This window comes from Monodelphis domestica, chromosome 8 (genome assembly GCF_027887165.1).
Source record: "Monodelphis domestica isolate mMonDom1 chromosome 8, mMonDom1.pri, whole genome shotgun sequence".
In the NCBI taxonomy this organism is placed as follows: Eukaryota; Metazoa; Chordata; class Mammalia; order Didelphimorphia; family Didelphidae; genus Monodelphis; species Monodelphis domestica.
In genome coordinates, this window is record NC_077234.1 from 66,694,960 (window position 1) to 66,765,179 (window position 70,220).

Below are 70,220 nucleotides of genomic sequence, written 5' to 3' on the forward strand. Positions count from 1 at the left end.
TTGTCTTTGGAAAATTGTAGAGGAAATAATGCAAAGCAATACTTAATGTGGCCATTCTGTAGATTATCTTTTGTCAAGTTTTGGTCTGGGAATTAAGGACTAAACTCAGAGTCCTCCTCCACCATATCCCCAGCCAAGCTTCTTTTAACTCTGCTTTAATCTTTGGTAAAATTGGGTTCAGAACTGTTAATTCCACAAAATATCTTCATGACATCTGAGGAATATAATAGTCAAGCCTGTGCTCTAGCAGGTGAGGTCTCTTTGAAGGGAAGAAAACCCTGGGATCTCCATAAGAAGCTCTGCTACCTCCTTCTGATGCTCTAGGGGGTTCCAATTCAGTAATTAGATGTGCCACTCTGGACAATTATTAAGCTTCATTGTTTTCTTTCATGAATACACCTTCTGACAGATCTTTATATGTTATGTTTTAAAATCTAAATTTATGATCAATAAACTAAATGAACTATAAGAAGGCAGGTATTCTTTGCTGAATTATGTGCTTATGCTTAAGGTTTTTATTTAAAGGTTTTTCCTCCTGAGATCTTTGGTAAATTCAGTCTTATTTGCTTATAATTAAAAGAAGAAATAAAGAGAAAAATGGTATGCTTCAATCTGTAGTTAGATTTCATCAGTTCCTTCAATGGTGGTGGTGGATAGTCTTTTTTCATCATAAGTTGTCCTGGATCCTTGCATTGTTGATAAAATGTCAATCCTAGTTGATCATCACACACTATTGTTGTTACTATGTACAGTGTTCTCTTTGTTCTGCTACTTCATTTAAGAACTTCCAAATGTTTTTTTGATCATCCTGTGAGCATCACTATAGTGATATGTCATATATCACAACTTATTCAGCCATTCCTCAATTGATGGACGCCCTCATCTTTAATTTCTTTGAGATCTAGACCTAGTGGTAGTATTGCTGGGTCAAAGGATAAGCACAGTTTTATGACCCTTTGAACACAGTTCAGGATGGTCAGCAGTGTATTAGTGGTCCGATTTTACTACACCCCCTTCTAACATGTAACATTTTCCATTCATGTCATATTAGCTAATCAGGTATAATATGGTACTTCAGAGTTGTTTTAATTTGCATTTCTCTAATTAATAGTGATTTGGAGAATTTTTTCATATGACTAATGATAGTTTTAATTTCTTCATCTGAGAATCGTCTATACCCTTTGACCATTTGCCAATTGGGGATTGTTTTGTATATTTATAAATTTGACTCAGTTATATATATTTGAGAAATGAGGCCTTTGTCAGAGATAATTGCTATAAAGATTTCCCCCCATTTTTTGTTTACCTTCTGGTTGTGTTGGTTTTTTTTTGTGCAAGTCCTTTTTAATTTAATGTTGTCCGAGTTATCTATTTTATAACTCATAATATTCTCTCTGTCTTGTTTGGACATAAATTCTTCCCTTAACCATGGGTCTGATAGTTAAAATGCTTTGTGTTCCCCTTGTTTGTTTATGGCAAACCCCCTTATTTCTAAATCATGTATCCATTTTTACTCTACCTTAGAATATGCTATGAGGTGTTTATCTGTTCCTAGTTTCTACTGTGCTGTTTTCCAGTTTTCCCAGCAGATTTTGTCAAATAGTGAATTCCTCTCCAAAAGCTTGAATCTTTGAGTTTGTCAAGCACTAGGTTACCATCACATTAATTCTTAACTGTCATCAATCATTGCTTAATTCAACCCTGGATTTTCTTATTAAACCCAGGTTTGAATATTCCACTCTTAAGTCCCTTGTCGTAGAACCAAAAATCCTTACTTTGAAACATGGTTCCATTGTTTCCACCATCAGATGTCTGCAGCCAAATGGGTGGATGAGAGCAATTTATTCCAGTGACCATAAAAGTGACTGAAGCACGCTCTGTGGAGTGCCGATAGTATTATCGGACATCAAAAGCTCCAAGGTCATCCACTGCATCCCAGACCATCGCCAGTCCTCTGGACTTTCGATTTGCCACCAGATTTTGATGACCTAGAGAGTGAGACTGATGACTTTGTGCAAGTCTGCCTCACTTAAATCCAATTCAAGTGCAAGTCATGACATCGCCCATTGGTTAGCTTCTGAATCAAAGGACAAATGTCAGCAATCTGGTGTCAGAAGTCTCATATGAAGCTTTTAAAAAATCCCTCTAAAAAGATATCTACTGACCTAGTTAGACTTATTCAAGAAACAAATATTTGAGTGTTGTTGAGTGAGTTAATTTTTAAACTATTCTTTTCAGTCGTTTATTTGGCTTTTCCTAAGGATGCCTCTGCTGTCCTAGCTGCTTCTCTCTCCACCCAAGGGCAGAAGTAAAAAAAGACAACAATTACTTCACAGCCTGATCATGCCGGTTTCATCATGCAGTTGGTGATGGGATGAGATTGGGAACAATCAGAAGGGAGTGATTTTCCTGTTTTAAAGGAGAGGACTCTCTGCTCTCCAGTGGTAGTTCCCAGCCCTTTAAAGAGCTTATGTTGTTCCTATTTTTAAAACAATGGTCTCCTTGGCAACTGTGTTTAACTCACAGGATTTGTTCTGCTCCAGCTAGCCAGAGCAACTTAAAAGAAACAAACACCTTGAAACAGAACAAGGTTTTTTGGGAACAGAGAAGGGGACTTTGCCACACCCATGGCTATTCCTGTTGGGTTCTGTGAGGATGGGGGGGGGGGGGGGTCCTGTACACTGCCACTAACAGCTCTCAGGGGTGGGAATTAGACCCTGCAAAATTAGGGAAAGATGCCAAGAGGGATTCAAAACCAGGACAGCATTTCCCCAAAGTCCTGAAAGGGATGGGTTTTGCCCATAAATATTCCTTCAGAAATAAGGAAAACACCCATTTACTAATCCTACTTCACACAACTCACCCTTGACTTTGAGACTGTCATCCTTGAAGCAAAAAATATCTTATCTTTAGGTAAAGCTGTCACTCCTTACTGTTCAGTCATGTCCCACTCTTCCTGACCCAATTTGACGTTTTCTTGGCAAACCGCCAGAGTATTTGCTATTATTTCCTTCTTCAGCTCATTTGACAGATGAGGGAACTGAGGCAAACAGGGTTAAATGACTCACCGAGGATTAGACATCTGGTAAATATCTGATGTCAGCTTTGAACTCAGGAAAATGAGTCAGGCACTGACTTCAGGTCTGGTACTCTATCCATTGCACCCCCTAGCTGTCTGTAGCACTCATTCCACTTTGCATGTTTGCTTATTCAAGCCTTTATTTATACCATTTGTTTAAATTGCCCACCAATTGTGGAAGACCTGTGCTTTCTCCATCTTTTTAAATCTCTCCTCTTTCTGACTCCAAGTTCAGGTGCCCTTTATCTTGAAAAACAAAAGCAAACCAAAAACTTGGCTTGGCCAAAGGAGTACTCAGGGGAAATTTATATCCCTGAGTGCCTATATCAACAAAATAAAGAAAGATCAACAATTTGGGCCTGCAACAAAAACTTGGCTTGATCCTGCTGCCCCTTATCTTCCTAAGGTTCTCCTTCCTCTCACTGATCAACTTCTCAAACCAATGCAGCTACCTCTACTGCCTCCATTTCTTCTTTATCTATGATCTCTCGCACTCTTTGTCCTCAGTTTTCCTTCCTTACCACTTTGTATCTTAAAAATCAATAAGCTTCCTGTTGTCAAAATTATTTTTTCCCTCAGATCTCATTTTCCTGACTTCTTGATATTGTTGTCTATCTCCTTCTTCTTCACACTCTTCTACTGCATCTGGCTTTTCTCCTATCTCTATTTCGACTACTTTAATTCATTGGGGTTATTGCACAAGGTTAATTCCTTGAACCTCCTTTGCTCCTTAGTTAAAATTATACTTCCTTGAGTTTGTGTCATAATCCAACTCACTAACTTAAATGTAAACTTCTTAAGGGCAAAGGAGAATGAGACAATTCAGGGTAAGGACAGGTGAAGAGAGAACAGTTTTATCCAGACACTCAGTAGAGTTCACCAATGGGCTAAGCTTGGAAAGAACATAAGGATTCTGAAAGGCAGAAAGGATATGATCACTTTGCCTCTCATCAGATCCTATCCATCCTTGAAGATCCTTCCCAAATCACTTCACTAAGAAATACTTGTTAGGCTCCTACTATGTCCCAGGCATTATGCTAGATACAAAGGCAAGTCTTAACTCTTTCATGACTACTATTGTCTTCACTGGACTTCCTTTCCAATAAAATCCTAAAGTACTTTCAGTTAGGACCAGATAACAGGATTTAATTAAAGTTCAGTGGATGCCATAATTACAGCTCATTATTGCACCTAGTTAATTAGATATTGTCACATGATGTTTAATATTGCCTTTTTATGGAAATACAATTATTCTTTCACAGAAGAGATGTAGGGATTCCTAGGATAGAATATTGTATACACTGTAAGATAAATATAAAAAGGACCAATAACATATGCTTTAAATTATATGATTTCATGTATTTAGTCTTGCATTCCAAAGTAGCCTTTAAGCTCATGGAGGTCAGGGATCTTTTCTCATGCTTCTGCATCTCTTCCCCATTTTATTATCTAGTAAAGAGTTGACCATATAGTGGGCACTGAAAAAATACTTTTTCATTAATTCTTTCAGTTGGATAATCTTATCTATAATAATATCTATCTATATATGTATATATGTATATACATATATAGATACACATAATATCTATCTATATATATATATATATATACATATAAAGTATTTCCATTAAATGGGTGGGTCATACAATGAGAATGTGAGATAAAAAAAAAGCAAGCACCTAAGTGCTACATTACTTTTTGTTGTTCAATTGTCTCAGTCATGTCTGACTCTTTGTGGGGTTTTCTTTTCAAAGGTACTGGAGTGGTTTGTCATTTCCTTCTCCAGCTCATTTTACAAATGAGGAAACTAAGACAAACCAGGTTAAGTGACTTACCTAGGGTCACAAAGCTAGTAAGTGTCTGAGGACAGACCTGAATTCAGAAAACTGAATCTTCATATGGTCCAGAGTCTTTCCACTTGTAAGAGAGGAGAGCAAATTCAGCGTGCTGGAAGACTATCTTGAGTGAGGGAAGGGCAGGAAGGAGAGAGAATTCTGGAGAAGAAACAGTGAGGTTGTTCTGAATGAACTTCTGAGCCTGGAGCATCCTCCTGTGAAGCCAGACCCCAGTAGCCAGTGGAAGCAAACCAGAGTGAACAGGACTTTGCCAGACTCTGCTATCACCACAAGAAGAATTCCTCAATCCCTCTAGACAGCCTTGAACCTGATATTATAGCTAGGGCAGCTAGGAGTCAGGACAGCTCTCACAATTGACCCCAGAGGGTCAGGCAGGCAAAGCCTGACCCTGCAGGATTTGGAGAGAAGGGGTTCAATTGTTATTATTAGGGACCTCCAATTTCCACCTTTCCATTACCTTATCCCAGAACTCATTTGCCCTACCTTTCATGTGTTCCTTTTAGAATAAATAGCTGTTTACTAGATCAAGTGCCTGCTTCATAGTATCCAAGAAGGGAGACTTGGAGTTTGGGGGGAGGAAGTTACACTTCTGTCCTCAGAGAGGGAGAAGCTGTCTGTCCTATACTTTATTTCAACCAAGTCTCTGAGGGAACAGTAACTTGTTATTCTGAAGGCAACCAGAGTGGGGTTTACCAGGGAAAGAGAGAAGGAAACTAGTCTATCCCCTCTTCCCATCTCTTGGCTCCATTCCATCTCTAACACACTCTGGTCCTGAATTCAGTGGTGGGAGACTCCATTTCTCTCCCTCCATTATTCAGTGTACCACCTAGTTGACCCAGTACATTGGTACCCATAGCTATTAAAAGGATCTGAGGGAAGCCTCTAGTATGTTGGGTAGGTCTTATATAGAATATATAAGGGGGAAAGTGCACAGGAATTATACACTGGTGCAACCTGAATCAGTGGATGGAATACACCTACTGGAAGGCTCAGAACTCCATCAAAATGTAAGGGCAGATCTCTCTCTCTCTCTCTCTCTCTCTCTCTCTCTCTCTCTCTCTCTCTCTCTCTCTCTCTCTCTCTCTCTCTCTCTCTCTCTCTCTCTCTCTCTCTCTTTCTCTCTCTCTCTCTCTCTCTCTCTATCTATCTATCTATCTATCTCTCTTTCTATTTTGCTGATTTGGTCTCCCTAGTACCTTTATCTGGGTCACTGAATCCAGTTATATTCTAATAGGTGGCCAATTCTGCTAGATCATGCCCTAGTTGATATTTCTCAGGGTAAACGATTCCAGCAAGTTTATCAGGACTGCTTGCCACTAGAGAGGAATTTTTAAGGGGATTTGCTATTTATATTATCAGGTTCCAGTAATTAACACTGAACAGCCTGCTCTATTTTGCCACACATCCCCCCCACTTGTATCTCTCCTCTACTATATTTTATGATTAAAGGTGAATTCTCATATCCTGGATTTGACTCCAGAGAAACATTAATATATGCCCTTGAGCAATAATGCAGTGCTGTGGCCACTTAATAAATCTTTGTTGACTGACTGATTCAATGGGGAAAACTCTACTGGGATGGGGGTTAGAAAGGCACATTCCCTCTAGGGCCAGTTATCCTCAGGGGAAGTCATCTGGGGCTGCCTACCGGGTCAATGATACTGCTTAGCCCCAGGGTAATTCCCAGAACTCCCTGTTTTGTCACATAGCTATATGAGACTTCCCGCTCCACAAGTCAGGATGGGCATATCATTTTATGTAAGCAATTAGTCACTAATTTGTTATGCTCATGCTTCTTCACAACCCAGATGAACCCATGCCAATATTTTCAGATGACCCCTGATTTTCTTTTAGCTATTTCTCTTTGGCCATTAAAACAACAACAACTACTACTAAAGCACATATGATCACCTGGAGAAATCAATACTCCCCTCACCCATATAAAAATTTTTAGCCCTATTAAATTTTCACTCTATTAGGCAAATTGACAACAGTTGCACCCCATTTTCTAGTTAGGATGATAGAGTTTAAGTTTAGAAACAAGGAAAGTTTTAAAAGTCTTCTTATTCCTTCTAAAGCAATCATTTAAAAAATATTCTTTACAAAGTGACCTCAGATGCAAAGATCTTTAAGAGAAAGGTGAAACAGAAAAATTAAATTTAGAAAAAGATTATTTTTGACAGCTGGATCTTATATCATTTGACTCTGATTTAATTATGATTTTGGAACCCAAATCCAACCTAGAAGAGGGAAAAAAATCAGTCTGGAATAGCCCAAGGCCTTTAATGCAAATGAAGTTTATATAGACTGCATTTTTGAGCACTTCTGGTAATATGTCTATTTTGAGTGATGCTCATAATTTTAAACATACACTCACTGAAGCTTCATACTAACATTTATTTATTTGTTTTAATACCCAAGTGAAATGATAGAATTTGAAAAAGAATTATAATTTAAAAGTATAATGATCCAACACTAAATATTAAAAGTGAAAAAAGAAAAGGCCAGGTTTTCTGATTTATAAAAATAAGTTAACAGGAGAGAGAATTGTAATAAAAATAAAAACAAGGAAATAAATTTAAGGATTTTTTCCAGGAATTGAAATACAACCTTTCCAAGATATGGAAAGGATTTCTCCATCTAATGGAAAAGCGGTGATCCATAGCATTACCTACTTTGTGAACTTAAGGAAATAGCTCTAATTTATTTTAATGTACCATGTAATCTGGCACATTTCCCATATTGTTCATTGATGTTAACTATACAATTCAAAGAAAAACTTGGACTGATATTTAGAATGTCATCTGGATACAACCTTTTGGTATTTCCAAACTCACCTCAGTTATCTGTTTTTCTTTTTCCTTTTTCCTATTGATTCTATAAAACAGAGCCAATGATAATAAATTCAGAATTAAAAACTAATGAAGACATAAGAAACTAGACTAGTTTCACAGCATACAAAGACCACCATTTCCCTTTCATTTCAAGGAAGGCCCTTAGATAGTTGAAAGAAAGTTTTGTGAGGAAAGGAGAGTCCATTCCTCCTAGATTGTGGGAGAGGTGAGGGTTGGAATATTTTTTCACAATGAATGGCTCCCTTTCTAATCAAGCCTTGCCTTTTAAAACTTTTCTTGCCTGAATACAGAGGTTGAGGGGACATGACAGAGGAGAGACTCTAAATGAACACTCTAATGCAAATACTATCAACAAAGCAATGGGTTCAAATCAAGAAAACATCTAATGCCCAGTGGACTTACACATCGGCTATGGGGGGGGGGGGGGGGAGGAAAAGAAAATGATCTATGTCTTTAACGAATAATGCTTGGAAATGATCAAATAAAATATATTTAAAAAAAAACTTTTCTGCCTTGCTTTTTCCATTCATATAATTTTTTAAAGATATTTTATTTTACCAATTACCTGTAATAATTTTCCACACAAGTTTTCTGAAGTTATAAGATCCAAACTGTCTCCCTCCCTTCTTTCCCTTCCCTTTCCTGGAGCTGGTCAGCAATTTGATCTGGGCTCTACGTGTATTATCAGGCAGAACCTATTTCCATATTGTTCATTATAAGAGAACGTTCATATAAAATCAAAACCACAAAAAAACTAAAGTGAAAAATTGTCTGCTTTGATCTACATTTTTCTGGAGGTGGATCACACTTTATCTGTCTCATATTCTTTTGTAACCTCTACTCGCTTTCTCTACATTTGGTTGGCTTCTTCTCTGTTTCCCTGTGAGAGAGTTCTGTAGCTTCATTTCCTCTCTCTAGTGCCAAGGATATAGCTGATAGGAGTCTATCTTTATCAGAAGGTCATTTTAAGTAAATGAATTCTGATTTTGCTTATATATAGCTCTACCTAAGGGTAATCAAAACTGTCAAGGTTCGCCTGATCCTCTTCAACCCCATGGGTAGTGTATATGTTGAGAAAGAGAATCATGGAAAAGCAATTTAGGCGGTATTCTATAAAATAGCATAGCAGGAAGAATTCTGACTTGGGAGTCAGAGTCTGGATTCAAATGCTTCTACCCTTTACTATCTGTGTGACCTTAGGCAAGTCATTTATAAAATAGGAAGTGGGAGTATGTTCTAAAGAATGAAATGAGATAATCTAGGTGAAATACTTTGTAACCTTAAAAGTGTCACATAAATGTGAGCTTTATTTATTATGATATCATAAGTCCCTTCTGTCTTTAAATCTATGATCAGACCAAGAATAAAATTATTATTGTGATATGGCAAAAAGGACCACGGTATCAAGAGTTGAGAGACTGGGTTGATGAACGTTTGGTTCTGAGAACCTGAGAAAAGCACACTAGTGAACCCAACTATAAGTGAGCCCAGGGCTCATCCAAGCACACACTTGGAGATCTACACAATAGCAAGAAGACCAGTTTTATTAGTCTACAAATTACAATGCCCACATTTAGACATTCCTGATTTAACTTTTATTCCATAGGCTTTAAAGAATGCACTAGCCACAGCTAAGTGGACCCAACACAGATGATTTTTTGCTATCATTGGCCACTTTTCACCCCACTTGTCTGCTAATTCAGGTTTCCTGGTGGGCACATATGTGGTCTCCTGCCCTTTCAGAGGGCCAGCAACCTTGGGCAGAGTTAGCACATCTGGAGGCTCATTCTTTGTTCTTCTATTCTTGTCCCAAATCAGAGCATCTCTGCTTGCCCATTGTCATAATTGGAGACCTACTGATGCCATGGTTGCCTGTGGAAATATTGAGTTTGCATATGATTAGTTCCTTGAGCTATTGCTTCCCCATTGTCATGATTGGAGACCTATTAGTGCCATGATTAGTTATGGAAATATTGAGTTTCATTTGATTAGTTTGTTGATCTATTGCTTCCCCATTGTCATGATTCCAGACCTAGTAATGCCATGATTGGTTATGGGAAAGTTGGGTTTGAATATGATTGGTTCCTTGAATTATTTCATATTTGTCATGTAGAATATCTGTATACACATGTGTGCATATGTCTCCCAGTTCCCCTTTATCAAATAGTTTAACAGGGAAGAATCTCACCTATCAAGCTATAAGTATGCTTGATTATGTAAGGTTCAAACATTTTTTTCTCCTGGAGAGTCTCCCAAATTTGAGTTCACTTTTGAGGTTACATAAGACAAATATATATGCTTAGAAAAAAGAGAGAAACAGCATAGTGTACTGTTAGAGATGTCAAACATGCTGTGTAGCCTACATGTGTCCTACATACTCCCAACTGCAGTCCAAACTAGCTTAAAATGTAATTGGAAAATATTTAAGTTAAAATAAGTTAAATTTATTATACATACATTTAAATTTTTAAAAATTAAAATAAAAAATAACAACAAAACAGATAATACTACATTTGAAAACTAAGTAATATGGAGCCTACCAGGATTCATATGGAAGGATTAGTGACACCTTTTTCTATATGTATTTAAAACCATTGGTGAGGTGGACAGGGCTTTGGAGTTGGAGTTGAGAAGACCCAAGTTCTAATATTGCCTCAGATACCTACTACCTGTATGACCCTGGGAAAATCACTTAATCTCTCTTGGCCTGTTTCCTCATCTATAAAATGGGGATAATAATACTGCCTGCCTCATAGGATAGCTAAGAATTCATATATGTAAGACATTTTGTAAACGTTAAAGCACTGCATAAATAATGAAGAACAATCAATCATCTAGGTCATTATTAGCCCTCTTGTCATCCCTTCTTCCCAACCCAATCTCAGATATTTAATACCTATGTGACAGTCTTGTCTCTGCCAATCACTTGCTGTGGACCTTGGACAAGTTACTTAACTTCTTGGTTCCTTAATTTCCACACCTCAGAATGATCAAATTTTGGATAGATAATCTCTAATACCCCTTGAAGAAACAAGAGCATATGGCTTCATGTCAAATAGAAGACCTATGAATGAAGACAAATTTAGAGTGATGATTATTAAAAGGCCAAAATGGCATCCTCTCTATAGAAAAATCAATCAGGAAACATTCATTAGACACCTATGTGTGCTGGTACTTTGAGTACTCTGGGCAACTAGATGGAGAGTGAATATGTCAGCAGTCCTAGAATGAGGAAGATTTGAGTTCAAATCCAGATACTTAAGAGATTTTTGACCTTGAGTAAGTCACTTAGCCCTGTTCACTCTCAGTTTCTTTATAAAAATGAGCTGGAGAAGGAAATGGCAAGCCACTCCAGTATTTTTGCCAAGAAAATACAAAATGGGGTCACAAAGAGTCAGACATGACAGAAATGACTCAACAAAAGCTGGTACTATAGGGATACAAAACCAAAATGATACATGGTGACTTGGAATTTGGTATAGGAGGTGAACTTTGAGCTAAATTTTGAAGGAGGCTAGGGGTTCTAAGAAATGAAGGTGAAGAGGGAGTGCAATCTAGGTATGGGGGACAACTTGTGCTGAAGCATGGATATAGGAAATAGTATGTGATGTATAAGGAAGGAGTCATGAGAAGGACAGTTTGGCTGGAGAAATGTATGAGCCTGTAAAGGTTGTCTGGAGCTAGGTTGTGAAAATTGAATGGAAGAGCTTTTATTTCATGCTAGAGGTGACTGAGAACCCTTGGAGTTTATGAAGCAGGGTTAAACTAGAGCTTTAAGTATATTACTTGCAGCTATATGTAGGATTGGCAAATGGAAAAGCTTGAGTAAAGTAGACCGACAATTGGAGAAATGATTTTTGAAAAACCAATATGGCAGTCTTCCCACAGAATAAAGAGTTCAATTAAAATCAAATATTTGTGGTCACAAGCAAGGCAGTCTTTCAGTCAATCAATAATCAATAAGCATATGTCTTTCAAATAAGTACTTGATAATAGTCTGCTTGGTTTTTTCAGCATCAGATGAGTCTTCCTGATTCCAGGTCTGATACTCTATCCATTTCACCACCTAGCTGCCTGATTTCTCCTTTAGTCTTTGCCTTAAAGGATAGCTGCTTGAAGGATGGATGGCTCCTTTGATGAGACATAAAGATGTTTTAAGAGCTGGCTCTTTTGATGGGGTAAAATGGTGATTTTTTTTTAAGACAAAAGATAATATTTTTCTAAAGAATGAAAAAAATCTTAATGTTTCCTTCATACTATGGTATAAACAACTAATAATTACTTAAAATATTAACCCTATGAGGATTATTTCCTTAACTATTCAAAATTGTTAAATGAAAACAATAAAGTTGTAATTATAAGATTTTAAACATGAGCAGGAGATAAATCATAAATCTATAAGGTTTTCCTTTCCCATAGCTCCTAAAATCCTATCTGTAAGGTAGCAGAAATGAACCTTGATGTTTTCTAGTTTAATTTCCTTTTCAGATCAGGAAAATAAGGTCCAAGGGTCTTCTGATTTTCAGTTCAGCATCCTTTCCTCTGAATCATGCTGTCTTTCTTCCTTTTACCCTCACAGGTAATCATTTTTCCCTCTCTAAAGCTACAACAAAATTGGAACACAGATTTTTTGAGTTTGATAATTTCTATGGCAACAGGCTATACTACTGCAAGCAGCAGTTCAAAACTTCACTGAATAATTTAAAAATAGAAAGGCTAAGATACAGAAATTAACTAAATATATAAAGCAGAGAAAAAAGAAAATATATTGGCCAAATTTTCTTATAAAGAGCTTGATTTCTCAAGTCTCTCCCAAAATAATGTTTTAGAAACTTTGAAAAAAACATCTTTCCAGATTGATCTGCTTACTAAAACTCATAGCAAGAAAGTGCTAGACAGTAGCCACAGTGATGTTTGAAATTATAATTATTATTGTGCTGTCATGTAATTGTCATCATACTTTTCCCCCTAAGAGCTCAAAGCAGAATCTTTGAAAAGAACTTTTCAACTACAAAAAAATGTCATGATCCATTAAAAGAATTTCAAATTTACTGTAGTAGCCCTTGATCTTGTGGCACTTTTTTGTGTATTAGCCTAAAGCAGTCTCATTTGGGACTGTTCATTGGGTAATGTTGGGTAATATTAACACAATTATATTAGAAGTTGAAAAGGACACATAATTAAATCACCCCAGGATGGCCCATCATGCCATGATATATACCAGTGCCAAATAGAGGAGAGTCTGTCTATTTGATCCTAGGGGAAATATGAAGCAACTGCCTCCAGACTCAGTCCATTTTATTTTTTGACAGCTCTAACTCTTTAAGAAAATTTTCTTTACCTGAAATCTCATTTTGCCTCTTGGCAATTTTCCACTTATGACTCCTACTGCTGCCCTTTGGAGCCAAGCAGAGAAAATCTAATTAATCTCTCAGGTGAGAAACCTTTAAATACTTGAAGATGGCTATCATGTACCTTCTAAGGCTTTTCTAGCTCATCCTTAGCATCCCCAGGTCTTCAAACTGATCCTCATATGGCATGGACTTAAAGCCTTTTACTGTTTGGATTGATTTCTTCTAGATGTTTTGAAGCATCTTATCAATGTTCTTTCTAAAATGTGGTATGCAGTTAGGGTTTGAACAGTGCACAGTACTATGGGGCTATCACAGCCTGGGGGCTACACCCCTTTTAAGCAAACCCCAGATTGCTTTAGCATTTTTGATTGCCATTGACTTCTACTGAGCTTGCCATCCACTAAACCCCTATCTTTTCAGATAAATTGCCGTTCCCCCACCCACCCAGATAAATCAGGCCTCTCCTATCTTATGAAATCAATTTTAGCCCATTTATGAAACTTTCTATTTGCCCCTCTTCACTTTTACTTTGCTGTTTCTAGCCTGTCAAGAGCTTTCTGGATCCTGACTCTCTCCTCCAGTGAGTTGCCTATTTCTTCTAGTTTTATATCATTCATAAATCTGATAAGGAAGTTAACTATGTCTTATCCAGGTTGTGCTTGAACTAGGTGACTCATGGGATAGTCAGACCTAGAGATGGGAGATCCTAGGTTCAAATCTTGGCAAGTCATTTAATCCCAAGTGCCTAGCCCTTATCACGCACTCTTCTGCCTTGGAACAAATACTTAGTATTGATTCTAAGATGGAAGGTAAGAGTCAAAAGAAAATTACTGCAGGACTTTGTTAATTTTGTCCAAGATAACATCTGTTTTTATATATGTCTGCTTTATCATATTTGTTGACTCTTACTGGTTTCTAGGGCAGTTGGTGACATAGTACATAGGACACTGAGTCATGAACCAGGAAGACCTGAGTTCTAATCCAGCCTCAGGAACTTACTACTTGTATGACCCTGGGAAAGTCACTTAACTTCAGTTTGCCTCAGTTTCCTTTTCTGTAAAGTGGTGATAATAAGAGTACCTATTTCCCAAGGTTGTTGTGAGGATAAAATGAGGTATTTATAAAGCTTTTAGCATAAGTTACTGAATAAATGCTTATTCTCTTGTAGTCTAATAAAACCCTCAGTTCTTTTTCATATAAAGTATTGTCTAGTCAGACCTAATCCTCTAAGTCTAAACACTCCCAGGCACTGCTGGATAACTATTTGCCACCACTGCCCCCTCTGTACTTGGGCATCCAAATTGGGGGTGGTTTAGGAGAATGGTTAGGAAGGATATGGGAAAAGGTTTGCTAAAGATAGCACAGAATCATTAATTCCCTTTCCCTTAAAGGATAATCTTATAATTCTCCTTCATGAAAGGAAAGAAGGGATGAAGGGAGGGAGCATTTACTAAGCATCTTCTGGGTATTTAATGTGCCAGACACTGTACCAAGCACTTTACAAATATTATCTCGTTTGATCCCCACAACAATCCTGTAAGGGAGATGCTGTTATCATCCCAGTTTTACAGCTGAGCTGTGGGAATTGAGTGAGCCACACTGATTCCATGTTGTGACTCAATTCTGGATCTAGCTCAGTTCCCTTTCTATTCGATTATGGGTCTGGTCTGATTTCTGTCTATGAGAAAAATTTATTCAATTATGGAAATTGTGAGAAAACATTATTGCAGTGTTTCAAACTAGCCCTGCCTGGCTGGGAAACTGGACCACCTCTGTTTGTTGCTTAGAGACCCTTACCCAAGGATCTAGGCTATGTTAACCAGAAACAGGCAGATCTCAAGATTGTTGCAAGAAATTTCCTCACAATATACATCGCAAGAAACCCACATGTCTTATCTGAAAGCTGGCCTGGAATATTAGTCGATCAGTTATTGTTTCTATGTTCCTTTGAATAAGACATAAGGGGGAGTGGGACACCTCTTCTTCTGATTTCAAGGAATTGCACCTGTTCCATCTTTCTCAGATTGGAAAGTTCCTAATCTTTCCTCCAATTAGAAATGAGATAATCTAATTTTGTATCCTGATTGTTTTCTTTTAATTAATCGGTCCTTAATACATAAAAAAAAACCTCTCTTATTCTATTCAGAGTCTTTAGGCTGACTGGGGGATCCATTGAACATTTTTTTATGCCTGTTTTTGCTAATTAGTCATATAACTTGGATTGCTTTCTTGGTTATTAGCCACTACCACAAGAGAAACTGAGGCCAGTTTTGAATTTAGGTCCTCTTTTTTTGCCAGTTGAGGGAATCAAGCCTTCATTTATTTTTTTCCTTTATAATCTTCTCCCTTTTTATTTGTTAATATTTTTAACTCAATTACATGAAAAAAAGAATTTTAAACCTTCATCTTCTCTAAGTTTGAGCCAAATTCTCACCCTCTTAACCCCCCTATCCTCTCCCCTCTTTAAGCCAGCAAGTATAATTTTACATGTATAATAGTGTAAAACATCTTTCCATATTAGACCATTTGTGAAAGAACTCAAAAGAAAAGTGAAGGAAAAAAAAGTGAAATATAGTATGTCTCTGCCTGCATTCAGACTCCATCAGCTCTTTCTCTGGAGGCAGATAGCATTTTTCATTATGAATCCTTGAGGATTTTCTTGGATCACTGTATTACCAAGAATAACTAAGTCATTCATAAATGTTCATTATATATTATTTTTGTTTCTTTATGCAGTGTTCTCCTGGTTCTGCTCTCTTCACTTTGCAGCAGTTCATGTAGGTCTTCCCAAGCCTTTCTTAAATCATTTTTCACACAATTTCTTATAGCACAATAGTATTCCAGGGAATTCATACACCCAACTTGTTCTGCCAATTGATGGACATCCCCTCGGTTTCCAATTGTTTGTCACCCCAAAAATAAAAGAAAAAGAAAAGCTACTACAAATATTTTTACACAAATAGATCTTTTCCCCTTTTAAAAATCTCTTTGGAATACAGATCTTGTAGTGGTGTTGCTTCAGGGAATGTAGTTTTTAAAGCTCTTTGGGCATAGTTCCAAATCTCTCTCCAGAATGGTTGGATCAGTTCATAACTCCACCAGCAGTGCATTAATGTCCCAATTTTGCCACATCCCCTCCATTTATTATTTTCCTTTTCTGTCTTATTAGCTACTCTTGAAATCTGCGAAGTGGTACCTCAGAGTTGTTTTAATTTGCATTTCTCTAATCAAGAGTGATTTAGAGCATTTTTTCATGTGATTATATATAATCTTGATTTCTTCATCAGACCTAGGTCTTCTTGACTCCAGATATGATGCTCTATTCACTGAGTCACCCCAATGTTTATTAGTTTTATATCCAGGATATCTTTAGCCATCTCTAAGCCATGTTCATTTAAAGCAAAATGAAAAATAATTAGACTTAACTTGGAGTCAGAATACTTGTGATCCAACTTCAATTCTCATAATAATTACTGAAATGACCTTGGATAAATCACTTGGAACTCGGTTTCCCAATCTGAAAAGGGAAGAATTTTGACTATATGATCTCTAAGCTCCTTCTCAGTTCCAGCTGTCTATACATTGCTGGAATGTAAAATTGTTGGCAAAGGTTTGACTCAAGGTAAGGCTATTCTTTATTAGATTAAAATACAGCCCACATTTTTTATTGAGTCTTTTGGTAAATTTCTACCCTTGGAAGTCATAGATGTGTTTCAAATCATTCCTTTTCTATTCAAATTATAACAATCATCACAACCAACAAATATTCTTCACATACCATGATGGCATCACTGATATTTACTAGGGCATTACATATGGACTTACTTTTTTCCTGTGTGGTACTAAATTTATGCTGTGTTCTTTGAACTCTTTTAACATAGTATAGTGAATTCAAAACTAGACTTGGACCCAGGAAGACCTCAGCTCAAATCCTGCCTTAGACATATTAACAAGTCATTCAGTCTTTCAAGGTCTCAGTTTTCTCATCTGTTAAATAAGAGGGTTGGATTCAATGACTTCTAAGGTTCCTTACAACTCTGTATCTATGATCCTATAAACATTTAGGAAAAGGTCAGTTAGAGCTAAAGGTCAGGACATATTATTTCATCTATGACGTTATAACCACTCATATATATATATGCACATATATATATATATATATATGATGAACCATAAAATTCCATAGTGCTTACCTTAAGATGATTCTCTTGAATAGGTAGGGCAAATATTATTTTCATTTGAAAAATGATGAAACTAGGGATCACATGGAAATAAAGTGATTAGCCCAAGGTTATTTAGCCAATAAGATCTGAAATAAGATCTTTTGACTATACCCATGTTATAACCTCAAATTGCCCTCCCAAAATCTAGTAATGGCACTTTTTACCCAAGGCTCATCTTTGGTATCAGAGATAACAACGTATGTGAGCTTACTTTCTTAATATTAACTCCTCCCTTGACTCCATGAACAGCTGAACAAGATTGTTTTTTCTTTTCAAATTCTCATCCCTCATCTTGCAGTCCAGAATAAAATGACCTTTGTTTAACCATGTATGATTGTATTAGCCAAATAATTTCCACAAAAAGTTATATTCTTTTTCTGCTATCATTTGTATAGATCGCCAAGAAATGTCTTGAGACATTTCACTGCCAATTGTGTTATTTGGTAAGATTGGGAAGTAACTACTGGGAACTGCCATTTAATATTCTTTCAGTAATTTTGCCAAAATATTTCCAATAAATCCCCCCATTTTAAAAATCCCATTTCAAGTTGCTCAGGAAAATTAAATTCTTTAACTCTCAAGTACAGGACATAAAATTAATCCAGTTTTTTTTTTTGTCCAAAATTGTGGCAAGTATCAATGGAACACTCATTAGTCATTTGCTCAAAAACATTACAGAGCTTGGAACTAAAGAGAAGATATTTGTCATTTTAAAAATTGCTGTTAATTATTTAATATCTTTTTTTAAAAGGCTTATAATTGGTCCCACAGCCTCCATGAAATGAATCTGGGCAAGTCAAGCTTAATGGACAATAGGGGGCAAGGAAAAGATGTATGACTCCTGTTGACAATATTGCTATCAGTACAGAAGAGATGCTATTAACTTTCATATTTGCAGCCAATGTAAGTAACCAAAGAGCATAATGTAATTGTTTCTGACTTGCAGTGCTTAAAATAGCATTTCTAATTTGTAACACTAATTGGTATATCATTTAAGCTGCACCAAATGATTGAGTTTTATGAAAAAGAAAAAAGTCTCAATTTCATGTAATTTGAATGCTAAAAGTCTTGCATATTTTCTTAAAAGGTGGAATTTCCTTTGAATAGCACACTCTGATTTTCATATCCTTGAATATTATACTTGTTAGATATTTATCATGAATAGAGTACTGTATAACTGAACCTTTAAGCAAATATTATCTCATTTTACTGTAAAAATTCAAACCCCATGCATTATTACTTAAGATCACAGAATTTGTTCCAGGGGATCATCCCTTTGCCCCCTTGAAGGATTGTCCTTTACCCTATCCCAGAATAATTGTCTGCTCTAGTCTTATAACTCTCCAAAAAGGAGAACAAGTGTGTTTGTCTTCCTTCCCTAGATAATTACCATAATTCTATACTTCCCTTTGGCAATGGGAACTTTGTCTTTAAGTGCATTTGAGTCAACTCAGAATTCCTTTTCACATTTTTGGCCAAACTATCAGTTAATTTAAGCATTGGAGCTATTACTATATTTTCTAATATCTACAAAGTCCTTTTTTTCTTCTACTCTTTCAAAATTCTAGCTTTGAGGTTCATAGGGTCATAGATATAGGACTGGATGGAACTTTAGAAGGTCATCTAGTCCAACATCCTTATTTTTATCGAAAAGGAAACTGAGAGGCAGGTTAAATGAATTGTACATTCCTCCCCTCAGCTCCCCCCTCCACTCAATAAACTCCAATTCCTTCCTATCATCTCCAGAATCAAATATAAAGTATTCTTTTTTTTTTAAACCCTTACCTTCCGTCTTGGAGTCAATACTGTGTATTGGCTCCAAGGCAGAAGAGTGGTAAAGGCTAGGCAATGGGGGTCAAGTGACTTGCCCAGGGTCACACAGCTAGGAAGTGGCTGAGGCCAGATTTGAACCTAGGACCTCCCATCTCTAGGCCTGGTTCTCAATCCACTGAGCTACCCAGCTGCCCCCAAATATAAAGTATTCTGTTGGTATTCAAATCCCCTCATAACTTGCTGCCCTTCTGGCCCCTTTCCAGTTTTCTTACATTTTTTTTAAAACTTCATTGATTTTTTGTTCATTACATTAAAGTTCCCAGGTATGTCTGTCTCTCCCTCCCCTGCCATACATCTTATACCACTTTTCTTCCAGTGACACAGACCTCCTTGCTGGTCTTCAAACAAGACACCTCCCTTCAACTCCAGGCATTTCCATTGTCCCTACCCAACTCCATTCATTCCTAGAGCACCCTGCCTCTGCACCTCTGCTGCCCAATTTCCTGGGCTTCCCATCTAAAGTCTCACCTCCCATAAGAAATATTTCTGAATCCCCTTAAATCTAGGGTCCTCTCTCTGTTGATGATCTCCTATTTATTCTGTATGTAGCTTGTTGGTACATAGTCATTCTCGTGTTCTCTCCTCTGTTAGACCCTGAGCTCCTCCAGAGTAAGGTTGGGCTTCTCCTTTTCCTTGTATCCCCTGTGCTTAGTTAGCATTGTGCCTGGCCCTACAAGACACCCACTGACTGACTTACACAAACTTTAGATGGGAAAGCCAAAATTCAAGTCTTTTCACCCTGAAATGGTAAGACAGGAAATGGGAGCATCTCATTCATTCTCTTCTCTCTTAAAGAGAGGTCTGTCATTAGCTATTATCTCTGGATGAATGCATCTGTATGTAACACGAGTCTGAAATGTGCTAACTGACTTTGCCTGGGTTTTCGAAGCTAAAATGAAATGGTCATGAGAATCCTGTTAGCAGGTATGGGGGAACATGCAATAATGCTAACAGGGCTGAAGTGTAGCAGCACCTACCCAGAATTTTCTTCCCCTAAAAATGCGAGATAAAATCCTCAGTACCATATGTATGAGGCTTTAGTGAAATCTTTTCCTTCTAGAAATAAGCTAGCTACACTGAAGTCAGGGAAATGTCTTCTTTTTGAAATTAGATGAGTGTGATGATCTTTGAACTGCAAAAACAAAAATAAAGTTTTTTTCAAAGTTTATTGGTTTACTTCACATGGCTCTAAAAGGAAATAGTTAAGATTTTTAGATAATCAAATTTCTCAGGGTCAGCCTGGGAACACTATGAATCAATGCACCTGAGTTCCTTTTCTCTCTCCAAGAATTATTTCTTCTATATTTTCAATGGTGTGATTCTTGCTTCTATTCCTATAGTTCATATAAGATCTCTAGAGATGGCAGCTTAGGTTATAGAAACAAAGGGACCTATTAATTAAGAGGCAATTAAAAAGATAAAACTGTGATCATTGTCCCCTGCTCCCCCTGCTAATTGTGCTAAGGCTCTAAAACTATATAAGTATATTTTTGCTCTACCCAATAGATTAATTATCCTATAATCTATAAAGCAGCCATGAACCTTAAGAAACTCAATATTATTCCCTATTTTAATTCCTGTCTTTCTTCTAGAATACAAGACATCTGTTCTGAGTAACTTCCATCTGGAATACTGTAGCCCTCATTTCCCGTTTGCATACGTGATATTAGTGTAATTGAAACTGGTTTAGAAACAGAAAAGGAAGAAAAATAATACTTGCTTCATTTGGTCCACAGAAAATTGCATTGTCTTTTGATTTCCACCCTTGAATGGAAGTAGTTATGGTGCCACACACAAGAGAAATGTCATCTTAAAAATTACACGCTAATATCAGTTAGCACTGTGATGTTAGTAGCAATTAACCTTAAAAGCAACAATTTTTTTAATATGGTGTCTCTCCATTAACTCATCCCTTTTTATAAACAATTACATGATACATTCTCATGAAAAGCATATATATTCAATAATAAATATTTAACTTGAAGATCAGGTTTGTTTTGGTTTGGTTTTTTATCTCAACTTGAAAAAGATTGCAGCAAACTTCCTGAGAAGAGAGCTCTGCTGATCGGAGATAGGAAAAGCCCTTCAATATTTGCAGAATGAGAAGGTTGGTAGAGAGTATAACATAATTTCCATCAGACAAATATGCATCATTTCAACTTATTCCTCAGAGGGAAAAAACCCATAAGATTCCCTTCTACTAAAAAAATTAACCATTATCTTCATCACAAATGCTTAGACTTTATTAATTGAATTAATTAAATTTTCCGATTTCGTATTTTATATTACTCCTTCTTAATTCTATTGCTTCCCTTCTGGTTTTTTATCTCCAATTTATCCAACATGTAGTTTGTTTGTACATAGTTTTGATTTGTTGTAGTTGTGATTTGTTGTCTCCCCCACCTAGCTGGGAGCTTCTGTATGACTTGAACTGTCTATTGCTTTTGTTTGTTATCCTCAGTTCTTAACACAATGTCTGGCCCATAGTAGAAGTTTAATAAATATTTATTGTTTGGCTGACTGAATGCTAGAGCTACCCAGTGTCAGAAAATCAAATGTAAATGTCAGCTTTTCCTTATTCATTTTGGCATTTAAAATTAATACAATAAGGAGCTTGAGCCCTGCCTTTTTAAAAATTTTATCTTTTTTTATTCCAGTAATAAATTTACACATAAGTTTTCAAAGGTTACATAATTCAAGTCATCTCCATCTCTTCTTCCCTCCCCCTTTCAGAATTGACAAGCAATTCAATCGGATTATACATGTATTATCTTTCAAAACATATTTACATCATTCATTTTTGTAAGAGAGTAATCTTATACCAAAACCCCAATTAATATATCCAAATAAACAAGTGATAAATCATGTGTTTTCATCTGCATTTCTACTCCAACAGTTCTTTCTCTACAGGTGGATAGCACTCTTTTCAAAAGTCCCTCAGAATTGTTCTGTATCATTGTATAATTAGTAGCAAAGCCTATCATATTTGATTGTCCCATGGCACTTCAGGTTCTGTGTATAATGTTCTCCTGGTTCTACTTATTTCACTCTGCATCATGTAGGTCTTTCCAGTTTTTTCTGAAATTATCCTGTTTAACACAATAGTATTCCATCACTATTATATACTGTAATTTGTTCAGCCATGGGGACATCCCTTTAATTTCCAAATTTTTGTCACCACAGAAAGGACAGCTATAAATATTTTGGTACTAAGAGGTCCTTTCCCATTTTTTTATATCTTCAGGATTCAGACCTAGTAGTGAGCCCTGCCTTTTAAAAGATGTGAAGGTGCGCTGTGTAAATGCAATATGGGGGCAGACACAATATAAATAAATACAAGATAATCTACTTCAAAAGATTTGAAGAAATCAAAGGAATGGAGCTAATATTCAGAGATGACTAACAAGGGATGAAAAGCCTTCAAACCTGAAATTTTGGTTTTATATAATCTCAGTAAGGAAGGAAAAAAAGAAAAGACTTCTACAGAAATGACTATAACTTAAATATCTCATAAACTCAGGTTCTGAAGATCATGTACCAAAGATGGCTATATCACCAATGATGAATACAAAAGAATGGCATAGATAATAAAACAGTGTCAGCAAAGGAATTAAGGAGGATAAGGGCACTTAAAGTTTAGAGTAAAAGAACTATGGATGATATAGGATGATTGTGGCTTGGACCAGAAAGTATATTGTTAAGAAATGGAAAAGAGAAAGTAGAGCTATTCAACCCCATTTTCATTTGATTTCTCTCAAGTTAAATCATTTTGAAACTGATGGAACTAAAACAACGTGAAGAGGAAACTGAAGCCTTAAGATGGCAGGACAGAAAGAGAACACAAAGTAACCTTAAATGAGGCCACACTTGCTGATCTAGGTGAGGTATACCCTATGGTACAGAACAGAATGTTTGTTTGCTAAGCCACTGTTGTTGATCTTTGAAAGATCATGGAAAACTGGGAAAATACAACTAGAAAGTAAGAGATGGATAACTATTGTCTTAATGGTAAAAAAGATAGAAATGGTAGATTCCAAAATCTATAAACCCATAAGCTTGATATTGACCCCTGGCAAAGTTCAAGTAAAACAATGGTCATAGAGAACACTCATAAATATTTCCAAGGAGACCAAGGACAGAGGGGGAAAGAAGAAAGAAAGAAAGAAAGAAAGAAAGAAAGAAAGAAAGAAAGAAAGAAAGAAAGAAAGAAAGAAAGAAAGAAAGAAAGAAAGAAAGAAAGAAAGAAAGAAAGAAAGAAAGAAAGAAAGAAAGAAAGAAAGAAAGAAAGAAAGAAAGAAAGAAAGAAAGAAAGAAAGAAAGAAAGAAAGGAAAGAAAGGAAGGAAGGAAGGAAGGAAGGAAGGAAGGAAGGAAGGAAGGAAGGAAGGAAGGAAGGAAGGAAGGAAGGAAGGAAGGAAGGAAGGAAGGAAGGAAGGAAGGAAGGAAGGAAGGAAAAGAAGAGAAAGAGAACAAGGGAAGGAGGAAGGAAGGGAGGAAAGAAAGAAAGAAGAAAATTTATACATAATTTTTAGCCACCAATATAGTGTGTTGTGTTGTTCAATTGTTTCCATATATATTGTTAGCATCAAATGGGAGGGTGTTAAAATTATAAAATATATAAAATATACATAATATTAAATAAGATAAAAATATTTGAGAGATGAATTGAAACAGTGGCCCATTGAATTCACAGCCCTGCTAGTCAATGAGTATTGGTGGGGAGGTATCACTCAATTTGCATCTTTGTATTCCTTGAGATTTGGCAGGTAGGCAAATCAAGTAACCCACCCATCCCACATATGAAAAGTGTCACAGATTTGGAAAGGAATTGAGCTACGAGGGTCCTCCTCTTTTGCTTATGGGAATGAATGAGAAAATGTCTATCTTATTATAAAAGTTGTATTATTAAAAAAGCTGACCCACTCTGAAAAGCTTACTTATCACCAGCAATCAGTCTATCAATGTGTTGCTATTTAGTGTATTTATTTTTAAAAAACTCAAAATCTTTTTAACAAAAGAAGGAAGGAAATTAATTTTTATTAAGGAAGAAGCCTACTATTTGCCTACTATTTGCCAGGTCAAGAGTTTTACAAATAATATTTCATTTAATCTTCATAAAAGTCCTGCAAGATAGGTGTGATTATTATGCTCATTTTATAGTTAGAGAAACTGAGGCAGAGAGAGGTTAAATGACCTGTTTAAAGCTTCACAGTTAGTAAGTGTCTGAATCTGAGCTTGAACTCAGATCTTTCTGACTCCAGATCCAGAATTCTATTCACTGTGCCACCAGCTGCCTGCACATATGGGAAAAAACCCATATGTATAAGAATATTTCTAGCAGCCCTTTGTTGTACTAGAAAAGAATTGAAAGCAAAATAGATGCTTATCAATTGTGAGATAGCTGAACAAACTGTAGTATTAATTGTTAGGCCATAAGAAATGAAAAATATAATTGATTCAGAAACACTTAAGACAACTTACATACACTGGTTCAGAGTGCAATGAATAGGATGAGAAAAATTTGCATTTATATTTATGTATTTATTTAAAAACAAAGTGTATATGATAGAAGGTCAGTTTTTCATATAAGTTTTTCATCCTTCTTTGTTTGATGAAAGTCTTGGTGACTTAATTTCATGGTAGAAAAAGAAAAATCACTAAAAAATAGTAGAGCAACATCATCCTAAACAGAAGTCTCTAATGGAAAGACAAGTGGTCTTCTCCTTTGTTTTGTCCAGTTCAAAATTTGGCCATGACTGGACTTAAAACACAGACGGTGCATTTTTATCAAATTTATGAAACATGCAGCTGGAGAGGAGGTGATAGTTAATATATCAGTAAACAGAATCAGGATGTCGAAGATTTTAGTCATTTGGAGGTATATCAATCTAACTGATGCTGGACTAGTTTTCATCCATGAGCATGATCTCATAAGGTCTTGACCACCTTCACTCAAGTCAGTTCATCCCTGAATATAATAGTTAATGGTAGATAGTATCTATGTGGTACTTCAAGCTTTGCAAAGAGTTTGTATACATTATTTCATTTGATACTCACAATTCCATTTTACAGATAAGAAACTGATACAGAGAAAGGATAAGTGATTTTTATCTGTGGTCACATAGCTAGGAAATAGCTGAAGCAATTTTCATACTCTGGTCTTCCTGACTTCCAAGATGGGGGCTCTCTACATTGTGCTAGCTCAAGCAAATTCCATGTTAAATTCCTGCTGTGGGACCTGGAAGGAAAGTCTATAGTACATCATAAAACCTTGCCCCTGAGGTGGCATTTTGGCAGCTTGCCAACTCTGTCTAGAGGAGATTATGAAATCTGGATCACCTGCAGGAATGCCTTGAACCCTTTGAAGAGAGAGTTGTCCACCATAAAATCTATTATGGCTCAGGAAATAGAGAAGTGTTGACCAAATGAGATCAAAAGATAATCTGTTGGATACATGATGCTCATTTAATCAGGTCACAAACATGAAGCATCTGGTAAGTTGTAGAACATGTTAGCTACACAAACCCACATTCCCATGTCAGGAATCTCATCTCTCTCCTCTGGCTCCCATTTACTCATGCTCCCAGAGACAATAATCACCTAGGTTAGCTTAGAAATACCAGCCAAGCATCTTTGTTGCTTCTCCTTGATTTTGATAAACTGGTTACTTACTTGCTCTTCCCCTCTTTCCCATTTCCATCTTCTGCTATGTTTATATTCCAACCCTATGGACTTGTTGACTTTATTTCTCTTCCCTGACAATCTTTAGAATGTGGAGGAAAGGCTCACTGTGTGCCTGGTCAGATGACCTGGTCTAGATCTTGGCTCTGCCATTTATGACCTTATGGGGAATTATTAAACCTTATATTAATAATATATATAACATATATATAATACACATTATATATAATAAGAATAACAACAGTAGTAATAACAATGATTAGCATTGATATGGTAGGTGAAGTTTACAGAGCTTTTTAAAATTATATTTTTCTTTCCCAGATTACATGTGGATCTGATCTTTAATTTACTGACATTTTGAGATTCATGTCCTATCCCTCTTCCCCTCTCTCTCTTCCTCCCTCCCTGAGACAACAGGTAATATAATAAAGGGTATATAGTACAACATGTACTATCATGCAACACAGATTTCCATCTTTGTCATGTTAAGAAAGAAGATGTCACTTCTACAAGGAAAAAATTCATGAAGGAAATGAAGTGGGAAATGGTAGTCTTCAATCCACATTCATATTCCATCGGTTTCTTCTATGGTAGCAGATAGCCCTTTTTGTCATGAGTCTCTTGGAGTTGTTTTAGTTCCTTAGCAAAGCTTTTTTAATGAATTATCTCAGTTGTTTAATAACATGCACAATCTATATCACAAGGTTGTTGTAAGAAAGTAACAGAATAATACAAAATGCTTATAATTGTAAAGTGTATCACATTATAAAGTATTTTGACCAATCTTTTTCCTGGTTGTCCTGGGGTTCAATAGATCCATGTATTGCCTTATTCATAAAAAACAACAACGACCTCCTACCTTCTGTCTTAGTAACACTTTAAGACAGAAGGGCAAGGGCCAGACAAATGGGGTTAAGAGACTTGACTATAGTCCTACAGCTAGGAAGTGTCTGAATCCAGACTTGAACTCAGGTCCTGCTGACTCCAAGCCTGACATTCTATCCAATGTAGCACCTCACTGCCTTAAACATGTATTTTAGTAGGTCCAAACTTAGAATGCGTGCCTCATGTCCATCCCTAAAAGGGATATAATATGGGAAGATAGATAACACAGTGGATAGAAGGCCTGAAGTTAGAAGAACCTGAGTTCAAATCTGAACTGAGATACTTCCTGACTATGTGACCTTGGGCAAATCACTTAACTTCAACTGCCTAGTCCTTGCTGCTCTTCTATCTTAGAACTGATGTTCACACAGAAGGTAAGGGGTTTTGTTGTTGTTGTTGTTGTTTTTAATCAGGAGCTGACAACAATCCTGGCAAAGAAAAAATATAGATTTCACGTGATTAACACTCCTCATATTCACTTTGTAAAAGTGATAGAACATAATAGATCTTTGAAAACTCCTGCCAAGTATGAAGTCTGGATCTGCTGATTATTACGTTAGTGGATGTTTGCTGACTCGATGGATCCTGATGTCTCTAAAGAAATTTGGGTGGCCAATTGGATAACTGATACATAATTTAAAGGCATCAGAACTCTTGCATTCCAAGAGTACTTTGAAAGAATACAGTTTCTTGGCATATATCCTAAGGAGGTCAAAGAAAGTAAGAGCCTATAAATACAAAAATATTCTTTGTAGCACTTTTTGTAGCAGCAAAGAACTGGCAGTGACAGAGTGACTACAGAACTAGCCTGGAAATCAGAAACACCTGCAGTTCAAATTTCTGTTCCGACACATATAGACAAGCACGTCACTTAAATTTTCAGGACTCTAGGAAACTCTCTAAGAATATCAGTTGTGGACAAGTTGCTGATAGGCACATTATTTGGAAATCCCCAAGACCAATGCAATCATTGCTCTTATCTCTATTCCTATTCTTTTTTTTTTAACCCTTTCCTTCTGTCTTGGAGCCAATACTGTGTATTGACTCCAAGGCAGAAGAGTGGTGGTAAGGGCTAGGCAATAGGGGTTAAGTGACTTGCCCAGGGTCACACAAGTGTCTGAGGCCAAATTTGAACCTAGGACCTCCTGTCTCTAGGCCTGACTCTCAATTCATTGAGCTACCCAGCTGCCCCCATCTATTCCTATTCTGATGAACCAGAAACAAGTAGACCTGTCAGTAAATAATTATTAAATATGTACCAGGGATACAAAGGAGGGCAATAAATAGCCCCTGCCCTCAAGGAGCTCTTACTTTCATAGGGGACACAACATGTAAACAACTATGTATAAAAAACAAGATGCATACAGGATAAATTGAGTATTATCTGAGAGAGAAGACACTAATATTAAGTTGTATGAAGAGATGGATTTCTTGGGGAAAGTGGAATTTGAATAAAACCAGAGAAACCAAGATGTAGACATGAGGAGGGTAAAGAATTCCAGACTTGGAAACAAGTAAGGTATTAAATTAGAAAAAGTAGAAAGGGCCCAAGTTACAGAGAGATTTGAAAGCCAAACAGAGAAAGATTTTCTTTTAAAATCATATTTTACTTTTCCCCTATTATATATAAAAACAATTGTCAGTATGAAATGGAAAAAGTCATGCACAAAGCTGACCATTATTCTTTCAGCCAACATGTGCCTGACTCATAGCTGAGAAAGCTCATTCTATTAGATGATAGGACTGTCTTTTTTTTTTTGTTATCTTTCTTTCCTGATATTTAGTGAATTTGAACCTATCCAGAGAAGGTGGTGTTTAGGGTTGGAGATAATCTTTCAAGTTCAAGAAGTCCAAATGTTCTAGACCCTTTCAATTGGAGTTGACCAGCAGCCTGAGAAGACCATCTATTAGTCTTCTACTTCTATTCTATTCTACTTCTACTTCAGCTGCTATTCCATCACACTTGGAGAAGACAATCACTAAGAAGATGATAGACCCAGTCAAAAAATGGGATAGGGCACAGTGGTTAGAGCACTGAGTATAGAGTCAGAAAAAAACAAACAAACCAGAATTCAAATCTGGCCTCAAATATTTATTAGCTGTGTCACCTTGGCCCCTTCTTGCCACTGGGAGTGGAAAGAGAACGGTATAAATTTCTCAAGGGCAGTTAGATTAGATTAAACTCATTTCCCTTTTTGAGATGAAAAATCAGACTGTTAGATCACAGAAAAGTTGTAGAGATTTACTTTAATCTAGATTTCAGTGAGGCATGTTTTCTTGGGGGCAAGATGGAAAATATGGGCTATACAGAAAGGAGAGAAATAAGTAGATTCAGGAGTTGGTTGAATGACTGAACACAAAGAGTGGCGATTAAGGAATCAATGTCGAACTGGAGTGAAATATATAATAGAGCGTCCTGGGGATCTGCCATTGTTCTTACTGTAGCCACAATTTTTACAAATGACTTTAATAAAGGCATGCTTATTATATTTGCATATGACACAAAACTAGAAGGAAGAGCTAACAACAGACAGATTAAGTAGAATGCAGAAATATTTGGACAGGTTATAACACTGGGCTGAAATTTAGCAAGAATAAATATAAAATATTTATGAATAAGTAAATAAAATATATTTGTAAATGATGAATCAACTATGGAAGTAGAGGAAAGGGAAAACGTGAGTAGATAATGGTTTATATAGAAACTACCTAGAATCTTTTCAGTGAGCTCTGCAAGCTCAACCTGAGCCAACAGAATTCCTCAGAAGCCAAAGAAATAGATTATAATCTTGAGCTACATTAGGAGAGTATCCAGAAGAAATATGGGACCTATTCTATCCAATTCTGGGCACCATATTTTAAGCATAATATAATAGGGGGCAGCTAGGTGGCTCATTGGATTGAGAGCTAAGTCTAGAAACAAGAGGTCCTGGGTTAAATTTTGATTTCAGACACTTCCTAGCTGTGTGACCCTGGGAAAGTCACTTGACCCCCATTGGCTAGCCCTTACCACTCTTCTGCCTTGGCACCAATACACGAAATTAATTCTAAAATGAAAGGTAAGAGTTTAAAAAGAAAAAGAAAAATGTAACTGGTAAAGTCCAGCATTCTATCTACAGCACCACCTACCTGCATCAGTCAGGACATTAACAAGCACATTCAGAGTAGGTTGACCCAGGTAAGGAGATCACACACAACTGAAGAAAATGAAGAAATTAACTCAAAGAAGAGAATACTGAGAGGAATGCAATGCATGTCTTTAAACATTTGAAGGGCTGCCATCTAGAAGAGCTGTGGACCTAGGTAGCACAATGCCAGGCCTGAAGTAGGGAAGACCCATCTTCCCAAGTTCAAATCTAACTTCAGACACTAGCTATGTGACCCTGGGCAAGTCACTTAACATTGTTGGCCTCCTTTTCCTCATTTGTAAAATAAGCTGGTGAAGGAAATATCAAATCACTCTGGTATCTTTGCCAAGAAAATTCCTATCTGTCATAATTGGAAAAGACTGAACCATAACATCTAGAAGAGGAATTATATTTGTTCAACTGACACCATAGAATAAAAAAGGGGGTGGGGGGGAAAGAATTGCAAACCTTTACACTATTGTACTTTTCCATGAAGAGGTCCTTAACTGATGACACAAAAAAAAAGACCAGCAAACTGAAGAAACCATGTATTCATTTTCTCCTATTTTGGGTGCTAGTTTGTAGTTTTTATGACTGATTCAAGATCCCAGTCTGTCAGTCTCAAATAATTGTGCAGAAACTGACTGCTATGAGTAAAATTATCAAATGAATCATACCAATTTGGTAGCCATATAGAAGTTTAGAGCTTATAGGGATCCTCAATATGTCCTTGCTTGTGGAATTCCAGGATTACTATAATCATAGAATTACTGAATGTTCAGAAAATAAAGGCTGAAATGCTAAGAGAATGAATCGACTTTCCTTAAGTAGTTCCAAAGTGAGTTATAGACTAAGATGTATGTTCAGATATGACTAGTCTATGAATTTGTTTTGTTTGACTATATTCATCTGTTATAGGTAATGTTTTTGGTTTTTAATCAAAGAGGAGAGAATTACGGAGCAAAAGAATGCTAAGAATAAATGATACTGGCCCTGTGAGTTAGGAGAGAAAACCCCAAATGGAAAATTACATGCAGATTGTCTCCCCCCAGTAGAATGGAAGCTCTCGGAGAATAGATTAGATTCCATTTGGATCTTCATGTATCCAGCATCCAGCACCCAGCACAGTACCAGGCATATATCCGGAGCTAAATAAAAGTGTGTTGATTAATTGGTTGGCTAATTGATCGATAATATCTAGTGAAGCTCCATGTTGGGCTTTGACCCATACTTCAATATGCCAGGGATTTTATCAGTGCAGGCACCACTTCAATCAACACAAATCACAGCTACTTTCAATAAAAATAAAACCCTTTAAAGTTTGCAAAACACGACCTATACATATGTTATCTCATTTTAGCCTCACAACAATTCTTTGAGGCAAGTACTAGATGTATTTTTATTTCTCTTTATATAGTAGAAGACAGATAGCTAGGTTAAGCAACTTTTCTAGCCATGAGATGCATAGTAAATGTGAGACTCCATGCCTTTCAGACTCCAAGTTCATTGCTCTAGTGACTACATTACTGACTCCAATACTTGCTTATTTATTTCTTTATAAACCCTCACCTTCTGTATTATTCTCAATTCTCAGATAGAAAATCAGCAAAAGCTAGGCAATTGGGGTTAAGTGACTTGCCTAGGAAGTGACTGAGGTCAAATTTTAACCCAGGTCCTCCTGATTTCAGGTTTGACATTCTCTCTACTACCTACCTACCTACCTGCCCCTTTCTAATACTTTAAATAGATCGAGATAGTCTTCCAAAATTGCTGGGACTTGAAAAAATTGTCCTGGTGCCCAGCCTCCTGGTGATAATTTGATCTTCTATAAATAATAACAACAACAACAACTTGACGTTTGCAAAGTGGTTTACATGTGTCATCTCATTTGATCCTCACAACAACCCTGTCAGGTAGGCACAGTTGTTATCATAACTGTTTTATCCATGAGATCGTTGAAGCTGAAGGGTTAATTGATTTGTCTGTGGCGATAAAGCTAGTAAGAATCTCAGGCCAGGCATCCAAAACTCTATCCACTATGCCACCAACAAATTTTGTGACAATGCTTTGAAGAGTTACAAAATAAGACATCCTCCTCTCCCCCTACTCTACTTTGGTAATATATTTGCTACCTTTCTTGAGGAATCTAGAGAAGTTTAGGCATGCCTTCCACTACTAGACCAGTTATCATCCTCTTTTCAGTCTAGGGCTTTCTGAATGGAATCCACGTACCCACCATGACTTTCTTCTCCACCTGACCACAGAAAATTGAATCATGTAGAATTTTAAAGCTGGTAATGTCCTTCTTTATGAGATAAAAATCTTCTCTCTGAAATCCAAATGTAAGACACAGTATTTAATAAAAGAAATCAGCTCGATGACACAGCATGCTGTGAATAAAGCTGTAATCTCATTGTATTTCTCAATACTGCTGAATCATAGTACTCATTCAGAGAGGACTAAAACAGTATTGTAGTGAACTGAAAAATTAATATGCCTCTTGGAAAGTCTAGCCTAAGGGTAGAAAATGCCTTAAGGTCTGGGGAGAATAGAAGGTTTTGAGCCTGCAAAGTGGGACTTGAACTGTCTCTAGTTCAATTGATTGGGTCTATATGCATCAATGACCTGTGATTTTCTCTGTAGGAACAAACTTAAATGTCAATGACTTGTGGTCTCTTAAAATTAAAAAAGAAACACATTTGTCAATAAAAATCCACTTTTCTTCCATATAGAATCAGGCAACAAATTCTCCCTCTAGCTGTGTCCAAAAAACTGTGTTTCAGTTTGAATTCTGAATCTGTCACCTCTCCATCAGTAAGTGGGAAGAATGTTTCATTATGAGCCCTCTGTAATTGTGGTCTATTGTTTATTGATCAGAGTTCCCAAGTCTTTCAAAGTTATTTATCTTTACAATATTGTTATTATTTAAATTGTTCTCCTGGTTCTGTTCACTTCACTGTGCATTAGTTCATAGGAGTCTTCTCATGTTTCTCTTACATTATACACACATTATTCCATGCCGTTCATATACTCTAACTTGATAACTTATATTGTTAGAGTTGCCTGAGGATTGAAAAGATTGGCTTTCATGCAGTACACAACTAGTGCCAAGAATCGAGATTTGAACTCGGGTTTTCCAAATTTGAAGTTTAGCACTCTATTCACTGGGCTGCAGTTATCTCCAGTGCATAAATGGAATACCATGAGATAAAAATGGTCCTGAGTTCTATGACATTTGGACCTCTTGGATATTTTGGAAAGACCAAACCTCTAAATAATGAAAGGCTTGTTAACCAGCATTATAGCAAGCTGCTGTTGTTGTTTTTCCTTTTTGAAGAGAAGCAATAACATCATGGGATAATGTCTAAACTTGTGCATGAACCAAATTTTAGTGAGGCAGAGTTGCACAAAGTCATTAGCCTCACTTTTTCTTCCAGTCATCCAAGTTGGTAAAATAAAAGTTGGGATTTGGCTTATGATTTGTTTATGATATGTGTTAATTTGCTTATATCAGCACTTATATCTAAAGCATGCGCCCATCCCAGTTATTACCAGAGTACTTTCCAGTTTTCCCAACAGTTTTTGCCAAATAATGAATTCTTACTCCAAGAGTAGAGATCTTGAGGTTTACCAAACATGCTCATTTGCTTCCATTCTTTGTGTACCTAACTGGTTCCAATGATCAATCTCTATGTTGCTTACTTTGTACCAAAATGTTTAGATGTTTGCAGCTCTAATACAGTTTGACATCTGGTACTGTTAGTGCTCCTTTTAGTGCCATTAAAAAAAATTGATTCTCTTGATATTCTTGACCTTTTTTTTTTCTCCAGATGAATTTGGTTATGATGTTTTCTATCTTTGGAAACTTGGTGATGAACATGTAAATTAATTTAGACAATGTTGCCATCGTTATTGTAAAAAGAGTCTGAAACCCCTGGGATGATGATATAAATTGCTGGTTAGAATGGAGTGATGAGTTGACCCAGCCAGGGTATATCTTTCCCTTCTAAACAGAGAGCAATGGCTACCCTCTTTTTCTGACTAAGTAGAATGGAGACCAAAGGTGGGCAGAAGTCTGTCCAAAGATAGGAAACACCACAGGAGTAAAGATTTGACAGTCGGTTAGGAAATTTGGCCTTACCTAACCCTCCTCCATGTTCCTTCAGGTCAAACCCCTACCAGAGAAAGAGCAATGGCGTCCTGCCCAGGATTTTGACTTTAACTGGGCCTATGAGAGCTCTCTCTCTAAATAACTCTTCTCCCACCAATCTCCCTGTGATCTTCTTAGATTAATCTGACTGTTTTCCAAATTGTTAGAGGTATATTATAAGGGAACAAGGGTTGATGTTCAGGGAAGAGGGTAATAGGAAACCCTATCTGTACCCAATGGCTGACAGTCCTTTGCCCTCAGCCCAGCTGAGAGCCATCTCTTCCATGAACTAAATATAATCTAGTTATTGGCTAACCCTAAACTAATTAATCAATAAGTGTCTAGGATGTTAGCAGGTCCTGGTTAAGAGAAGCCACCCTCAAGGTGAACCCTTCAGGCTATTTCAATGAGTCCACACAGTTGTAGGGTTCATGACTCCAGGAACAGACACATGGAGCATCAAAAGATCTTTCCAGGGGGCAGCTGGGTAGTTCAGTGGATTGAGAGCCAGGCCTAGAGACGGGAGGTCCTAGGTTCAAATCTGACCTCAGACACTAATATGCAGTATTGACTCCAAGATGGAAGGTAAGGGTTTAAAAAAAAATCTTTCCAAAAGATCTCTTTCCATCAGGAACTGTTGAAAGGATCCAGGAGGAAAGGTTCAGAGCTCCTTCCTCTGCAAGAGTTCACAACTGAACCCCCCCCCCCACAATGGTTCTTCCCAGGGTTCCATTGGCCTTAGAATCCTCCTGTCATTCAGCATTTCATGATTTTACCTGCTTTGCCCTGTTCCTGTACCTTTCTTGCATCTGGGCAAATCTATCTTCTCATTAGTCCATTGATTTAGCCTATCTATGCAATTCATATTTCTCCAATTCTTTAGATCCATCTTTATATGTGTGAAGAATATTTTGTAATTGTGTTCATATAGCTCCTCTGTATGTGGCTTGATAGGAAGATTTTGAGGCATTTTATACTATTTGTAGTTATTTTAAATGGAATTTCTCCTTTTTCTCCTGGATTTCCTTGGTCATATGTAGAAATGTTGATGGGTTATGTAGATTTATTTTATATGCTGCAACTTTGCTGAAGTTACTAATTGTTTCAATTAGTTTTTTAGTTGATTCTTCAGGTTCTCTAAGTAAACCATCATATATGCAAAGAATGACAATTTTATTTCCTCATTGCCTATGTTGATTCCTCCAATATCTTTTTTCTTGTCTTATTACTATAGAAACATTTCGAGCACAATGTTGAGCTGTACTGATGGTAATGGACATCCTCACTTCTCGCCTGGTCTTATTGGGAGAGCTTCTATCTTATCCTCATTATAGATAATGCTTACTATTCGTTTTAGAGATATGCTTCTTATCCTTTTAAGGAAAGTTCCATTTATTCTTGTCTTTTCTAATTTTTTTAACAAGGATGAGTGCTATATTTTGCCTAAAGATTTTTCTGCATCTATTGAAATAATCATATTGTTTTTGTTGTTTTTGTTGTTAATGTGGTCAATTATGCTAATAGTTTTCCTCCTAATATTGAATTAGCTCTGCATTCCTGGTACAAATCTAGCCTATGATACTGCTATGATTTCCTTGCTAGTATTTTATTTAAAATTTTTTGCATCAATATTCATTAGAGAAAATGGTCTATAGTTTTCTTTTTTCTGTTTTGACTGTCCCTGTACCTTATGCACAAATGCATACTTAAAGGCTATACAGCTGCTTGAGCTCCTGAATCTTTAAGAATTTTTAAAAAGCTTCTTATCCTAAGACTTTGTTTCCTTGATCAGAAGCTGAGGAAGGTGAATAAATATATGGGACTAAATTTAAAAGCTTTAATATCTCCTTGACAACCTAAGATGAGGAGTTTTCACAAGCTTCCAAATAATGTGTGCTCACCTCTAGGTAGCTTGCAAAGTTCAGTATTATATGATCTGTTTCTTTAACCTTTTCATTCTGGCAGTCATTTCAAGCTCTCATCCTTCCCTTCACAGAAACCATTTTGAAAGAATGTTCCATACTTTCCATATGCATTTCCTCACCTCTTTCATCAATCCTTAATCTCATATCCAACCACCTCAACTATTCTTTTGAAACAGCTTTCACCATGGTCATTAATAGCCTCCTTCCTTATGACTAAGTAAATTATCTGATTTTTTTTTACCTTCTCTTCCTTGACTTCTCTGCATCTTTGGAGTATGGATTGTTTCCCTTTGTGTCTTGTCACGTGACCTTTCTCCTATTTCTCTGGCAACTACTTCTCTATGCTCTTCCACTCCTTAAACATAGATATCTCCCAGTTTTTTCTTTAGTCTTCTTATTTTTCTACATGCTTTCCCTATGCAAAATTACTGGATTTGAAGTCAGAGAAAATTGAGTTATCATTTCCATCATGTTCCAATTCTTTATGACTCAATTTGGGGTTTTCTTGACCAAGATACTGGGGTGGTTTTGCCATTTTCCTTTCCAGCTCCTTTTACAAATGAGAAACTGAGGACAACAGAGTTGTGACTGGCACAGGGTCACATATCTAATAAGTGTCTGATGCTGGATTTGAACTCAAGAAGATGAACCTTCCTGACTCCAGGTCCAGCACTCTATCCACTGTACTATCTAACTGGTCTCTAGTCAGAGAACTTGGATTCAAATCACCCTTCTATCAATTACTAACTACCTTAACCCATAGCTTCTTTGTGTCTCAGTTTCCTCATCTTTTACAGAAGGCTTGTTCTGGATAATTAAAATTCCTTCCAGCTTATATCAATGATCCTATGATTTCACCCACTCCCATGGCTTCAGTATTACTTATATAGAAATCTCCAAATATATGTTTCCATTTCCAGTCTCCTTCTAAAGCTCTAATCCTATAGTTAGACGAAAGTCTAACTACTCTCCCTGCTTCCAGTCCATTCCCCTTTTCAATCTGTCCTTCATATCACAATCTGAGAAATTTTACTAATACGTAATTCTGATGATATTCTCATTGAACAAAAACTTTCATTGTGTTTTAGTGTCTTTAATAAAGCATGTTTCTGATTAATAACAATAAATATAAATGATGATAAGAAAGAAATGTTTGATCTTGACACTCTAAACTGTTTATAATCTGGATCCAGATTATTTCCTACTCCTTCCTTTCACATCATCTTTCTTTCAGTCAAAGTAATGTTCCAGCAAAATAGCTCCATATTCCATGTGTATGTTCTTTTATATCCACATTTTAACTATTATTTATTACTTGTACTTTGATGTCCGTATTTTAATAGAACTATCTTGAATTATGTATAGAACTATATTTATTGTTAAATTAAGAATTAAATTAGAAAACAAATGACTTTAAATAATGTCCCTTTAGGCAATAATCACAAGAGGAAAATAGGTGCTCAGTTTCTTCAAATGAATAATGCAATCTAAAAGTACTATATCTACATAGGAGGTGTTTGATAATTTTTCAGAGAAAATTATTTACATATCAAAAAGAAATTAAAATTACATGTACCTAATTAAATGGGTACACCTATAGAGAGTAGATACACACACACACACATAATTTCTTTGAAACATTATGCAAATTCTCCTTTTCTTCTCAACAGTTACCATACATTTAACCAGTGACTAGCTTCAGGATATACATTTTGAACCCCCACTTTATAGAACAATTAGGGAAAATTTCCATTGAGTTATATCTGACAGGTTATCAATATGAAATATTAATCTGCTTTATGTGTAATGCAAAGAGCACTGAGCTGATCTAAGAATCCTTCAAGTTGAGTTCTAGTTCCCATTCTGTCACTAAGTAGATATAGGACCTTGGTCAGATCAGTTGATCTCTATAGGTCTCAGTTTCCAGATATGTAAAATCAAACTACACTGGATGATCTCTCAAATTCTTTTGAGAAGAACAATCAATAGTCCATGAAGAATTTCTCCACTGTCCTTCCCTATCCCTTCTTCACCTTACATGGAATAAAAGGTCTTTTTGGTGTCTAAGGAGTTTTTGACTTTCCTTGAATTCTATTTAATATGCTCATTTTGGGCAACAACAGCTTAGTTTTCTGAATCATCATTCTCTTTGCTTTCTCCTCAGCATAACACTTGTATTTTAAATAGATGACTTTCAAGCATTAGGGAAGGAAAGATATGGCCATGAATCCAATTCTCTGAAAACTTTTGGGACATTGTAAAAAGGCAAGGCTAGCTGCAGATGCATCCTGTAACTTGATCTGATAGGTTAAGGTTTCTAGCTCCTCCTGTTGGCCATTTATGATGTGGTGGCATTTGCATCAAGACTTAGATGTTAAAATGGGACTTGAAGTGTTATATGAAGTATATTCTCTTTAATATAATGGTGCACATATGATGTTAATCATTTCTGCCATTTTGACTAGTGTATTATGTGTGCATGAGCTGACTGTAAAATACAACCACTGACCACTGATCACTAAAGTAGGGCACAACTCTTTGGTGTTTCTCCAATAATGATGATACATTTGCATGGAACCACTTATATAATGGCTTGACTTCTCTAATGGCGACTAAAGACAAATTTACAAGACATTTTTTACTATTAGGCATAAGACTTATGGGCAAAATGAATTGATCTATACACAACTGGGGTAGAAGCTATGATGTAGATGTTGAGGCTGTCTGGTTGGCATATTGCTTATAGTTGTTTTGCCATGAATGTTTACTCTATTCATTGGCTACCATCCCCCAAATGGATTGTAATATTTTCATAGGATTGAGTGTGGGTGGTGTGGCAAATGGCCTTGAAAGATGGTATCCAAGGGCAGGCAATGGGAGAACACCATTGAAAGAGGGGGGGTGTCTATAATAATGTTTGTATTGGTACTTCATGCTGTCCCCTGGGTCTCATTAGCACCACAGTCTGAACAAACACCAGTGATTTAACAGCTTATGTCTGTCTCAGTAAATTATCAAACAATGATCAGATACTTTTCTAAAGAACTGGCTCTGGAAGAAGTGATAGAACTAAGAAAAAGGGGAAATTCCGAATTAGAGATGGAAAGAATATAAGGCATAACTTTAGAGGAGATGGATGGAAGATATCTTCAATGTTGTAAACCTGAAAGACTAAGAGACCTGTCAGGAAAGAGATGAAAGATGGGAGTGGCCATTGGTATTCCAACTCTAGCACCTCAGCCAGTGAGTAGAGAGAAGTGAGTGAAAGTGAAGGCAGTGTTGGAAATGGTGACCAGGGAAGTTATATCCTGAGGAGGGAGCCAGGTCTCAGTGAGGAAATGAAGGTGAAAGGAGTGGGAAAGGAAAAGATTTAGGATGAAGGCAAATTTGTTTACTATGGAACAAGTATCCCAGAGCACATTGGAATGGGTAAAAGGCCTTAAATGGCTTGAGGGGAACTGGTTTAAGGGATCTGATAGAGATGAACAGAAAATGGGTTTGGATGGTGACAGAGGTTCAAGATCCCTGCAATGGGGTAGGTATGACTAGGCAAGAAGTTGTTAATCATTGAGGGATGAGTTCAAGAACCTTTCTTCCTATCTTTGATGTCATTAGGGAATAAATCAATCAGCAGCGAAATCTCTAGGTGGATTCCAAATTGCCTTAAAGAATGGTTAGATAAAGTCTATGGTGACCTATTTCCATGAATCCTTCCTAGAGTATCTTCTCAGTGTCATCAATGTAGATTTGTTTGTTTATTTTATTTTCAGGTGGTTCCTTTCATTATTGTTTTAATTAAAATATTTATTCCAAACCACATTGAAACAACTAATTAAATTTACTTAGGATCTATATACAGGTAGATTAAACTCAACTTTAGTTCTCAGACTTTTTCAATATATGTATTATGCAGTGTTTACTAAATAAAACTGGAGTGTTTGATGACTAAATGATAGTCATTTTGGTGTAATAGTCTACACAGATTAGCTTCCATTAAGAATTTTTCTGATTATAGTCTGTCTTTTCAAATTTTTAAAACACAAATTTATTGAGAAGATTCACTTTGGAGGCAGATTTTTTCTTTGTCATTTCATAAAAAAGGGTTGTTTTTTACTACCATGTGACAGACAGCAAGCATAAATGTTTGTCTCAGTTCTTTCTGTTTTGCATTTTTTTTGCAACACTGGTAGTATTTATATCATTGAAACAGTTAAGCTGGCAAGTGAACTCAAAAACACATCAGACCCATTTGTGATTTTGTTCCAAGGAGACCTATAAATGAGCTAAGGATGATCCTTAAGAGAGATACTCTGTTATCATGATGAGCTTTTGCCCCCTCAACATTCAAGTCTCATGAATATTTCTTAGGGCTACCATCTCTAACTCCTCTGCATCCTTCCTTAATATGATTCTCCAATCAATTATTTCACTGTGCAAAAGATAAATCATAATTAGCAAAGTACATACCAAATGAATCCCAATGTGCTTTCTGCATAAATGCTTCTTTAATCTCACAAATGTATGTTCCCTTCTACAAGGCAAATCATAATTCATCCACGCCTGTGTGACTCTTGTCCATTTCCTCCCATAATTTCACCATGGGGAGTTCATCCAATATGCTAGAGGATTTCCTTCATCCATTTCTCCTGCTATCACACAGGCTATTTGCCAGTTACCTCTATTCTTGCCACATAAACAGCACCTTTTTCAATCTTTTAACATTCCCTCATGATAACCTTTACCTCAGCTTATCATAGTTCCTATATACTGATATCATAGTTCCATATACTGAAGCCTGAATCAACCTATGGTGTGTATATATGTATGAATGTATGTAAAGATGTATGTTGATGGACAAACTTTGTAGGTAATCCATGTCATAAGTCTGGATGATTGGCTCTCTCTTAGAAAGTCGCGTTTTTTATTTCCTGTCCTAAAACAATGAGAGATTATAAACTATAATTCCATTTCATATAAAGTATTTCCCCCTTCCCTCCATTAAAACACATTTAAACTAAACTAAAAACTTTTATTTATTTAAAGAGTCTTTAATGGGGAAGTTGACTTGGGGAGTGCTTAATATACCATGGAATTATAAACATATTTTTTTAGAATAGCAAATGAAAATAGGAAACTCTCTTAAAATGGGAAAAGAATCGGGAAGTCAAAATTCAGTTTTTCTAGTTCCCAATTTCTTTATTTTCAGGCAAAAGCCCAATATGGGAGTTGAGGGGAAACAGTTTTTTAAAATCACATTAAGTAGGAAAGGAGGTAACAAAATCTTAGAACAGCCTTAGAAAAATCAACTAACTGATGACAATTTGATTCATTAGGTAGCCCTAATCTCTTAAAGTATAAAAGTAATCTGATAGTTTATCCTAAAGAGGCTAGTCTCAGGTCCATCTTTACCTTGAAAGGATTTCTGTCCAGGATCAAGAGAACAACTTATATGAAATTGCAATATTGTAAATGAAAACAATTTTGAAAGACAAGATTGATGCAGTGACCAGTCATACTTCTAAGACTAATGTTGAAGCATGAGATTGATGATGAAGCTTCCTTCCCATCTCTTGTCTGAGAGGGAGTTAACTAACAGCACAGAATGAGACATACATGTTCAGATGAGAAATATGTATAAATATGTCTATTTTGTTTGACTTGTTACAAAGAAAAGCTTTTATTTTTGTGTATTGGAGGATGTCAGTTTGTAAGAGTGCTGACAGGATATGAGAAAGGGAAGAAGAAGGAGGAAAAGGAGGAGGAGAAGAGGAGGAACAAGAACAACAAGAACATGAAGAAGAGGAAGAAGAGGAGTAGGAGGAAGAGGACAGAAGAAGGGAGGGAGGGAAAGAATGTTAATGACACATTTAAAAAATACACAGAAAAGAGCAAAAGGAAGGTTCACAATGAGCAAGACAAAGCTGATACTATGTTGTTTAATATGTATGTAATACTTTTTTAAAATTATAAAAATTCAATCACATGTAGAAACAATTTTTGACAATTGTTTTCTGATATTTCCTGATTCAGATTCTCTCCCTCCCTCTCTCTACCCCTTCCTAGGCAATAAATATTCTAGTCTAGGTTATACTACTGCTTTCATGATATGCATATTTCCAAATTCCTTACACCATGACAAAGGACACATATCATACATACAATAAAAAAAATCATGGAAAAAATAAAGGGAAAGATGGTGTGCTTTGATCTGCAATCAAACTCCAACAGTTCCTTCTTTGGCTGTGGATAGCATTTTCTATCATGAGCCCCTTGGGGTTAACTTGGAACTTTGTTTTGCTGATAATAGTTTAATCTTCACAGTTAATCATTATACACTATTTTTGTTACTGAATACAGTGTTCTGGTTCTGCTCACTTCATTTTGCATCAGTTCATATAATTTGTTTCAGGTTTTTCTGAATTGCTCCTGTTCAACACTTCTTGTGGCACGATAGTATTCCATTACAACCATATACCACAACTTGTTCAATCATTCCTCAATTGATGGACACTCCCTCAGTTTCCAATTCTTTGCCACTACAAAAACAGCTACTAAAGTTATTTTTGTACCACTGGGTCCTTTTCCTCTATCTCTGATTTATTTGGAATACAGACCCAGTAGTGGTATTGCTGGGTCAAAGAGTATGCATAGTTTTAAGATCCTTTAGGCATGGTCCCATACTGCTCTCTAGAATGGAACACTTGTTTCACTATGCTTTCCTCCTGTGGTTATAGATATTATCTTTAAGCATCAGATAGAATATAGCAGAAAAATATCGTTTGGAAGGTCTGTTGGCAATGCTTGCTTTGAGGTGCTATCTTCAGGGAAAGAAAGTGTGATGGGGCTAATTTTAATTTTTGAGGAAGGACCTATGAGAAATCTATAGAGAAGTACAGGGAAAGGTGAGGAGAAATACCTTTATTCATAAAACTTTATTGACTGATTTTACAGAAATAAAACAGTACAAAGAAAATTCTATGAAGATTTTTAGAGAGCCTTTTTATTCCTGGATATTCTATTCTAGATAGACTATTTCTTGTGATGGCTGAAAAGATGATAAAGAACAAGGACTAACATGACATTTCCCAGGAGACTGAATTTACTCCTATCTTAAGGAGACTATGAAAAGGATTCTTGAAAGACTTTGAACAGTACCTTGAATAAACTATGATAAAACTGTTCCCACAAATAATGAAAAATTATTTGCCAACAAGTGAAGGTTTTAGGTGACTATAGTAATGTTTCTTATCAAAATATTGTAAAAAACTATCTTTGTTCTATTATTGATCTTGTTAAATTGTATATTCTGTAAATTCAGTGTTTTTTAACAAAGGAATTAATACTTTTAGTATAGAAATATAAGTAATTGTTATTGAGATGGGACATTCTCAAGTTTTCAGTATTTAATTAACTGAACTAGATATTCAAACCAAGTGATTAATAAGGAACTTTTAAAAATTAGAAACAAAATAATGAAAAATACATATAAATTTAGCTAGAGTTTGAAGTAATAAGATTATATATAGAAACAAGTTGTAAGGTGACTTACAAATGTGATCAATCCTAGGTTTACCTATCTACATAGTTTGTCAAAAAAAATTGAATTCTTATATAATAGAGATTTAGTTTCACATATAAACCTTCCCCCCATCCTTTGTGTATAGAAATATCTGTTGTTATTTGTTGAAAATAATTATTTTTAAATTGAGATTTTAAGAAAGATTCCTCTCCATTTTCTTCATCCCCTCTCCTTCTCCAGCTATGGAAAAATGACAGAAAATGTTACTTTGGCAACTTCCAAACTATTCTCCTTACTCTCTAGAGAGTCACTCTTGCAGTTACAATATGTAAAATTGCTGTATCCCATAAAGTTGGGGTGAACATCATTGAATACTGTATTCTTTGTTTCAAGTTTACAGTCTCCCTTAGTACGTTTTTATGAGGTTAAAATGAGCAAATAGTCTCATAAAATTTTTATGTGGGAGACATTTTTATCACTATTTATCTAAATACTTTGTTAAAACTGTGACCCCAATGTGAATATACCTTCCAATGATGTAGATGCTGAACCATCCACACTTTCCTATTCTGTAGGACTCTTTCAATTATCTATCACTGGATCATCTCTGCAGAGCTGGAAAGGAGATTGAAAATAGTTTATCTAGTTCAGTGGTATCAAATTCCAATTTTTAAAGGGCCATTAAACACTTTATGGATTTCTGTTAGTACATATTGAATTAGAAAACCACATGTTAACATTATCTATGTTTTATTATATTTGCATTTTTGATAAATATTTCCCAATTACATTTTAATATACTTTGGAGGTTTATGAGTCACATGTACATCCCCCCATCATGCATTTGACACTTCTGGGCTAGCCCAACCCCATCATTTCAGGACTAGCCCAACCCATGAGGTTGGGGGAGGATCAATGACTTTTCCAAGATCAGAAATCTGGAAATTGTCAGAGGCAAGATTCAAAGCCAGGCATACCAGGCTCCAGGTATACTCTATTCACTGAAATATTAAACTCTTTCCATTCACTGTATTATTCAGGTGATGCTTTAAGGCATCAATGGGAGTCACCAATCATCAAAAAATTAAGTTTGCACTTCACCTAAAGGGTAGTGGAAAGTCATAGGGTGTGTGTGTGAATAGCTGCCATATATTACTAACAAAGAATTGTACAGAAATGTCACATAAAAGATTCCATCAAGGATTTCAGTCCTGGAAAAGGTTGGCCAGTCATAAGTCTAAAGCAATAAATAACTGATGTCCTAATTCTCTAGCCTGTATCCCTGCAATGTCAAGAGCTCTAAAGAAAATTCTCTTGTGCCTTAGATGGAACCCCTTTGGAAAAGTTATGGGAACTATTTAAATATAGTAAATTAATTGTAGTCTTTTTCAAGAAGTGCCAGAGCCATTTCTTTTAAAAAAAAGATTGTCTTGAACTCTTAAGAGGAGATTGCTCTATTCTTTTTTTTTTTAACCCTTACCTTCTGTCTTGAAGTCAATACTGTGTATTGGCTCCAAGGCAGAAGAGAGGTAAGGGCTAGGCAATGGGGGTCAAGTGACTTGCCCAGGGTCACACAATTGGGAAGTGTCTGAAGTCAGATTTGAACCTAGGACCTCCCATATCTAGGCCTGACTCTCCATCCACTGAGCTATATTCTAATATAGTATAGTATATAGGGGAAAAGGTATGTATGCTAGATAGTACTTAAGGGCAAAGTAGTCTCTAGTCAAAATCCAAGCTGCATGATGGCATGGAAATGACTGTGGGCTCTTAAGAGCTGTGTTGGTTAAATGCAAGTTCTGAAAAGTAAGAAGTAAAAACAAAACAAAACAAACAAACAAAACAGCTGAAAAACTTTGTGTCCAAATTCACGAAGGAGAAAATATTTCTGAGGGCCAGCCAAGCTGGTATTTAGGAAGGCTCACTCATCCTCAGAAAACTGGCCTCGCAGTAATGATTTGTTCAAACATACCAACTCACTAAGCCATAAGAAGTCATATAGAATATGCTTCAATAAGGAAGAACTTACTTTTTTTTTCTTTCCATTTTTGTCTTTGCCTGGAGGTAGGTAAGAGGCAAAATGTATTGGCTGTTAAGCCTAGAGTCAGAAAGACCTGAGTTCAAATGTTATCTCAAACACTTATTAGCTGTGTGACCTTGGGGGACTTAGTTAACCTATCTGCCTCAGATACCTCAACTGTAAGATAAGGATAACAGCATCGCCTACTTCCCAGAGTTGTTTTGAGGATAAATGCGTAGCACAGTGCCTGGTCCATTAAAGTCACTATATAAATGCTTATTTCCTTTCCTCTCTTTCTGTGTATCCCCAGTGCCTAACCCAGTGCCTGGCATAGAGTAGCACTTAAATCCTTGCTGATTGTCAGTAGAGAGAGAAGGAGTGAAAGACAAGCTAAACTACAAGGAGATGTATGACTTCATCCAAGAAATTCAAGCACCCTAGATCTGGGGTTTCAATGCAGAAGAGGTACAGAATATTCTGAGGAAGAATAAATGTTCCAAATCTCAATGGCTGTTCCTCTTGTGCTTCTCTTCCCCCCCAAAACAATGCTTTGTTCTTTATGTTAGTGTTCCTTTCCCTTCTACACAAAGGAAGGCTAAGCTTGAAGTGGTAAAGGAACAAAGTAAAGGGCTGCAATTTTCTAAGCTCTGCAAAAGGATAGGACTATTTTAGAGAGCATAAATGATAAGTACTTATAGTACTGTGGTTCAGAATATATTGGAGGCAGAAACTATAAGACTAGATCTTAGGATGATTTTTAATGTTCCAAATTCTAAACACCATCATGGAAGAGTCCATATATAAATATTGGGACATTAATCCCAAAGGCTAATTATATAATGTAAAAATTAAAAGATAGCTTTCTAAATGAAGTTTAAGAGTATCTTGACTTAATAATTTGGGGGTCAGGGAGCAGATTATGTTCTATCAAATCTAATCATTTCTCTTCATGAAGAATAAAATAAAGAGAATGTCTAGTCCAGTTTATCAATTGGACTCAATTAGAAGCACAAACAAGTTTTCTATGACTATTGGGCCTATTCTTTCCCCTGGTGTTTTGGTTCTCCTGTTAGCTTCAGCTTGCTCTCAATTTTAGGTCAGCTTGCCTTGCCTTTTCTTGGTCCAGGTTGCTCCTTTTCATTGGCTAAAATCTTCCTCTGGTTGTATTCAGATTATTTAGAAAGATGGCAGAAAGAATGTCCTGTTTGGGAATAAACACAACAACTAACATAGTCTGAAAACTGACTGGCTACAACTATGAAATGTTCTTTCTAAAATATCTCAAATGTTCAACAAAAAAAAAAGTGAGCAGCTGATGGGCCCAATGGTCAGGAGAGAATTTAAATTTGGGAGTGAAAGGCCATGGCCAGCACCTTAACTTGGCAATCTTCTGCCTCTTACTGCAGCACAATATAAAAAAATATTAAAAGATTTAGAAAAAGAATAACTTCAGTTCCTATCTGGTGTGGTCAGTTATCTTAAAGCCATAAAGCACATACCTATGTACTCATAAGTGTCAAATCTCAAGAAGCTATTGAAGTCTAAAAATAGATACGCAGAGCACCAACATTTATTTAAAATAAGGTAAAAATATTCTTATTCTGTTCTTGGACGGTGGGAAAGGGAAGAATTGGCAAGCTAGAGAGCTCAATGTTGGCTCGCCTAATTAAAATATAAAAGCTAACTTGCCTTGTGATCACTGGCTTTCGCCCTTGAACACAGAAATGAGATCACAGATTTTCACGAAGTCAAGGAGCGGCTGAGACTGCCGCTGCTGCTACTGCTGCTGCTGCTGCTGCTGCTGCTGTTGCTGTCTCTATCTCTATCTTGCTCGAGCCTGAGTCCTGCATTACATCACTGGTGGCCAGCTCCCGCTGGGGTGGGAAGAGGAAGCTTCAAAGAGCGATTCCTAGACTGATTAGGATAAAGAAGGAAGAAGAAAAAGCCGGAGCAGGTTCGCGAAACTGGGGTGGGTGTGCCAGAGCAGAAAATATCTGGGCAGCCCCATCCTCTGAGCTACTGGAGCTCTTCTTCCTCCTCCCGCCCTCCAAAGCCCCCAAACAAAACCAAAACAACCTCTAACAACCCGAGTGAAAGAGATGCATTAGGAAGGAGGGGTCACGAAAGGAAAAGGGGGGACGGCGAAGAGAGAGGTAGAGATCTCCTCCCTCCCCCCACCCCTTCCCATCAGTACATCCACAGAAAGGAGACAGCAGCCAAAGGGTGCGATTTTTTTAAAGGTGGGAAAGAATCTCTTCTGTACCAAGGAAGCGCATTAGCTGGCGGTGGTGCTGAAGGAATCAAGAGAAGGGGGAGGAAGGCTCTCTCACCTTCCCCCCAGATGAGAAGATCATGCCATGGAAGAATTGGCGACGACGGCCAGCATCAGAGGCGGCAACCCGAGGCTAGGAAGCAGCAGCAGCAGCAGCAGCAGCAGTAGCAGTAGCAGTAGCAGAAACAGTCCTGCAGCAGGGGCGTCGGCGGCGGCAGCGGCAGCGGCAGCGACAGCGACAGCAGCAGTAAAGGGGAAAGGAGGAGATGGGGAAGGAGGAGGCGGAGGAGGAAAAAGAGAGGGAGAAGGGGCAGCAGCAGCTGTGAACTCCCAGGATGAGGATTACGAGTGCAAGATCTGCTACAACTATTTTGACTTGGACCGGCGGGCCCCCAAGCTGCTCGAATGCCTGCACACCTTCTGCCAGGAGTGCCTCAGCCAGCTGCAAATCCGTGGGGCTGCCCAGCAAGAGCGCGAGCAACAGCAGCGGCCGCCCCCGGCCCCTCCGCCCTGGAGACCCGGGCCAGCGGCGGCTGCAGAAGCAGGGGCTGGGCCCGCCAGCCCTAGTCCTGGCTCTTCGGGCCTCGGGGGCATTGCCTGTCCAGTGTGCCGCCACCGCACGGCCCTGCCCGACAGTCGCGTGCACAGCCTTCCAAACAATACTAAGTTCGCCGAGGCCTTTCCGCTCTACATACGCGCAGCGCAGGACCCGCTGCCTCAGGATAGTCTCCCACCGCTGCCGCTGCCCCTTCCCCCGCCTAGGCGCACCGGAGGCGCCCAACCGCACCACCCGGCTCTTGGCCACCCTCACGCCCACCACCATCCTCACCACCACGCCCACGCCCATTCCCACCTGCCCCCACCTCTCGGGCAGCGGGAGGAGCCGGCCGGCGGGGCAGCCGCAGCTCCAGCTCCAGCGCCCGTTGCTGCCCCGGCCCAGGCCCCTGTGCCCCTCGGCCGTGGCGGCCTTGGCTCCTCTGCCGGGCCCGCGGGAGGGGGAGGCTACGAAAGCTGCCAGAACTGCAAGCGGGCGGCGCTGACAGCGGGATGCGTGTGCGTGGTCTTCTCCTTCCTCTCCATGGTGGTGCTGCTCTTCACCGGCCTCATCTTCGTGAACCACTACGGCGGGGGCGGAGGCGGGGGCAGCGTGCCTGGGGCCTCCCCAGGCACCACAGGGGGCGGCTCGCCGTCGCCGTCGCCCGTGGGGCCCATCTGCCTCTCAGTGGCCAGCATCCTGGCCTTATTCTCTGTCGTTGTCACTTGGGTCATCTGTTGGCTCAAGTACCGGCCCGAAGGGGCGGCAGGGGGCTCGGCGGCAGTGGCCGCAGCTGGGGGCGGGGGCAGCAGCGGAGCTGGGGGAGGAGGAGGAGGAGGAGGCGGGGGCGGTGGCAGCGGCGGGGGCGGCGGTGTCCCTCGGGGCCGGGCTGCGGCCACTGCTGGTAGCCGGAGGAACAACACGTAACTAACCAGCTGCTAGCTTCTCCAACCCTGGAATAGTCCTTGGAGGGTCTGGAAACCCTTACCTATCCTTGCTAGCCGTCCCCCAAAGATTCTGGAGAAACTTGGTTTCCCACTTCCTCTTGTCACTGCCCTCACCTTTCCATCTCCTCTGAAGTACGATCACAGTCTGAGAGGTGGGCAATGCTGGCAGGCATACCCCCTCCCCTTTTTACTACCCCTTTGTGTTTGCCATTCTCTGCCCAACTGGTGTTATTTACATCACTTACTCCGAGTGCCCCTCTGCCTACAATCCTTTTGAATGAGAACCTGATAATAGAATGAAGAGCAGGATGGAAGAAATCCAGACTGCCTTTGGGAAAATCCTCCCTTAGACTGTGAATACCCCTAGTTCGTGCGAACTAGGGTCCCCTGCTTACCTCGTACTCACAGTCACTCACGTGCACGCACGAAGTCCTCCTCACTTCCCCTTTGGTTTCACAAGAGTTTGAAAGGAGGAAGGAAAGCGACGCCCTTCAGGGCCATCTTTCAAGCCTCTGTGACTATACGGGTGTCGAGGTGATGGTGCGGTGGTGGTGGTGGTGGATGGGCTCCAATCGAAAAGATTGAGGAAGTGAATGGGGCTAGGGGGCCAGGAAAAAACCCAGTGAGAGTCAGACCCCTCTGCTCCTCGACCTACCAGAATGTGAGCATGCTTACATAATGTGTGATTTATAAGGCACTGGGAAAAAAGGATGATGAGGTTTTAGCTGGGCCAGGTTAACTCCTCTGTACTTTCTCAGGGGCATGGGGACCAGGAGTTGTGACAGGGAAGGCGAGCAGTGTGCGTGCGCGCGCAGGATTGTGTCAGAAAGGCAATTTACGCACCTAGTGGCCACTCACTAAAAACGAAGTTTCCCTTGACAGTTCAGTCTCTCCTGGAGAACAGTGAGGTCCCTGAGGCAAGTGGTTAGTCTTGATGTTACTTATGTGGGCCCAAATTATTTCAGCTACGGGAAGTGGACTTAAGAAGCCTAAAGTGCTCCTTACACTGGAACACACATAGAATCTTATTTTTTGCTCCCAAACGGAACATAAAAATAAAACACATAAAAAGCAGAGTATGATTAGTGTTCCATACACAGCCCTCATCCACTTTTCCTATTTAACATTTTAGACAATTAATTTAGAGATGTTACTATGGAAGTTGCTTTGTGCATTGAGTTTCTCAAAACTGAGTTGATAAGTAATGAGATTCCTCTTCATCTAGCATATTCCTAACCTAACCAAACCAACATTTTGGGCAAAACCCCCACCCCCAGAAATTAAGTCAAAATTTTATACTGGGAAACAGACCCTGAGATTATAGTAATTAATTTCAATTACATAATAAAGGAAATTTGCAAGGTGCCAAAATTCAAATGGCACTATTTTCCATAACTATGACAATTTTCCCCTTAATTATTAAGATTCTGTATAAGTTCCTAAGCAAGAACAGTGTTTAGAAAATTGTTTATGTTTGACTGGTTGATATTTTTGTTGTAATTATTGATAAAACTTCATATGTGAAGAGAGATAATAGAACAAAAAGGTTTGCACATATTCCTGATTTTGTAACAACTTACTACAAATAATTGTTAGAGTATATGGGGGAGAGACTGATGTTCCTTGGAACTTGGATGTCCTTTTTTAAAACAAAAAAAAATGAAGGAACAATTAATCATTATAATGCATATTAAGTAGGAAAGATTATTTATTCCATGTTTCAGTATTTTGGAGTGAGATGAGTTTTAATGCTTAACAATAAGAAATTACAGATGGTAGTATGTTATTTCTTATGTATTTATGCAAGCTGTCTGCATGATATCCTGACCAATATTCTATTTACAGACCCTTGAACATTGATATTTATCATAAGGATGCAATAATATAAGTACTATGTAAGAGGGGCAAGACAGCAATTGAAGACACAGTACAAAGGTATTTGATAACACAGGATGTGTGCATTGTCCAGATTATCAACATCCTAAAATATGTATTTATACAAAGATTCGTTTTAATTGCTCAAAGTACTTTGTGTGGCACTTGTATACTCAAAAAAATCCACATCCATTTTCTAATCTAAGAGTTTATATGTTACTGAGAGGGGAACAATTCACAAATATTATTATAGTCATTTCATGGAATTTCCTTTAGGAAGAAAATAGAAAAAAATCAGTTTGGTTCTGTCAGAATTCTTGGACTGAAGTTCAGCTCACCCATCTACCATCCTTAAATCAGTATTTTGAATACAGTCATATGAGATTTGTTTATTTCTAGGTTCTTTGTTTCTCCTACATTCTTACATGGAAGCCTACATTTCATAGCATTTTTTTTTGCATTTTTCATACATAAAATTATGTGACAACACCTCTGTATTTATTTACATTTTGTTCCTTTATTTATTTATACATGTACCACTATTGCTTAAATTATGGGTGTATTTATATCTGTTTATTTATTCATGTTCATCTATATCTGAATTTACTTTTATGTAGCACTACACATATGTAAGAACATATGTGTATGTAAACACACTGGAAAAGTTTATACTAGTTATCCCACTTCCTTAAACCAACAACCTGGCAGGCTTTACAAAAGCTATTCTGAGACTGACCTCCTGGTTCTTCATTGGAACCTACTGCATCTCATCAACGTTGACTCATGACATACAGAAGGTGGGCTAATGAAGCTAAAAAAGGTTACTTCAAATATGTTAGATATATATGTTCCAAGGAACCTTTAAAAATGACTTTACCCAAGTCTAGTAATATTTGGCTTCTTTCATGAACTAACCAGGACTCATACATTTCATGTTCATGGGAAATTTTAGTTCAAATCTTTGATAAGATCACAATGTCCAAATTCAATAGACTAGCACCCACCACATTTTAGAAGACACTGGTTCTAGCTGTCTTTGCTTGATTAATGAGATATTAATTTCCATTTACCCTCCAGTAGCAAGATGATGTGATGCGGAATATTCATTTTTACTTTCTGTTGGTTCTATGATACTTGGGGTGGGGGTCCTTCTGGGTCAGAAGAATGTTGTAGTATGTGCTGATCAACTATAGAGTCCTGTGAGGCCACCGTGGCTTAGATTGTTACTGAACTATCAATCACCAGTGACCCAGTGCCTATTACAGTGCCTTGCCTATAGTAGTGACTCAATAAACAGTTATTTAAGGAATGGTGTGGAGGATTCCTACTGAGTATGACTCGATTTTCTTTCTTTTGGAGAAAGAATATTCAGGAACCTTGTGGAATTCTGGATCCCTTTATAGTAATTGAGTCAGTGCTTCCAATAAAACCCTGGAAGCTATCTCAGAATCATCCCCTGAGAAGCCAGAAGTTCACTTGTGACTTTGGAAATGGCCAGGAATTGGAGGTTTCATGTTAGTAATGGCAGTGTGTACTCAGTCTAGATTTTGCCTGAACAAAAATCACCCAGCTATATTTAGCACACCATATAGGAAGTTGACATAACATATGGGAAAGAGCATTTGTCCAGATGTTAGGTCACTTAGATTTTTGTTCTAAAGCTGCCTCTATCTAACCTTGTGATGTTGAGTAAACAACTTACACACTCTCTGCCTCAATTTCCTCATTTTTAAAATGAAGAAAATAAGTACTAGCTTGTCCTTACCTCAGAAAGATGGTGAAGGTTTAAATATGAAAATAGCTGTGGAGAGCCCTTTGAGTTTTTGTTTTTGTTTTTTTAAAGAGAGGCACACATAAAAATCAAAGATATTGTTACTGCATTGCATAAAAGGACAGGAGCCACTATGAAGAAGGAGGACCTTTCCGTTTCTTTGTTTCAGTCAAAGAAATTATAGAAACAACTTCAGCTCCATTTCTAAGCACTACAGGACTTAAAGACACCTCAAGTTAATATAGCATTGTTTAGTTGTTGCTCTGTTATGCATATTTCTGAACATACTCTTAACATTTGTCATTAGAAGTTTCGTTAGATTTCACCCATCAATCACTGCCCTTTCCACTTCCTTATCTAATGATGAAGTCACTTGCTTTACACTTAATTCCTTTGTTCATGGAAAGAAGGATTTAGGGTTTGGAAGGTACTTTATTTACAGATCAATTTGCATGAACAAATGCATCTAATACTTGTTCCTATTTATATCCTTTATGTCATTTCACTTTCTCAATGTATATTTACATTTCAAATTTCCTGTATCATCTAGAGACAGTTCAATTCATATCATTTGACAGAGCAATATATCCTCTGCTGACTGTGCATTAATAGTTCTTCTTTGAAACCAAGAATTTTTTAAAATTTGTTTTTTAGGATGTATATTTTGTTTCCAAGAGATACATGTAGAGAAGTCATGCTAAAACCGATTTTAGATTGGGACCTAAATATGTTGGAGTAAATACTTGTACATTTTTCTGATGTTGTATTAATGAATCATTTTCTTCTGTCTAAGCAACATGAATATATAAAGATCACATTGCTCGATCACAGAGATGCTTGAATATGAACCATTTCCTGCTCATTATTACTACTTTGACCCAAAGAGAAACTCTTTTATTTGTGTCCAACTCTTCTTGACAGAGGTCCATGGAGTTTTGTTGGCAAAATACTGGAGTAGTTTGCTATTTCCTTCCCCAGCTCATTTTACAGATGAGGAAACTGAGACAAACAGAAGTTAAGTGACTTGCCAAGGTCTCACAGTAAGTTTCTGAGGCAAGTAGAAAACATTCTTCTTGCTTCATCATTTACACAAATTCCAACTGTTCTATTCCATGAAATTTACAAGAAAGCTTCCAAATGGAAAAAAAAATAGGCAACAGTTGTGCTCCCCCCAGAAAAAAAGGGAAAAAAACCTCTTTGGCTTCAGCAACTATAAATTCACAAATTTCATTCAAAGCATGTGTGCTTTCAACTTAGAAAGTGTGCCTTTCTATATTGCAGGCACTGCAAAGTAAACAGGAATGATGGGAGTGAGGAGAGAAGTGGAAAGGGAAGAGAGAGAGGACCCCTAAATCAGGAAGGAAATCTATAAAAGAAGCTATTCCTAAATGAGAGCTTCAGAACCCAATGATTTAGAAATCTAAGGGCTAGGGAGAGAACCCACCCCAACACCCTCTGTCCTGGGTTCCTGGGGATCCTTCACATGGGAAAAGAGCTGACTCACCAATCAGCCCTGAGCCTCTCACAGTAGATAGAGAAGCATCAAACTAGGTTGTAAAATGTTATTTTCCCCTAGACTCATAGAAGTTAAATTGGTTAGAACCCAGTCTAGGGAAGCCAAAGACTTTTTGCTTCTGGCTCAAATGAATATTTGCCATTTTGTGTGAACAATAAATAACTTAGTTTATATTCACAAACATAAATATATATTTTTAAATGATGTTGAACAAAATTTAAGTGATGGAAGATCTAGAGATATGATAATATCTAGATTATATGAAGGCTTGGAGTCCTTGAGCCATACTACCCATTACCACAAAGACCAAGGCAAAGTTCTACAGGGGAAATGAAGCATTTGTGTACTTCTAGTTTTATTGAACTTATAGAAAACTGCTGTCTTTAAAGTTAGTTTTAAACATTTTTCAAACGGAAGGTTCACTCCTTTTCATTCAGTGGTGACCCCTGGAGTGTCTCCCAATTCTTATAGACCAGGTTTCTTAAGAAACTGATTGAGGCATGATAGCGAGAACTTGGATTTATTTGGTTTGCTTTGTTTTAATTGGCAGAGTATGACAAAATGAAGATCTAATGTATCAATAGTATTAAAAATTTGACCACACATTACAAAAAGAAGGCATTGATTTTGTCTCTTAATTAAAGCACTACACACTATTTGTGAGAAATAGATTTAAATGGAATGGATTTTGAGAAATGGTTACTTGGGTATTTTAGTCTTACCTAATGTTTTGTCAGATTAGCATGGATACTTCTCTATTTATGGTTACAGTGAAAGAGTTCTGAATTTGGAGTCAGGGGACCTAGATTCAAATCACCCCCCTTGCAATTTTATATCTATGAAAAGTCTTAAAAAAACAAACAAACCTTACTTTCTGCTTCAGTAACAACTTTAAGACAGAAGGTCAAGGGTTGGTAGTGGAGATTAAGTGACTTGCCCAGGGTCACACAGCTAGGAAGTGTCTGGGGTCAGATTTGAACCCAGATCTTCTTGACTTCAGACCTAGTGATCTCTCTATTGTGTCATCTAGCAATCCCCAGAATCCATGATTATTTTTTTTTATTAATTTACTGCTTACCTGATACCTGCCCAAATAAGAGGTTTGTAGATGCCTCATTTGTCCTTGTGATCAGACACTCAGTGATCTCACATTTCTCTTTATCCCTATGTCATAGGCAACTCCATAATATGCATGTGTTTGCATATATACATATACATTTCGTACATATGATTAGTAATGTACTTTTTAAATATGGTCTCCATGAAAGGTGTTAAATTCTTTTTTAAAAGTTCCCCCCTTATAACCGAGCCTTAGTAATTAATTACATGCTATTTGTTCTAGGTATAAATAGATTTTCACTGAGTCGTGCCTGCTGGAAATCCATGGAGGATTTCATTAGCATGGAAGTGAACACCCTTAATTGCTTTCTATTTTGATTCCTAAAGCTTTTACTATCTTCTTAATGAACTTAGAAAGAAGTGTGCCTTTCTAAATTGTAGGCATTGCAAAGTAAACAGGGACCTTGGGAGTAAGAAGAGGATGAGTGGAAGGGGAAGAGAGAGAGAGAGACTACAAACCCCTAAATCAGGAAGACAATCTATAAAAGAAGCTATTCCTAAATGAGGGCTTCCAGAACCAAATAACTTAGAAATCTAGGGGCTGGGGAGAGAACCCATCCCATACACCTTCTATACTGAGTTCCCCAGGGATCCTTCATGGGGTGGGGAGGGGGGGAAGAGATGGCTTAGCCCTGAGCCTCTCTCAGTACATAGAGAAGCATCAAACTAGGTTGTAAAAAAGTTTCCCTCTAGACTCATAGAAGTTAAATCAGAGGTTCTAACCTAGTGTAGAGTAGCCAGTGGTCCCAAGTGGTCAGAGAAAAAATAGTTTTAAAAAATTGTAGATGATCAAAATTTTAGTTAGAGATTAGTTCAAATAAAGATGTAGTTTCTTTCCTATCCAAGTTTATGAACCCCTGGAAATCTATTCATGAACCTCTTAGGAGTCCATGAACCCCAAATTAATACTCTTTAAATTGAACCTTAGAGATATTTTGGTCCAACTCTTTTATCAGTCAATCACTCAAAAACAATTTATCAAATTCACATTACATGCTAAACACTGGGGGCACAAAGACAAAATGAAACTATTTCTGCCTGCAAGGAGCTCACATTCTATGGGGAAAATAATCCATATCCATATATATATACATACATTTGTCAATTATGTAAATTATATATGTATACATATATTATAAGGGGTAAGGGAGTCACTAACATATGAAAGGAATCAAGAAAAGCCTCAAGTAGGAGGTGGTATTGATCTAAGTTTTGAAGGAATCTAGGAATTCTAAGACGAGAAGGAAGGAACTATAACCAGAAAAATGTAATGATTTCCATTGAATTAGTAAATTTTGAGTAGTAGCATTTGAATATAGTTTATCTGTCTGAGCTATCCACTACATCAGACTGCCTTTTTTTGAAAGGTATGGATATTTGCCTTACTCTGGAATGAATTTTTGCTTTATTCCTCTAAGAAGGAAGCAGAAAGAAGGATAAGATAGTGCCAGAAATTCAACTGGCAGACTGAAAAATCAGATCATAGTGAGGCTAGCAGTCCAGGCTGAAGATAAAATTAAATTTAAATTTAAAAGGGAGGATCAACAGAGACAGAAAAGAGAGCTGCAATCTAGATAATAATAATGTCAACATTTACATAGTGCTTTAAAATGAGCAAAATGCTTTAAATTATCTCATTTATTTTTGTACATTCTTAGAATCAATGCTGTGTACTGCTTTCAAGACAGAAAGACTGAAAGGGCTAGGCAATGGAAGTTAAATGACTTGCCCAGGGTGACACAGCTAGGAAATGTCTGAGGTCACATTTGAATCTCCTGTCTATACACCTGACTCTCAATCCCCTGAACCACCTAGTTACCATTTAAATTATGTTATTTCAAATGAAAAGGCACTTGTCATACTTCTAAGTTGTTTTTAACTCTAGATCTTATAAATCAGAAAAAGTGAAATAGCAACTAGAGACCCACTTTTGGATCTTGAAAGCCTGAGTCTGCCTCTAACAAATATTGTCTGGGTGATCCTAGTCAAGTCATTTAAAATCTCTGAGCTCTAAGCACCTAAAATTTTAAGTTGAAGACATTGTCTCATTGGTAGAGGAAATTTCTCACCCCAGAATTGCTTGTACCAATGAAAGTACAGTTCTAGACCCTATCTCCTGTCTTATAAATTCAGGTAACGTTTCCTTTGAATTTGAATCCTTTAAAGCTTAAGTCTTTGAGAGGGAAGTCTGATAATGCCTCTATGGGAAGCAGACTAGTTAACTTCAATCAAATTGAATGTGTCAGAATGGATCTACATTCTCTTTGTCCCTCATTTAGAACCTTCTGATAGTTATATTTGAAGGTAATTGTTTTTGTCATGAAGTTTAGTTACCAAGAGGATAGTCTTTCTTCTGTTATTATTAGATTTCTAGGGGAGCTTTTGCTGAACTGAAATGTGTTTTTAACTCTCCTATCTCTATAAATGATCGTAGTCAATGCTTTTGTTTTTATTTTCTCTCTTTTAAAAATAACAATGATGGGGGAGGGGGGGCAGCCGGGTAGCTCAGTGGATTGAGAGCCAGGCCTAGAGATGGAGGTCCTGGGTTTAAATCCAGCCTCAGACACTTCCCTGTGTGACCCTGGGTACTTAAATTACTTGACCCCCATAGCCTAGCCCTTACCACTTTTCTCCCTTGAAGCCAATACACAATATTGATTCCAAGATGGAAGGTAAGGGTTTAAAAAATAAAAATAACAATGATGGCAGAAACATGCTCACATATACTTATGGCAGCACATACAGAAATACATGTATATATACATATCAGATATGCATGGGTGTATATTAGAGAGAGAGGGAGAGAGGAAGAGACAGAGACAGAAAAAGTGATACTGATTAGAAAGTCTCCCTTTCTTTCCCCACCAAGAAATATAATCAAATGGATGACAGAAACTAGTTTATGTATGCTAGGTGCCCTCACAGTTCTAGTTGTAAAGGACCAGGAGAGACTGAGGCAATGTCTGAAGAATCAAATAATGTATAATCAATCAACACCATCAGCAAATTTGTCCTTTTCTATTTTAATCCCTGGGAAATCCAATACTTAGCCCTTCAAACCAAGCACTCACCCAGATTTACACAATTGTAGTCTATTTCTAATGATTTCACTTTCACACCAAAAGCAGAAGATATGTCTTCTGACATGTTTTGGTTAGACTTGCATTGAGCAAGCATTCTAAGGATTTGCCTTATTGAATTTCAATGTTGCTATTCTTCAAAATCAGCAGAAAAGAACAAATGACTCTTGATTCTCCACTCAGAAAGGCCAGGTACTTTGCTCATCCCTTGCCTACTACATCATTAGTGCATTTTGCAGCACTCTATCCATACTCCTCTCCTTTTAAGACTTACAATAATCACAATTCCTTTAAATACTTTGGATATGGCAAAGAAGTTTTGCTCCCCAATAGGTAGAAACAGATTGCTATATGCATGGTGGGCTCTGATAAACCCATGTTAATAGATTGATTCAAAGACAACTCTTGCTTAATACAGCCAAGATCTGATACTCCCCCATTTAGCTATCTACTCAATAAAGCAGTTAATTTTAAAGAAACAAGGATGTCATAGAAGCGCAAAGAATGAAAGAGATCTTAAAGATAACATTTACAGACAAAATAGAAAAATGAATGTGCCCAAAGAAAATTGAAGCCACATTTTCTAAAAACATGATGTGGGAGGAAATAAAAGGCAGTTTACAAGAGGGAAAGAGGGCAAGGTGCTCTTGAATTAGAAGCCTAAAACACTGCACAAGATGGCCTCAGTTAGGAAGTTCTGGATTTAAGTCTTGCCTCTGATACATATGGGCTGTGAGGAGAAGATAGAGGAACCTTGGAGTAGTGGCAAAAGAAGGCAAGGCAGGGAAACTCTTATTCTGTCTTAGCTTTAATTCAAGTATGACTAATTAAGAAACAAAGGGGGCCTGAATTCTGACATTTTGCTAAGATATTCTCCTTCTGTCTTTTGTACTCCTAGACACCAAGTTCCTATAACAGGGGCACTTCCAATTTTTCTAGACACTAAGTTTAGCTGGGGAAGGGAAGATCTAATCTGTATATTTTACGGATATTCTTCTTTGGCAAAGAGCAGTCTGTGGTCCTGTGTCTGGGTCCACAGACTCTTTTCTTAAATGGCAGAAATTTAGAAGTTTGGCAACCCAGAAAAATAAGTCACATCATCAGCCAGACCATAATCAAGAAGAGAGGCACACCTCAGTGACTGAATACCGTAAGGTTGAACAATAGAAGCATATAACTATATTTATTGGAAGGGATTGCCTCTGCTACACACTCCCCACTAATCACACACACACACACACACAAATTATCTGTGTGGAGGTAAATTTCACTTAAACTTTTAAGTAAGAATTTGTGGGCAAATTTTGAATTTTTCCCTTCTTTTCCTTCCCTCTCCAATGTGTGCCCATCCTCAGATATAAAATTGGCTTAAAAACAAATTGACATACTTGAGCAATTGGAAAAACATTAACTGCTCATGGGTAGGACGAGCCAACATAATAAAAATGACTATCCTGCCCAAACTTATTTATCTATTTAGTGCCATACCCATGGAACTCCCAAAAAATTTCTTTACTGATTTGGAAAAAAGCATAACAAAGTTCATTTGGAATAACAAAAGATCAAGGATATCCAGGGAAATAATGAAAAAAAAACACTAATGAGGGGGGCCTAGCAGTCCCAGACCTCAAACTATATTACAAAGCAGCAGTCATCAAAACAATTTGGTACTGGCTAAGAGACAGAAAGGAGGATCAGTGGAATAGACTGGGGGAAAGCGACCTCAGCCAGATAGTATACGATAAACCCAAAGATCCCAGGTCTTGGGACAAAAATTCACTATTTGATAAGAACTGCTGGGAAAATTGGAAGACAGTGTGGGAGAGATTAGGAACTGATCAACACCTCACACCCTACACCAAGATAAATTCAAAATGGGTGAAAGACTTAAACATAAAGAAGGAAACCATAAGTAAATTGGGTAAACACAGAATAGTATACATGTCAGACCTTTGGGAAGGGAAAGACTTTAAAACCAAGCAAGACATAGAGAGAATCACAAAATGTAAAATAAATAATTTCGACTACATCAAATTAAAAGGCTTTTGTACAAACAAAAGCAATGTAACTAAAATCAGAAGGAAAACAACAAGTTGGGAAAAAATCTTCATAAAAACCTCTGACAAAGGTTTAATTACTCAAATTTATAAAGAGCTAAATCAGTTGTACAAAGAATCAAGCCATTCCCCAATTGATAAATGGGCAAGGGACATGGATAGACAGTTTTCAGATAAAGAAATCAAAACTATTAATAAGCACATGAGAAAGTGCTCTACATCTCTTATAATCAGAGAGATGCAAATCAAAACAACTCTGAGGTATCACCTCACACCTAGCAGATTGGCTAACATGACAGTTATGGAAAGTAATGAATGCTGGAGGGGATGTGGCAAAGTAGGGACATTAATTCATTGCTGGTGGAGTTGTGAACTGATCCAGCCATTCTGGAGGGCAATTTGGAACTATGCACAAAGGGCAATAAAAGAATGTCTACCCTTTGATCCAGCCATAGCACTGCTGGGTTTGTACCCCAAAGAGATAATGGACAAAAAGACTTGTACAAAAATATTCATAGCTGCGCTCTTTGTGGTGGCCAAAAATTGGAAAATGAGGGGATGCCCATCAATTGGGGAATGGCTGAACAAATTGTGGTATATGTTGGTGATGGAATACTATTGTGCTCAAAGGAATAATAAAGTGGAGGATTTCCATGTGAACTGGAACAACCTCCAGGAAGTGATGCAGAGTGAGAGGAGCAGAACCAGGAGAACATTGTACACAGAGACAAACACTGTGGTATCATCGAACGTAATGGACTTCTCCATTAGTGGTGGTGTAATGTCCCTGCACAATCTGCAGGGATCAAGGAGAAAAAAACACTATCCAAAAGCAGAGGACAAACTGAGGGAATAGAAACACCAAGGAAAAGCAACTGCCTGACTACAATGGCTGAGGGGACATGACAGAGGAAAGACTCTGAGCGAACACTCTGATGCAAATACTAACAACATGGCAATGGGTTCAAGTCAAGAACACATATGATACCAGTGGAATCACACGTCGGCCACGGGGGGTGGGAGGGAGGAAAAGAAAATGATCTTTGTCTTTAATGAAAAATGCATGGAAATGATCAAATAAAATACTATAAAATTAAAAAAATTGACATAAATGTCAATATAAGTACATATCTATATGTCAGGAAGAGCAGGTTTTTCTGGCATGGAATATATGTGCATCTAGGGATGCAAAAAAAAAAAAGCATTCCATTTGTCCTGTTCTCTGGCTATAGTATGCCCTATCTTACTCTTACTATCTTACTCCCAATTTGCTTTCTATTCTGAGTGTTTTTTCTTTTCTCTACTCATTTACTCTAGCAGAACTGTGTAATTACCACTTGAACAAGTTTATTTCTAGTTTCCTATTTCCAACAACATTTTTATTTTTCCCTATTTATTTTATTGTATCACTGACCCTGTGAATTGCAGACAAAATGTTTTTTGACTTTTTATCCCCAGCTCTTAGCATACTGCTCAGCATATGGGTAAGGGCTTAACAAATTTCTGCTAAGTTTGAATAGGTAAAGATTCCAACTTCCAGTTCATTAAAAAAAAATGTTTCCACCCTGATAAAAAGCAGAACCGAATTCTTCGTGCTACCTCTTGACCACTTCAAGTCTAAGAACAGCTCTGAAGAAGCAGTTAGCTTTCCAAAGCCCTGGGCTAGTCAGTACCTACCATATCCTCCAGGAATAGCTCACCCTTTAAGGGAGCAGATTGAATATAATTTAACTAATACCAAGTCACCTGCTTGGCTACCTGTTCTTTTATCAGCCTAGCTGCCAATAATAGTGTTTCTCAGCGCGTTCTCTCCCACTCATCCCCAAACACTGCCTTGACCTTCCTGTCTCCCTTCATCTAGTGAAGGGTCTCTCTACCTGGCCTGGAAAAATAAGATTAGTGTGTGGAACTCTTCTCCAAAGGCAACTGTGGCTCACATTGGAAAGGAAGAGAGTCCTAGGTCATCCCTGTCTGGGATGAAAGTCAGAAGGGATGGGTCAAAATCCTAGCTCTTCCAGGAGTGATCACTGAGCAAATTGACTTAATATTCTCTGAGCTTCAGTTTCCTTCCTCTGAGCTTCAATATCAAAGAGGGTGATAGTATTTATATTACCTAACAAAGTTGTTCAAATTAGCATGCAGTGATAATACATGTATAACCCAGACCAAATCCCCTGCCAGCACTGGGAGGGGGAAGGGAAGGGAGAGGGAGATCAGTTTCATCATAAAACTTGTGTGGAAATTTGTAATTGGTAAAGAAAAGTATATACATATAAGATATATATAATAAATAATATATATATTTTATAGTGTAACTGATAAAAACAAATTCGTATGTGAATTAACATTTAAACATGACCTATTTATTATAATTGGAAAGCCACCCACTTAAGTATTTATCTACCTCAATAATTGGGCAATAAAGATATTTAACTGAATATTGCTCATGGCATTACAATTAGGGAGTGGTGGTTTCTGGGATCTGAACCTATGATTCTCTCAGTGTAAGGAAGTCCTGATATGGACACCCCTTCTACCAATGTTGACCTGGAACTTAAAGACTCAGAGTGTTGCCTGGAAGGTACTAAGAGGTTAAATGATTTGCTGAAAATCACACAGAGAGTATGTGTCAGAAGAGAGACTAGAACCTAGATGTCTCTTGTTCTTAAGCTGCTTCCAGCTCACACATTCTTTCCACTTAACGTTCCTCTTAATAGAACCTCTTACACTTTCCATTTCCCTCCCAATGTTCTCCCACCCACCTTTTACATCAGTTTCCCCTATAGTTTCTCAAATTGTCTACTCTGAGTGTCAACTCCTGCTTTTAGAGCCTAAAAAAATAGATTATTTTCTCCTCTTTCTCTTTCGAAGCATCACAGATGTCCCATTTCATACCCACAGCCCTCATTATAGAAGCAGACAACACAGATTGCCCTGTTTAAAGCCTAGTCCCTGTATTTGACAAATGCTGTGGTTTTCTGAGAATGTGAACTATGAGATGAAGTTTCTCTGAGTTATTGAAGAGTATTATTATAATCTCCTAAAATTATTATTCTAATAATTCTAAGATGGAAGGTAAAGTTTCAAATAAATAAAGAAACTTTACCTTCCATCTTAGAATCAATACTAAGTATTGATTCCAAAGCAGAAGAGTGGTAAGAGCTGGGCAGTTGAGGTTAAGTGACTTGCCCAGGGTCATAGAGCTAGGAAGTATCTGAGGACAGATTTGAACTGAGGTACAGATTCTGAGCCTAGCTTTCTATCCACATAGCTGTTCTCATGAGCTTCTTTTGAAATATTTTGATAACTGCATTTTAAAGTAGGTTGCTTTCTTTGTAATCCTACATATTTTATCATATGCATTTAAAAATATGATTCTAAAAAGGAGTTGACTGGATCCACTAAATAGTCACAGGAGACAATGCTATAAAAAAAGTCTAAGAACTTCATGCTAGTGTTGACACTTTTAAATGGTTATGATTCTATTGACCAACTACATTCCATCAACTTCTTCTTAGACTTCAGAAATCACCCTGTGATATCACAAGCCTAGTCTAACAAATGCTGACCTGGAAATCAGGATTGAAATTGCTTAGTTTATTATCAACATGCCTCATAGTAGAATTCTCACAGCTAAAGTAGTATCTTCTTTGTATGAATGTATGTATTATTGCTAACAATCAATTTTCTATCCATTTATTGACATAGATTCTGCTGAACTTAATAATATTCCATGATTGCTTTGCTCTATTGGATAAAAACATTTACGAGAGGAGAGGACAATGCTTTTTACTAAGCCAGAGAGTCTGTGAAAAGCAAGAGATTTTGTTGATATTTTTATGAGGCTTTTAAAGGAAACGTGGTGAGGTAGAAATGCAAATTATTGTGGATAACCTATGATGCAAAGAGCAATTGAGGGACAAATCTAGAATCAGTAGATGTTGCTATAGGACGCTCTCTGCTGGCCATCGAGTAAAAAAGACTTAGTTTTGATTCCCTGTTAGCTCCAAAGTTGCTTTCCAGTTCTTCCATACTTTTTGGACTAGGGAGTATAGACAGAAGGCAAAGGGGAAAAGAAGTTAAATACTTGGGCAGTTTTTCTTCCAAAGGTAAATGATGTTTGAAGAAATGGAGAGAACAATTCTGAGTCATAAGTAGATCAAAGTAGAAGATCATTGAGTCTTACTAGTTCAGTTTTACAGATGAGGAACCTGAGTTCAGGAGAGATTTAGTGATTCATACCAGCCATAAAGGTAATAGGTATAGAGGTGTGAATTCCACACAGGTCCTTAGACTCTTTACACTGTGGTACAGATTCTCTAGCTATACCAGGGGCAGCTAGGTGGCATAATGGACAGAGTCCTAGGCCTGGAATTAGAAGACTCATCTTCCCAGTCTTAGACATTTACTAGCTGTGTAACCCTGGGCAAGTCACCTAACCCTGCTGGCCTCAGTTTCCTCCTCTGTCAAATGATCAGAAGGAAATGGCAAACTGCTCTAGAATCTTTGCCAAGAAAACCTCACACAGGGTCACAAAGAGTCATATAAGACTGAAACAGCTGAACAATGACAATCTTATACCTGGGAATCAAGGTGATGCCAAAGCTGTGAAAGAGGCAGGTACTTATAGTGATGAATTATGGAAGCTGCATGAGGTGGACACATATAAAAAATGATTCTGGGAAAGATCCCCTAATTGCTCATTGGCAAATGGACAAAATCTTTCTTGCAAAAGAAAGATCCAGTGCTATATGAATGAGTGAATTAGCATTTATGAAGCCTTTACTGCAAAATATTGGGTGATGCTCTGTGAAATACAAACAGAAAAGTAAGGCAGTTCCTGTTCTAAAGGAGCTTACCTTCTAATTCAGGAGAGAACATATAATAATAACATATTTCCAGCTGCAAATCAGCTGGAAAAGTCCCATGGTCCTTAGGGTACAGTGGCCAAGCAGATGTTATTGCCTTTTCAAATCAGTATTTGTTTGTCAATCACTTCCTACCTAAGTTTTAGTAAAATCAAGAGTTGAATTAGATAATGTCTAAGGCTCTTCTGGGGCCAAATCCCATGATCCCCTTTGAAGATTTAATAAACAAGGTTATTCCCCCAAAGTAAAGAATCAGTAAGACAAGTCCTTGCCTCCCCAAATCCTGCAATGATCAATGTGAGCATTGGGTTGGGGGGGTGAACCCTCTTCTATGTAGAGAACTAATATGTTTGGTAGAACCAAAGACTTAAAACTGTAAATCCCCCCCCCACCCCTAGGTCATTTATTCTATACCCTTTATTTCCAAAAAAAGATGAAATGAGAAAATTGAGGTTGTGGAGAGGTTGTGACCTCCCCAAGGTAAATGTTATAGCATAAAGAAGTCTAATACTCTCCACAACAGACTCATTGTTCCTTCTGCCTAGTCAAGTCCAGTTTGTCTACTCCCAAAGGACAGGGGTATAAGACCACCAGATTTCTACATTGGAACCTTGTTACCTCTAGCCTCATTCTTATCCAGCAATTTATGTCCCAAAGGAATCTTTGCAAAATACACACACCACAGAGATGCTTTTACTGCTCTGTCCTTTGGTCACATGGGAAAGAAGTTTAAGCCAAGAGAAGAATGGAGCAAGAGACCAGAATTCTGGAGAATTCCTGATTCCCAGCCTTTCCTAGATCAAGAGATCCTGAGGATAGGGTCTTGTGCCATGCCAATCTTTGTATAATGCTTCTTACTAGTAATAGGTGCTTAATAAATGTTCATGGAATTGAATTATACTGGATTGTAATACTAGAGATGATTTTGGCTGTCATATACACTTTCCTATGTCTTAAAAAAAAAGATTATATATCCTACATGAAGATGTTTCTTTAAAAAGTAGATAAAGCTAATCAGTTTCCCAAAGTCCTACTGGGGTGCTTCATCCTGGCATGGTTAGGTCCTACTTTCTGGATAAGGTTTTGAGTGAGAGCCACTCTGCTGTTCAGGGACCTTTTTAGCTTGATTTAGAGGGGTTATCACTATTGTAACTCATGAAGAACTTTCACTTTATAAGTCACAGAATCTGTGTTGGTGTGTAGAAGTCTAGATCTTTCTAAAATTTTTAAGTATCAAACAAATAGTTTTGGACTATCTTCTCTTCCCTTCTTTCCTTTTCCCCCCCTCCCCACACCCCCTTCTTTCTTGCTTGCTTTCCACAAGATGTAGTCAGATAATTTTATAAATCATCGGGATGTTCATACTTCCAATGTTTCCGGTTATTTCCCCTTACATATATCATGGCTCCGAAGAAACCTCCTAATCCCCCCAGGAGGTTGCCAGAATTTGTCCCTGGCATTGCTAGACCCTGATTTGTGGGCCTTAAGTCCCTGCCGGGCAGAGTCCTGTCTTTCCAGTAAGGGCTGTATCTTGGGTTGTCAGAACGTTTAGTGAGTAAATCCAGCAGCTCAAATACAGACACCGACGCGGACGCGCGGAAAAGCTGTCTCCCAAGTTTAATTGCCGGATTCGATTTCTTGCGGAATCGCTTTTGATGTCGGGAAAATCTCTTTAGAGGGTATTTGTGGCAACTTCAACCCCAAAGGCAGAGATGAAGAATGGGGAAAGAAAAGAGGGATGGGGAGGGGTGGTTTGAGAGAAGGGGTTGTGTGTATGGTGAAGGGAATTGCTGGACGGGAAACACGGGGCCTGCGAAATAAACTCGCTTCTCACTGGCTTGAACTGCTCCTCAAGGGTTCATTGCTCCTCTGGACCACGGCCCCAATCCCAGACTTGGAGATTTTCTTAAGGCAGAAGCCTGGCTAGGCGCTCCACCCCTGCATCCCCACTCTTCTCCCAACCAGCTCAATAAGATCAAGAACTCCACTTCTAGCCCCCTTACAGAAAATTCCATGCGTTGGCACAAAATTATGCGGAGCATCTGGTCTTGGGGAGGAGCAAGCCCTGACTAAGGATTTGGGAAACTTACACAGGTTCAGCAGCCACTCCGACCAAACACAGGACAGAGTTGGTTACTTTAGTTGATACCAAATCGCTCGCCTATCTCGGGTCGAGGGGAGCTCAAAGCGTTCTAAACCCCACACCCCCCCACACACACCCTTTGCCAGATTCTGAATCTTCTTTAGACAGAGCAAATATTCATTTCAATGGAATAATTAGACTAAGGCAGCTACTCCTAGGATAAGACCACTGACAATACTAATATATTTCGGAGGGGTGACCTTTCCAGGAGCCAGCTGTCCTGGGCTCCCACCATCGATTTGGTTTTGGAAGCCATTCACACGCCGGGTTGGGGTGGTGGTGCTGATGGTGGAATGAAATCGGCTGCAAGGACAGAAAGTATAACTGGAAGGCCTCCAGTCATCGGTCAAAAGAACCGTTTCTCTCTCAGCTGTGTCGGAGCAGTTCTGCTTCCCTCGAATCTGAGCTCCTTGGAAACAGAGGGAGGGAGGGGGAGAGGGTAACAGTCTCTCCCAGCAAAAAGAAGTGAGATGAGGAAGCTGAGGCAGATAGCTTCAGTGTGGTTGCGGGGATAACCATCCGCATCCCTACTCATCTCTTGGTAACTGGTGAAAACTTGCGCGGCCCATCTACCTAGTAGAATAGAATGTAAGCTCTTTGAGGGCAGATATAGTTGGGGATTTTTGTCTTAGCGTTCTCATGGTTGGCATAGTGTGACTCAGTGGCAATTTAATAAGTGTTTGAACGAATGCATAAATAAGGGAATGGAAAGGGCTAACCCCAAAGTTCGCCGATTCCGTACCTATAGAATTAAAATAAAGCTCAATGTGCAAGAAGAAGAAAGGAAAAAAAAAAAACCAAGCCTGCGTTTGACTAAGGATGATAATGAGCCTGGTCTTCCGCAAAGCCTCTTTTTCTGTACTCAAACCCTGAGGTTAGTGAACCAGAGCCCAAATAGAATCTCAGTGGATGGTCCGCAGAACTTCAGCTTTTAGCATGATTGATGCTATCTTCGCCATTAAGGGCTATCATCGCAATTAAAGGCTACATAATTAATAAAGATTACACCCATTTTATTTAAACTTCACCCTTAATTAATTTGGCGGGTGGGTGAGGGGATTTACGAGATCTCCGAGACTCATTTGCATTTGGAAAATTCCACCAGCGATGCTGCATTGGTGTCGCAGGACTCCAGATTAATTGGTTTAAATTAAGTCGTGGACAAATGTCTCCTCCCCAACCGGTATTCTTTCACTGGGGAAACTCAGACAGCGCCTCCCATTGCCGACCTCCACCGGTTCTTTGCAGCAAAACAAAATTCTCCCTTGCTAAGTTCTGCCCCCCTTTGATGCCCAGTCGGCTGGTTCCAGGACCTTGCTCCCTGAAGAAAAGTGGGTCTTCTCTATTGCGCCAGAGGGTTTCAGACCCTTTAGGGCCTCGGCCAGCATGAATAGACAGGCGTCCCCTGGTAGTCGCATACCCGGCCTGGGAAACGAGTGAAGAGCAGCCTAGTATTTGCCTTCTTATGCCCTTCCGCTCTCCCCCAGACTACCCCATTTTCTGCACAGGCATAAATAAGGCTTGTCTCTTACCTAATTTTACTCTGCCAGTTTCAGCCCAGAGTAAGTTCAAGTTTTAGATTTAGGAACTAAAACTTAGAGCAGAGGTCAAAGTCTTCAGAAAATCTCCTGCCCGTTTTACTGCTGGCTTGGCTCAAGTTAGTGGGAAAAGGAAAATTATGACCCTTAAATGATTATGACGATTAACCATAGACATGGGAAGGAGACACTGCAGTGCATCAGCTTTGCTCAGTATGGGATCTATTTTTGGAACACCTGAATCCAGTCATTTGATGGAGAGGGAGAGTAATTCTAAAGCTAATGACATATTCCTCCTCGAGTGTTCAAAATTCCATTGGTGATCAGGAAAGGGTATTAGCCCCTGACCTTGCTCGTATCTACCCAAGCTCCCTGCTCTCTTAGCAACAAGAGAGACAAGAAGATGCTATCGGGAATAAACACTTTAATCTTGCTTCTCTCCAAGGAGTAGCTGCTCCAGCTCCCGGGGAGCCGAGAAGATAAGCCCTGTACCTCCTTCTCTTCCTCCCTCCTGTCCTACCTTCTTCCCTCCCACACATTCTTCTCTCTTGAAGAGAGGAACTCTCAAAAACTGCCACCCTACAGGCGACACCAAGTCTTCCCTTGTTTCCCAAAGCCTGGTGAAATTCACTTTTGTCCGGCGTCACACACATGTTCCTTGCTACCCGAAACAGCAATGAAATCCGATAATGAAATCAGCTCACCGAAGGGATCACAAGTTCAAAATCCCCCACGACTTATTATTCCCTGCTCTTTGAAACGCACGCACGCAGACACACACACACACACACACACACACACACACACACACACACACACACGGGGATGGGGTTAAGTCTGAGTCAAATAAAACCATCCTGACCCAAATTCTTTGGAAAGGAGAACAAGCAAAATATGACCGAAATTATTCCTCCTCTGCTTTCCAGAATAACTCTATTGATGACTGTTTCAGCAGCAAGCTTTAGGGAAATGAGCAAAACGATTCTTGCTAGA

The 70,220-nt window shown here is 37.9% G+C and overlaps 1 protein-coding gene and 1 long non-coding RNA gene across 2 annotated transcripts; both read left to right on the top strand.

Moving 5' to 3' along the window:
- The first annotated feature begins 2,499 nt into the window (after window positions 1-2,499).
- LOC103102294 (uncharacterized) lies at window positions 2,500-21,189 on the top strand. The gene is made up of 3 exons (XR_471993.2): window positions 2,500-2,590; window positions 18,119-18,270; window positions 20,793-21,189. It is a non-coding gene; the product is annotated as an uncharacterized LOC103102294 (long non-coding RNA).
- A 26,156-nt stretch (window positions 21,190-47,345) lies between these two features.
- On the top strand, window positions 47,346-55,026 carry LOC130455886 (POU domain, class 3, transcription factor 3). Its single transcript, XM_056807918.1, has one exon. It carries the CDS (start codon window positions 47,864-47,866, stop codon window positions 49,238-49,240), a length of 1,377 nt encoding a protein of 458 aa, XP_056663896.1. The 5' UTR covers window positions 47,346-47,863; the 3' UTR covers window positions 49,241-55,026.
- The last annotated feature ends 15,194 nt before the right edge of the window (window positions 55,027-70,220 follow it).

Coding starts and splice junctions, on each gene's coding strand:
- LOC130455886 (XM_056807918.1), top strand. CDS start 47,864: ATGGAAGAATTGGCGACGACGGCCAGCATCAGAGGCGGCAACCCGAGG.